At 42.7% G+C, this 72,089-nt stretch overlaps 3 protein-coding genes across 3 annotated transcripts; 2 read left to right on the top strand and 1 right to left on the bottom strand.

Annotated features, from left to right (window-relative positions):
- Positions 1-43,313: 43,313 nt before the first annotated feature.
- On the bottom strand, positions 43,314-43,844 carry LOC133097376 (uncharacterized). Its single transcript, XM_061199233.1, has one exon. It carries the CDS (start codon positions 43,842-43,844, stop codon positions 43,314-43,316), a length of 531 nt encoding a protein of 176 aa, XP_061055216.1.
- LOC133098012 (cyclin-dependent kinase 20-like) lies at positions 43,633-51,340 on the top strand. The gene is given in 9 exon segments (XM_061200633.1): positions 43,633-44,013; positions 44,365-44,403; positions 44,405-44,479; positions 46,593-46,781; positions 47,027-47,148; positions 47,339-47,401; positions 48,137-48,260; positions 48,706-48,861; positions 50,344-51,340. Coding segments are annotated over 9 exon segments (1,041 nt in total). The 5' UTR covers positions 43,633-43,938; the 3' UTR covers positions 50,542-51,340.
- A 2,724-nt stretch (positions 51,341-54,064) lies between these two features.
- Positions 54,065-69,300, top strand: FBXW12 (F-box and WD repeat domain containing 12). The gene is given in 5 exon segments (XM_061199232.1): positions 54,065-54,349; positions 56,885-56,922; positions 64,782-64,945; positions 65,395-65,513; positions 68,373-69,300. Coding segments are annotated over 5 exon segments (651 nt in total). The 3' UTR covers positions 68,418-69,300.
- The last annotated feature ends 2,789 nt before the right edge of the window (positions 69,301-72,089 follow it).

Below are 72,089 nucleotides of genomic sequence, written 5' to 3'. Positions count from 1 at the left end.
TCTTTCTCCTGGTGGGCTCCCCTTCACCCCTCAGCCTGGTCCAGCTCAGCCAGGCCTCCCCTTTGCCCTCGGGAACACAGCAGTGGCCTCTTTACAGGCCCAGCAGGCAAGCCCTGAAGATGGAACAGAGCAATAGGGGAACTACACAAACAACTCCCTCGCATTTTCTTTTCCCTTAGGAAAAACAACTCCTCCATGAAAATTGCAAGACAAAGGCCCAATCCTACAGGGGGGCATTCCCAGGTCTCCAACCTTGCACCCTCCTGTACACACCCAGGCCCCAGGGCAGGCACAGGCTGCAGGCTTGTACCTAAACTAATCCAGCTTTCTTCCTCCAGGGCCTTTTCAAATGCTAATCTGATTTTCAACCAGCAAACTTTGCCAGCCCCTCTGGACCTAACAGGGTGTCTCCCAGGTGCCCTCTGAGGGACACCCTATAGCTGAGCTATTTGAACTTCAGGGTTTCCCATCTGGCTCCAGGAGCTACTTGAACTGTAACCGGAACCCCAGAACCTTTTACTGAGCTACTGAGGCCAGTGCTTTCGCCCCGTTAAGTGGTCGTGAAGTTGCACCTAGCTCACAGGATTGTTTGAGGCTTCAAGGAAATAATGACTGGCAAGCCTTCTGGTTGCGATCAAGTCCTTGTGGGCTGCCTGCCCCTCCCTCTGAGCGAGGTTCCCCAGGCCAGCTGATAAGAGGCCACTGCAAGGCTTTCAATTCTCTCTAAATCAAGTCACTGGCTTAGGGCCATCACAAGCTTTTCTGTACTCCGGTTCACTTTGGAACACCTGGGGTTGAGGGGGCGGAGGTGCTCCATAGGAAAGATATGGAAATTAATTTGGAAAAATTCAGTTCAGGTTACCACTTCTAAAACTAGGAAGCTACATAGCCCTCACCATTCAGGTTTATCTATCTCTTATCCCAGTACTGGGTGTTTTCGGTAACCCTTCTTCCCTCTGGGCTGTGGTTTGTTTATCTCTGGAGTTAACATAGTTTGTTTTTGAAATATAAAACTCTTAAAAGAGCACCTGGCACATAGCAAACCTCAAGGGATGTTCATTCCCACTCCAGCGGCCTCAGACTCCTTCCACCATCATCAAGCACCTCGAAAAGTGCTGGGTAGGAAATGGTGGCATGGGGGACCCCGGGAGCTGAGGCATGCTGTGGAGTGACTCAGACTCTCCAGCACAGGAGAACCACCTGGGGAGATTTCAGAACTCCCTGGGCCCAGGCTGAACCCCAACCATCAGTGTAGGGTGCAGGGCTGGGGGTCATCGGCATGCTGGAATCACTTGACAGTTTAAAAACTTCTGCATGCCGAGGGTCACACCCCCAGAGATTCTGGATCAAACTTTGCGATGGGACCCTGTTAGTCTAGGATTGAAAAGCACTGGTCGAGGACAGAGATTTCAATCCTGGCTACACATCAGAATCACCTGGGAGGCTTTCCAAACAACCTGTATGTATTCCAGCTCCACTCTGAGAGACCTGAATTTCATTTAGGGCAGCAGTTCTCAAACTTGACCTCACACTTCAATCACCTAGGGAGCAGAGGAGGGGGTGTAAGATTCCCAGGCTGCACCCAGACTCATCCCGGCAGACATCCTGGAGGCGGAACCAGGACCCAGTCCGCTCACCCCTTCCAAGAGAGATTACAGCATGCCCCCAAGGCTGAGACCCAGAGGTCCAAATGATCCAAGACCCCTGGGACCTCTGGCCTCCTTTGGGGGATCCCTGTGAGATCAAAACCATTTTCTTTACAACACCCAGATGTGACCTGCCTCTGCCCTGTTGCCTACTTCCTATTCTCTCAGTGATTCCCAGAGGCCAGGAGACCTGCTGCAGCAAAGGGAATGCAAAGCAGAACTGAGAAGCCAACTTCCGGTTCTTGTACTGCCATTCCTCTCACTAAATCAATTTTCTGGCTTTGGGACTATGGTTGCTTTTCTTGAAAAATACTTAAGTTACCATGTAATGGGTTTATTATGGTTATTTTTAATGAATTAACTTTTTGAAATTTCTCAGTTTCAATTTCTAACATGTTAAATATTTGACAGATATAACCCACAGAAGCCAGTTTAGACTCTACCCCTTGCCAGAGTAGTAACATAAATTACTAAACCTCTCTGACCTTTATTTTCCTAATCCAGTAAATGGGGATAATGCCTACCTCACAGGGATATTAAGAGGATTGACTTCAAAGCGGTTTTTTAAGCCAGTGTTAAAAACCGGCTGTTAATACACGTACTGGTTCCTCACCCAGACCCACCCTCCTGTCAAGGAGCACAGATTTATATTTTTACCTGGATTCTCGGCTCAGGAATCTGGGTTCGCTTGGCCAGATCTATTCTGACATTAATATCAGGGTAAGCGTCACTTTCAAAAGCCTCAATAAGAATCTTGTATTGGTTTTTGTCGAACTTGGTTCTCTTGCGCCTGCGGCCATCTTGGGGCCCTGGAACAGATCCAGAATAAGAAAAGAGACTTTAATCTCAGGCCTCACATTCAGGTTCACTCTTGACCCGACTTCCATGTGAGACCTGAGACTTACTCCCTTTGTCCAGGTCAGTGTAGAACCTGCAACCTCCCGATGAGAAGGAATTTATTTCCAGGCATGAAGCTTAGGCTCCCGTTGCAGAGCTCTCTCAGGGCCGCTCCTGGGATTCTGCTCCCGGTGCCGGCACCCTCTGAGGAATCCCGTGAAATACGGACACAGAACCTGCTCCCAACTCTCCCTCAGCTCCCAACTCAGGGGTTCCAGCCACACATCTTACGGATACCGCAAAAGTCAGTGCACCCCAAATAGTTCTGGGGGCATCTGCCATATAAACTATAATGACAACTCAATGCATAGGTCCAGATACTGACCTGGGCATGCCCAGATGTGTCAAGACTCCTACTAACATGTACCTACCATCTATGCGAGGACCCCAAATACACAGATATCAGGAGATGTCAAAAACTAAAACGAGGAAATTTCATCTGAGAAAAAACCTAACATCGGGGAATTTCTATACATTAACATTTGTATTTCCCCTTGTGACCTGGGGAAGCTCCCCAGTCCTTAATTTTAGCTTTGGGCTCCCAAATCCATCAAAGCTGGGCTCACCACTGACTCAGTTCTAAACGGAATTCACTCCATGATGAAAAATGGGCAAAATACCAGGCCCCAGTGAAGCTAGGCTCCCTTCCCCTCCCAGCCCTCCTCAGAGCTATCCAGTGCCGCCCCACCCTGCAGAGGGAACTTCCCACACTTTCGAATTAAGAAAGCACTGTATCGCCATGGATGCCTACTACCATCCTGAGCTCCTTCTCCAAGGCGGCTTTTTCAGGGCCTGGTTTGGTTAGCCTTCCCCCTTTCCAAGTCTCAGCACCAAATGTCACAGTGAGCAGAAGACTTCAAACCACTCCAGGTGAGCCCTGCCGGCATCCCGTTGCCTTTCCTGCCGTTGGCGCAGGCCCTCCTCCCAAGGACTCACCCTTCGAAGACATGACGAGGATGCGCCTGCAGACGAGCAAGGAACTTCAGCGGGAACCGCCTCCCTCTCTCTAGGAGTCCTGTAGATGCACTGGAGGGCCCCACCCAGTTAAGCCCCTTTTTAACACTTTGCAAGGCCCCCTCCCTTAATGCTATCTTCTCTGAAAGGAGTTCAGGGAGTGGTGCCACGGGCTCTTCCTTCCGGCTTCCCTTCAGAGCACAGGTTTTGGGAGCGCAGAGCTCCCGGGCCTTGGGGAGCTACTGAGACGTTGAGCACTGAGTCAGGGCTTAAGAAACAGACTTCAGGGACTTCCCTGGCGGTCCAGTGGTTGGGGCTCCGCGCTCCCACTGCAGAGGGCACGGGTTCTATCCCTGGTCGGGGAACTACAATCCCACATGCCCCGAGGCACGGGCAAAAAAAAAAAAAGAAACATGATTTAAGATTGCCCTGCACAGCCGCAAAATAGCGTAGGCCAGACCACACATGTCATCAAGGAGATTTGATGCCGTTGAGGGATACAACGGCAAATGAATTCGTCACGGAGTGAAAAGACAACAACCCCTTTGCACCCCACATGTGCCCCTCCTGCCCATCTGCAGTGCAGCAAGCATCCCCCAATAGCAAACGTTGGGCTGAGTCACACTTGCCTACTCAGTTACTAAGGAACCTGCCACTGCTGTTTCCTCATCCATACCCTCCGATCGACTTTTTGATCATGAACTGAGCTATTATAAAAGCTGCCGCTATGCCTACCTAGTACATAGAAAGTGATGAGTCAAGATGTAGACTTAGGTTTATGCTGTATATCAGGGCCCCCTTTTCTTGAATCCCAACAATTGAGCAAGTCTCGAGGGGTTTTAGTAGCATGTAAACCCACAGAAGTAGAAAGGAAATAGGTTGAGAAGTGCCCCCAAGCTGCAGGTATCAGGAGAGGAAGGGGCGGAAAGCTGCACGGCAGTTGGCTTATCTCACTTTGGTGATTAGCAGGGTGGGGCTTTCGTTATGATCACATTTTAACCACCATAAACTGTTTCCTTTCAAGCTCTATAGTTTTGTTTTGTTTTATTTCTGGCTGAATTAATTTGCAATTAGTTGGATTCTTTTGGGATTGCCTCAGAAAAAGAAAGAAATTGTTTCCACCAAAGTCTATCCTGAGCTGAAAGATTTAAATAGCAAGAGCAGCCTTGAAAAGATACAGTTGTTGAGAAGTAGAGTGGGAAGGATCCTTGAAAGTTGCCAAAAGGACAGCCTCAAAATGCCATATAAGGCTTTCCTGATGGTCTCTCAGGGAGAATTCCATCTCAGAAACCTGGCTCCTGCTCCGCAGTCCAGGAAGCTCAGAGACACATGGGCATCACCCTCCTGCTCTGCCCTGAGGATGGTTCTGCTGGCCTGTCTCCCTCCTGCAGAAAGGAGAAGCAGACTGAAAACCCAGAATGCTTCCAGTCCTGAAAGGTTCTCCATCTGCACCAGTCTGGTTAAAAATGATGTCCAACGCTGTGTGTCCATGAAGGACGTGCTCTGCTTGAATAGGTTCAGCATCAGAGATGCCTTCTGGGGCAGAAGGAACCACCTTACGGGTATGATCGTCCCCACCCCTTCACCAGGGAACAGCTATGCCAGGTCCAAGCAGTCGTACTGGCCCAACCCACACAGCCCCGTGAGACCCCACAAGACCCCCCTCGGCCCCACAAGATCCCACAACCACCCTGCAAAGACCCCAAACGACCCCACAACAACCCAACATGACTCCACACTACACCACACCATCCCACATGACGCCCAACAACCACCACCACCTCTTTCACCCTTGACACCTCTCACTTTATTTCTTGTTCCTAAGTTTGAGAAGACTACTGCACTTGCAGGGGATGGTGGGAGTGAAGCTTTGTGCAGGGAGGAGAGAGATGAATGGGAGGTGCAGAAGTGAGGAGACCCTGCAGAATTTGCAGGGGAACAGAAGGAGCTGTACATATGGGTGGACACGGGTTTTAGGAGAAACTTGCTTTAGAATGGGAGAAACCCAAGCGTTGTTATAGGAAAGCGTGGATCAAAGCAGAGATGAGATGACCAATGGTGTGATGCCACAAAAGGATGCGTCCAGAGCTGAAGGGACCTGGATCTCTGCTCTGGGCCAAGCCCTGCCCATGTGTTAGTTGGTCCCCAGAACAGCTCTCACCCCCATTTCTTCAAGAGTGGAGGCCAAGCCCAGGCCCCTTGGAAGGTGCAGTCCTGGGATCCAAGCCAGTTTTGGCAGTAAACTGCTGCCCTGTTTCCTCCTCTGAAACAGGCTGTAAGGGTGTTTATGTCCAATACAGTGGCTGTGAGCCACACGTGCTATTGGGCACCTGATTGTGGCAAGTCCAAACTGAGATGTGTTGTGAACGTAAAACACTGCATTTTGGGCACTCAGCACAAAACACAGGATGTGAAATAGCTCTGTCCATGAGAAAAATACTCAATAGCCAATCTAAGAAAGAAATGGAAAATTTTATTCAACCCAACCTGAGGATTATAACCCAGGAGACAGTCTCTCAGAAAGCTCTGAGGACTGTTCCACCCATTAGAGGTAAAAGCAGTTATATAAGTTTTCAAGACCAAGGGTTAGACATCAGAGAAACATATTGACAGTTTACATAATCCAACAAGGCAAGTAGTGAGTCATCGTGACCTCTTAACAGAATTGAAAAGGGAATGTTATTCCCTAAGGAGTTACCCTGCGGGCACTGGGAGAAAATTGGTGGGTGCTTTTTTTAAAAAAAATTTATTTAATTTTGGCTGCATTGGGTCTTTGTTGCTGTGTGCGGGCTTTCTCTAGTTGCAGTGAGTGGGGGCTACTCTTTGTTGTGGTGCGTGGGCTTCTCATTGCAGTGGTTTCTCTCGTTGTGGAGCACGTGCTCTAGGCGTGTGGGCTTCAGTCGTTGTGGCACGTGGGCTCAGTAGTTGTGGCTCATGGGCTCTAGAGTGCAGGCTCAGTAGCTGTGGTGCACGGGCTTAGTTGCTCCGTGACACGTGATATCTTCCCGAGCAGGGCTCGAACACGTGTCCCCTGCATTAGCAGGCAGATGCTTAAACACTGTGCCACCAGGGAAGCCCATTTGATGGGTGTTTTACTTAGTTTGTTTTTTTGTTGGTGAGCAGGCATTCCTATGTCTTCTAAGGGGATCTAGCTTATGTAGAGTTCAGATGCACAATGCATACAAAGGGGATGGAATAGTGGCCCAAACAGCAGAGAAAATTTTATGTTCAATTTTTCTTGCCCTGCCTTAAAATAATTTTGTTTCATCAGCTCAATGATTTTTCTATCCATTACAGAGTTGAAACAACATTTCTGACATATTGGGCAAAATAAAATGTATTATTAAAATCAATGTCACCTGTTTCTTCTTACCTTTTTAAGATGATTACTATAAAATTTAAAAATACATATGTGGGGAGAGACCTTCAAGATGGTGGAAGAGTAAGACGTGGAGATCACCTTCCTCCCCACAAATACATCAGAAATACTTCTACATGTGGAACAACTCCTACAGAACACCTATTGAACGCTGGCAGAAGACCTCAGACTTCCCAAAAGGCAAGAAACTCCCCACGTACCTGGGTAGGGCAAAAGAAAAAAGAAAAAACAGACACAAAAGAATAGGGACTGGACCTGCACCACTGGGAGGGAGCTGTGAAGGAGAAAAAGTTTCCACACACTAAGGAGCCCCTTCACTGGCGGAGACGGGGGAAGGCGGGGGGGGGAAGCTTCAGAGCCACGGAGGAGAGCGCAGCAACAGGGTGCTGAGGGCAAAGTGGAGAGATTCCCACACAGAGGATCGGTGCCGACCAGCACTCACCAGCCTGAGAGGCTTGTCTGCTCACCTGCCAGGGCGGGTGGAGGCTGGGAGCTGAGGCTCGGGCTTCGGAGGTCAGATCCCAGGGAGAGGACTGGGGTTTGTGAGTGAACACAGCCTGAAGGGGGCTAGTGCGCCACAGCTAGCTGGGAGGGAGTCTGGGAAAAGTCTGGACCTGCCCAAGAGGCAAGATACCATTGTTTCGGGGTGCGTGAGGAGAGGGGATTCAGAGCACTGCCTAAACGATCTCCAGAGATGGACACAAGCCACGGCTGTTAGCTCGGACCCCAGAGACCGGCGTGAGACACCAAGGCTGCTGCTGCAGCCACCAAGATGCCTGTGTGCAAGCACAGGTCACTATCCACACCTCCTCTCCCGGGAGCCTGTGTAGCCCGCCATTGCCAGGGTGCCATGATCCAGGGACAACTTCCCTGGGAGAACACAGGGCGCACCTCAGGCTGTCGCAACATCATGCTGGGCTCTGCGGCCGCAGGCTCAGCCCACATTCTGTACCCCTCCCACCCCCAGCCTGAGTGAGCCAGAGCCCCCTAATCAGCTGCTCCTTTAACCCCATCCTGTCTGAACGAAGAACAGATGCCCTCAGGCGACATACATGCAGAGGTGGAGCCAAATCCGAAGCTGAACCCCAGGAGCTGTGTGAACAAAGAAGAGAAAGGGAAACCTCTCCCAGCAGCCTCAGGAGCAGCAGATTAAATATCCACAATCACCTTGATGTACCTGCATCTCTGGAATACCTGAATAGACAACGAATCAACCCAAAATTGAGGCGGTGGACTTTGGGAGCAACGATATATATATATTTTTTCTTTTTCTCTTTTTCTGAGTGTGTATGTGTATGCTTCTTTGTGTGATTTTTCTGTACAGCTTTGCTTTTACCATTTGTCCTAGGGTTCTGTCTATCCGTTTTTGTTTTTGTTTTTTCCTGGTATAGTTTTTAGCGCTTGTTATCATTGGTGGATTTGTTTCTTGCTTTGGTTGCTCTCTTCTTTCTTTCCTTTTTTTCTTTTTTTATACTTTTTAATTTTTTTTATTTTAATATCTTTATTTTATTTTATTTTTCTCTTTCTTCTTTTCTTTCTTTTTTTCTCCCTTTTATTCAGAGCCATGTGGCTGACAGGGTCTTGGTACTCTGGCCGGTGTCAGGCTGGTGCCTCTGAGGTGGGAGAGCCGAGGTCAGGACATTGGTCTATGAGAGACCTCCCGGCCCCACATAATATCAAATGGCGAAAGGTCTCCCAGAGATCTCCATCTCAATGATAAGACCCAGCTCCGCTCAACGACCAGCAAGCTACAGGGCTGGACACCCTATGCCAAACAACTAGCAAGACAGGAACACAACCCCACCCATTAGCAGAGAGGCTGCCTAAAATCATAATAAGGCCACAGACACCCCAAAATACACCACTGGGTGTGGTCCTGTCCACCAGAAAGACAAGATCCAGCCTTATCCACCAGAACACAGGCAGCAGTCCGCTCCACTAGGAAGCCTACACAACCCACTGAACCAACCTTAGCCACTGGGGGCAGACACCAAAAACAACAGGAACTACGAACGTGCAACTTGCAAAAAGGAAGCCCCAAACACAGTAAGTTAAGCAAAATGAGAAGACAGAGAAACACACAGCAGATGAAGGAGCAAGGTAACAACCCACCAGACCAAACAAATGAAGAGGAAATAGGCAGTCTACCTGAAAAAGAATTCAGAATAATGATGGTAAAGATGATCCAAAATCTTGGAAATAGAATGAAGAAAATACAAGAAACATTTAACAAGGACCTAGAAGAAATAAAGAGCAAACAAACAATGATGAACAACACAATAAATGAAATTAAAAATTCTCTAGAAGGAATCAAGAGCAGAATAACTGAGGCAGAAGAAGAGATAAGTGACCTAGAAAATAAAATAGTGGAAATAACTACCACAGGGCAGAATAAACAAAAAAGAATGAAAAGAATTGAGGAGAGTTTCAGAGACCTCTGGGACAAAATTAAACGCAGCAACATTCGAATTGTAGGGGTCCCAGAAGAAGAAGAGAAAAAGAAAGGGACTGAGAAAATATTAGAAGAGATTATAGTTGAAAACTTCCCTTATATGGGAAAGGAAATAGTCAATCAAGTCCAGGAAGTACAGAGAGTCCCATACAGGATAAATCCAAGGATAAACATGCCAAGACACATATTAATCAAACTATCAACAATTAAATACAAAGAAAAAAGATTAAAAGCAGCAAGTGAAAACCAACACATAACATACAAGGGAATCCCCATAAGGTTAACATCTGATCTTTCAGCAGAAACTCTGCAAGCCAGAAAGGAGTGGCAGGACATATTTAAAGTGATGAAAGGGAAAACCTACAACCAACATTACTCTAACCAGCAAAGATCTCATTCAGATTCGATGGAGAAATTAAAACCTTTACAAACAAGCAAAAGCTAAGAGAATTCAGCACCACCAAACTAGCTTTACAACAAATGCTAAAGGAACTTCTCTAGGCAGGAAACACAAGAGAAGGAAAAGACCTATAATAACAAACACAAAACAATTAAGAAAATGGTAATAGGAACATACATATTGATAACTACCTTAAATGTAAATGGATTAAATGCTCCAACCAAAAGACATAGACTGGCTGAATGGATACAAAAACAAGACCCATACATATGCTGTCTACAAGAGACCCACTTCAGACCTAAGGACACATACAGACTGAAAGTGAGGGGATGGAAAAAGGTATTCCATGCAAATAGAAATCAAAAGAAAGCTGGAGTAGCAATTCTCATATGAGAAAAAATAGCTTTAAAATAAAGACTATTACAAGAAACAAAGAAGGACACTACATAAGGATCAGGAAATCAATCCAAGAAGACAATATAACAATTATAAATATTTATGCACCCAACAAAGGAGCACCTCAATACATAAGGCAAATGCTAACAGCCATAAAAGGGGAAATAGACAGTAACACAATCATAGTAGGGGACTTTAACACCCCACTTTCACCAATGGACAGATCATCCAAAATGAAAATAAATAAGGAAACACAAGCTGTAAATGATACATTAAACAACATGGACTTTATTGATATTTATAGGACATTCCATCCAAAAACAACAGAATACACTTTCTTCTCAAGTGTTCATGGAACATTCTCCAGGATAGATTATATCTTGGGTCACAAATCAAGGCTTGGTAAATTTAAGAAAATTGAAATCGTTTCAAGCATCTTTTCTGACCACAACGCTATGAGACTAGATATCAATTACAGGGGAAAATCTGTAAAATATACAGACACATGGAGGCTAACAATACACTATTAAATAACCAGGAGATCACTGAAGAAATCAAAGAGGAAATCAAAAAATACCTAGAAACAAATGACAATGAAAACACGATGATCCAAAACCTATGGGATACAGCAAAAGCAGTTCTAAGAGGGAAATGTATAGCAATAAAATTCTACTTCAAGAAACAAGAAACATCTCAAATAAACAACCTAACCTTACACGTAAATCAAATAGAGAAAGAAGAACAAAAAACCCCCAAAGTTAGCAGAAGGAAAGAAATCATAAAAATCAGGTCAGAAATAAATGAAAAAGAAATGAAGGAAACAATAACAAATATCAATAAAACTAAAATCTGGTTCTTTGAGAAGATACACAAAATTGATAAATCATTAGCCAGACTCATCAAGAAAAAAAGGGAGAAGACTCAAATCATTAGAATTAGAAATGAAAAAAGGAGAAGTAACAACTGACACTGCAGAAATACAAACGATCATGAGAGATTACTACAAGCAACTCTATGCCAATAAAATGCACAACCTGGAAGAAATGGACAGATTCTTAGAAATGCACAACCTGCCGAGACTGAACCAGGAAGAAATAGAAAATATGAACAGACCAATCACAAGCACTGAAATTGAGACTGTGATTAAAAATCTTCCAAGAAACAAAACCCCAGGACCAGATGCATTCACAAGCGAATTCTATCAAAAATTTAGAGAAGAGCTAACACCTATCCTTCTCAAACTCTTCCAAAATATAGCAGAGGTAGGAACACTCCCAAACGCATTCTGTGGGGCCACAATCACCCTGATACCAAAACCAGACAAAGATGTCACAAAGAAAGAAAACTACAGGCCAATATCACTGATGAACATAGATGCAAAAATCCTCAACAAAATACTAGCAAACAGAATCCAACAGCACATTAAAAGGATCGTCCACCATGATCAAGTGGGGTTTATTCCAGGAATGCAAGGATTCTTCAATATATGCAAATCAATCTATGTGATACACCATATTAACAAACTGTAGGAGAAAAACCATATAATCATCTCAGTAGATGCAAAAAAGCTTTTGACAAAATTCAACACCCATTCATGATAAAACACTCCAGAAAGTAGGCATAAGGGAACTTACCTGAATGTAATAAAGGCCATATATGACAGATGCACAGCCAACATCATTCTCAATGGTGAACAACTGAAAGCACTTCAATAAGATCAGAAAAAAGACAAGGTTGCCCACTCTCACCTCTATTTTTCAACATAGTTTTGGAAGTTTTAGCCACAGCAATCAGAGAAGAAAAAGAAATAAAAGGAATCCAAATCAGAAAAGAAGAAATAAATCTGTCACTGTTTGCAGATGACATGTTAATATACATAGAGAATGCTAAAGATGCTACCTGAAAATGACTAGAGCTAATCAATGAATTTGGTAAAGTAGCAGGGTACAAAATTAATGCACAGAAATCTCTTGCATTCCTACACACTAATGATGAAAAATCTGAAAGAGAAATTAGGGAAACACTCCCATTTACCATTACAACAAAAAGAATAAAATACCTAGGAATAAACCTACCTAAAGAGACAAAAGACCTGTATGTAGAAAACTATAAGACACTGATGAAAGAAATTAAAGATGATAGAAATGGATGGAGAGATATACCATGTTCTTGTATTGCAAGAATCAATATTGTGAAAATGACTATACTACCCAAAGCAATCTACAGATTCAATGCAACCCCTGTCAAACTACCAATGGTATTTCTCACAGAACTAGAACAAAAAATTTCACAATTTGTATGGAAACACAAAAAACCCCGAATAGCCAAAGCAATCTTGAGAAAGAAAAATGGAGCTGGAGGAATCAGGCTCCCTGACTTCAGACTATACTACAGAGCTACAATAATCAAGACTGTATGATACTGGCACAAAAACAGAAATATAGGTCAGTGGAACAGGATGGAAAGCCCAGAGATAAATCCACACACATATGGTCACCTTATCTTTGTTAAAGGAGGCAAGAATATACAATGGAGAAAAGACAGCCTCTTCAATAAGTGGTGCTGGGAAAACTGGCCAGCTACATGTAAAAGAATGAAATTGGAACACTTCCTAACACCATACACAAAAATAAACTCAAAATGGATTAAAGACCTAAATGTAAGGCCTGACACTATAAAAGTCTTAGAGGAAAACATAGACAGAACAGTCTACAATGTAAATCACAGCAAGATCCTTTTTGACCCACCTCCTAGAGAAATGGAAATAAAACCAAAAATAAACAAATGGGACCTAATGAAACTTAAAAGCTTTTGCACAGCAAAGGAAACCATAAGCAAGATGAAAAGACAACCCTCAAAATGTGAGAAAATATTTTCAAATGAAACAAGTGACAAAGGATTAATCTCCAAGATTTACAAGCAGCTCATGCAGCTCAATATCAAAAAGCAAACAACACAATCCAAAAATGGACAGAAGACCTAAATAGACATTTCTCCAAAGAAGATATACAGATTGCCAACAAACACATGAAAGGTTGCTCAGCATCACTAATCATTAGAGAAATGCAAATCAAAACTACAATAAGTTTTCACCTCACACCCGTCAGAATGGCCATCATCAAAAAATCTACAAACAACAAATGCTGGAGAGGGTGTGGAGAAAACGGAAGCCTCTTGCGCTGTTGGTGGGAATGTGACTTGATACAGCCACTACGGAGAACAGTATGGAGGTTCCTTAAAAAACTAAAAGTAGAACTACCATGCGACCCAGCAATCCCACTACTGGGCATATACCATGAGGAAACCATAATTAAAACAGAATCATGTACCACAATGTTCATTGCACCTCTATTTACAATAGCCAGGACATGGAAGAAACCTAAGTGTCCATTGACTGATGAATGGATAAAGAAGATGTGGCACAAATATACAATGGAATATTACTGAGCCATAAAAAGAAATGGAATTGAGTTATTTGTAGTGACGTGGATGGACCTACAGTCTGTCATACAGAATGAAGTAAGTCAGAAAGAGAAAAAGAAATACCGTATGCTAACACATATATGTGGTATCTAAAAAAAAAAAAAAAAGGTTATGAAGAACACAGACGTAGAGAACAGACTTGAGGACACGGGGAGGGGGAAGGGTAAGCTGGGATGAAGTGAGAGCGTTGCATGGACTTATATACACTACCAAATGTGAAATAGCTAGTGGGAGGCAGCTGCATAGCACAGGGAGATCAGCTCGGTGATTTGTGACCACCTAGAGGGGTGGGAGGGAGATGCAAGAGGGAGGAGATTTGTTGATATATGTATATGTATAGCTGATTCATTTTTTTATAAAGCAGAAACTAACACACCATTGTAAAGCAATTATACTCCAATAAAGATGTTAAAAAAATAATATTACATATGTGGCTCACATTATATTTCTTAAGAGTCTGTGCCCTTAATTGCTATGCAGTACCTCTGCACCTATGAGGTGCAGATAATGGGCAAGATCCTGAAGATAATTATATGAACAAGACAAATGCTATTCCTTTATGGCTTCAGGAAGAGTCCATAATCCTCATGGGAGAAGGCCAAGGCTCCAGATTCCTTTAGAGAATAATAGGGAAAAAGGCAAAGAAAGTAAGGAAGTTTCATCTTTAGCTCCAAAGATATTTGACAAATTGGTGTATCCCAGATTTTGTTTATTTATTATTCAGTTGAAGTGTATTAGACACTCATAAGTTAATAAGTTTTTCCCACAAGAAATGGCAGTATTTGTAACATAGTTGTGAATATTAGTTGATTGTTTGAAGTTAGTATTTTAAGAATCATGGCAAAATTTTTTAAAAAGCATGACAGAGCAGTAGATGAAGATAGAGGAGAGAGAAGGAAAAAAAAAAGATTGTGTGTGAGAGAGAGATGAAGATTGACTGAGAGGGATTCAAAAAGATTCTTTTCATGCATGTCTTCACCAAGGCCTGTGTACGACCCTCAGGACCATGCTTCCCGCACTTGGTTAAAATGAACTCCATCATTTTTTTCTCTCTCTTCCCTTCTCCCTCTGCCTCATTCTCTCCCATTCCTTCCAGGGGGTGGAGTGTGGCATTAGTATCAGATAGATTTTGTTGTGATTCTGGCTTCTCCCTTCCTAGCTCCCTGAAATTGAAATATTTAGAAAAATTTTCTAAACTTCATTTTTCTTATGTGAACAACAGAAATAACTATACTTGCTGCCTCATAGGGTTATCATGTAAAGTGCCTTCAGTAGGCTCTGGCACGTGTTAAGTACTTATTAAACATTAGCTATTTTATTTTCTTCAAAAGTCTGAGGACCAATGAATTAATGCCCTCACTTTATGCTTGAAACTTCCCTGATCCAGAGACCACAAGGAAGAAAGATCAGCCTGAGCAGACAAGGGATTATGGATGATATCCTGTGGCCCTTCAGGGGGTTCTAGCCGTTTCAATTCTTGACTAAGCAAAGGATTCAGGTCGTCCTCCCTTAACTCATTAAAAATAACTACAGGGCACATAGCTGTGCTAGGGCTGCTTAAGGGAAAAGACAGCACTGGATGGAGCTGTTTTGTAGCACAAAGAACTACAAAGAAATCTGGGATTTAAAGATTTAGAAGACTTGGGAGTACTGGAGCAGCTGCCACCAAGTCCAGATCCGATGCAGCCAGTCACCCGCCTGATGTGCACTCTATTTAATACAAAAGAAGCCAATAATGGAGGAATAGAGAAATAAAAAAGACATGGAAAATAAACAGCAATTGGTAGATGTAAATCCTACTTTATGAATCATTACAACAAATGCAAATGAATTAAACATTCCAATCAAAAGGGAGAGATTGGCAGAATGGATTTTTTTCAAAAACATGATCCAACTATAAGCTGTCTACAAGAGATTCACTTTAGAAAGTTGAAAGATGGGAAAAGATACATCATGCAAATAGTAACCAAAAGAGAGCCAAGTGGGGACTTCCCTGGTTGCACAGTGTTAAGACTCAGTGTTCCCAATGCAGGGGCCCTGGGTTCAATCCTTGGTCAGGGAACTGGATCCCAAATGCATGCTGCAAATAAGGAGCCAGTGAGCCACAACTAAGGAGCCCATCTGCCACAACTAAGACCCTGTGCAACCAAATAAATAAATAAATATTTTTTTAAAAAGAGAGAGAGAGCCAAGTGGTTATACTAGTATGAGTCAAAATAGACTTTAAGACAAAAATTGTTATTGGAGACAAAGGACTTTTTATAGAGGTATTTAAGGAAATAAATGGGTCAATCGAATAAGAAGAATAACAATTATATACACATATCCACCTAATAATAGAGTCCTAAAATACATGAAACAAAACCAGACATAATTGAATGAAGAAATACATATTTCAACAATAAAAGTTAAAGACATCATGCCCCACTTTCAATAACAGATAGAACAACTAGGCAGAAGATAAGCCAGGAAGTAAAAGACTAGAACAACACTAAAACCCAATTCGAACTAACAGACAACTGTAGAAGAGTCCACCAACCAACAGCTGAATGCAACTTTCTTCTCAAGTGCACGTGGAATATTCTCTCTCCAGGATAAACCGTATGCTAGGTTATAAAATAGTCTCAATAAATGTAAAAGAATTGAAATTACACAAAATATGTTCTGAACCCATAATGGAATGAAATTAGAAATCAACAGAATATAATTTTTCAAATTTATAAATATGTGGAAATGAAACACACTCCTAAATAACAAATATTTCAAGAAGAAACACAAGGAAAATGAGAAAATGCTCTGATATTGTTGAAAAAAGATATACAACATACCAAAACTTATGGGATGCAGCAAAAGCAGTACTTAGAATGAAACTTATAATTGTAAATGCCTATATTTTTTATGAAGGAAAGATCTAAAATCAATAACTTATACTTTCATCTTAAAACACTGAAAAAAGAGTAGCAAAATAAACCCAAACCAAGCTGAATAAAGAAAATAATAAGGGTTAGAGAGAAAATAAATACAACAGAGAATAAAAAACCAATAGAGGAAATCAACAAAACCAAAAGTTGGTTATTGAAATAATCAGTAAAACTGACAAACATTTAGTACAGCTAGCCTGACCAGGAAAAAGAGAGAAAATTCAAAATACTCTAATCAAGAATGAATGTGGTGGTAGTTGTTAAAACTCTTAGAACTGTACACCAAAAGGAGTGAATTTACTGTATATAAGTAACAAAAAAAAAAAAGCAGCCTGGACTTTCCTTAAGAAATTGCAAGTACAAATAAGTATAAGTTTCTTTTAATGAGAAGAGTATTATAAATCCACATAAATTAAAACTCCTAAAAAGTGGCCCTTGAACAGCGTGATGGGTCTAGACCCCTCCTGTATACTAAGACACTTCCAATTCTACACTTACTAGGGGTAGAGTTTAAGCAGTACAGAAGCATAAGCTGTGCAGAAGATGGCCCACCTAATGGATAGAAAAGACCCTGTAAGTCAGCACGGACCTAAGGGCTATACTGAATTCCCCATTATGAGCAAGTAAATTATACCAAGAGTTTATAACCTACTCATTGGTTGGAATTAATTAATTATTGACTCATTCCTCCTGAAATTTTTTCTGACACAGCTGATTTATTTACAAACTGTGACTTCAGATGTTACCTTGTGCTTGTTAGGAATTTCCTGTCAGGTTCCAGAGAATTAAAAAAAGGGAGAGGAGGGGACTTTCCTGGTGGTGCAGTGGTTAAGAATCCACCTGCCAGTGCAGGGGACATGGGCTTGAGCCCTGGTCTGGGAAGATTCCCACATGCCACAGAGCAACTAAGCCAGTGCGCCACAACTACTGAGCCTGCACTCTAGAACCCGCAAGCCACAACTACTGAAGCCTGTGCACCTAGAGCCTGTGTTCTGCAACAAGAGAAGCCACCGCAATGAGAAGCCCGCACACCACAAGGAAGAGTAGCCCCTGCTCACCGCAACTAGAGAAAGCCCGCACACTGCAACAAAAATCCAACGCAGGCAAAAAAAAAAAAAAAAAAAAAAAAATCAGTAAAATAAATAAGTAAATAAATTTGAAAAGGGAGAGGAGAGATTTCCATTTCCCCATTTTCTATGACCCTTACTTAGGTTTTCACTAAGTATGGGAATATATCAGTTTGGCACCCAGAAATAAAACCAGATTCATTAAATATTATTCCACAAAGAACAAAATCTATAAACAAATAAAAAATCTTAGCTGTAAAAACAAAAAAATGAATGAAAAACATCACTACTGACCTAACAGATGTAAAAAAAAAGGATTATATTGGAATACTATGAACAATTGCATGGCAAAAGAAGCTAGATAATCCAGATGAAATAGACAAATGTACAGAAAGACATGGACTCCTGAAATTGTTCAAGAAAAGAAATTTTGAATATATACATAGCAAGTAATTAATAATCATAAAACTTCCCACAAAGAAAAGCCCAGGAATAGTTTCACTGGTGCATTCTCTGAAATGTCTAAAGAATTAACACCACTCCTTCACATATTTTGAAACATAGAAGAGAAGGGAACACTTTCCAACATATTTTATGAGTCCAGTATTACCCTGATACCAAAATCAGACAAAGATATCAGAAGAAAACTATAAACTAGTATCCTTTATGGATACAGTGGATATGGATAATGAAAATGGACTTTTAAAATCTTCAACAAAATACTGGCACAGCAAATCAAGAAAGTATAAAAAAGATTATATCAAAATAATGAGAAGACAAACCACAGACTAGAAGAAAATATTTGCAAAAGACAGCTGATAAAGCACTGTTATCCAACCTGATTTTAAAATGGGCAGAAGATCTGAGCAGACAATTCACCAAAGAAGATATACAAATGACATATGAAAAGATGCTCTACATCAAGTGTCATTAGGAACTGCAAATTAAAACAACAATGAGGATACCACTACACACATATTAGAATGGTGAAAATCCAAAACACTGACAACACCAAATTCTTGTGAGGATGGAGAGTAAGAGGAATGTTCATTCATTGTTGGTGATAATGCAAAATGATACTGCCACTTTGGAAGACAATTTGGTAGTTTCTTACAAAACTAAACATACTCTTGCCATTCAGTTCAGCAATTGTGCTCCTTGGTATTTCCCCAAAAAATGTGGAAAACTTAATTCCACAAAAACACCTGCACGTGGATGTTTATAGCAGCTTTGTACCATAATTACCAAACCTTGGAAGCAACCAAGGTGCCCTTAAGTAGGTGATTGGATAAATAAACTGTGGTATATCCAGACAATGGAATATTCTTCAGTGCTAGAAAGAAATGAGCTACCAAGCCACGAAAAGGCATAGAGGAACTTTAATTGCATATTACTAAGTGAAGTAGCCAATTACTGTGTGATTCCAACTACATGATATTCTGGAAAAACCAAGACTATGGAGACAGTAAAAATTTCAGTGGTTGCCAAGGGCTGGGGTGAAGGGAATGAATAGAATGAGCACAGGGGACTTTTAGGCAGTGAAATAATTATATATGATACCATAGTGGTGGGTGCATGCCATTATACATTTGCCAAAATCCGTAAAATATACAACACCAAGAGTGAACCTTAATGTGAACTATACACTTTAAATGATAATGAAGTGTCAATGTCGGTTCATTAATTGTAGTAAATGTACCGCTCTGGTGCAGGATGTTGATGGTGGGGGAAGCTGTGTGTGCAGAGCAACAAGGAGTATAAGGGAACTCTCTGTACTTTCTGCTCAGTTTTGCTGTGAACCTAAATCTTCTCAAAAAATAAAGTATCTATGTGTCTGTGTATGTGTGTGTGTGTTTAAAAGACTATACACAGCAACCAAGTAGGATTTGTCTCAGGAATGCAAAGTGTTCAACATAAGAAAATCAATAAATGTAATATATCATATTGATAAGGGACAAATCTCACATGCTAATTTCAATAGACACAGGAAAAAGCGCTTGACAAATCCAAACCCTTACAGGATAAAAATATTCAACAAAATAAAAATAGGAGGGAACATCCTCAACCTAACAAAGGCGTCTATGGAAACCCCACAATTAACATCATACTTAATGGTGAAAGACTGAAAATTTCCTCCCTAATATCAGGATCAGGACAATAATGTCTGCTCTCTCCACTTACATGCAACATTTTACTGGAGGTTCTAGCCAGGGCAATCAGATAAGAAGAAGAAATAAAAGGTACCCAAATTAGAAAGGAAGAAGTAAAACTATCTCTATTTGTAGATAAAAAATACTAAGGAATCCACAAGAAAACTATTAAGCTAATAAAGTTCAGCAATGTTGTAGGACACAAGATCAATATACAAAAATCAGTTGTATTTCTATAAAGTAGCAATGAACAATCTGAAAATAAAATTAAGAAAACAATTCTATTTACAATAGCATAAATTGAATAAGCTTCTTAGGAATAAATTTAACAAAAGTAGCACAAGGCTTATGCACTGAAAACTACCACAAAAAAAAGAAAGAAATTAAAGAAGATCTAACTAAATAGAATGATATCCTGTCTTCATGGATTAGAAGACTTAATATTCTTAAGATGGCAATACTCCCCAAATTATGTACAGATTCACTACAATCCCTAAAAACATTGAGGTTTTTCCCCACAAATTAGCAAGCGGATCCTAAAATTCAGATGGAAATGCAAGGGACCCAGAATAGCCAAAACAATCTTGAAAAATAGGAATATAGTTTAAGGATTCACATTTCCCAACTTCAAAACTTACTACAAAGCTACTGTAATCCAGACTAGGTGATACTGGCATAAGGACAGACATATAAATCAGCAGAGTAGAATTGAGACTCCAGAAATAAATCCAATCATTATGGGGAGCTGATTTTTGACAAGGGTTCTAAAACAATGCAAAAAGAGAAGAATAGTCTTTTCACAAACACTGATGGGACAACTATATATCCTCACGTGCAAAATAATGAAGTTGGACCTCTACCTCACACTATCTACAAAAGATGGATGAAAGACCTAAGTGTAAGAGCTAAACGTATGGAACTCTTAGAAGAAAATATAAGCATAAATCTTTGTGATCTTGGATTAGTCAATGATTCCTTAGATATGCTACCTAAAGCACAAGCAACCAAAGAAAAAAATAGATAACCTGAACTTAATAAAAAAAAATTGTGCTTCAAAGGACGCTATCAAGAAAGTGAAAAAAAAACCACAAAAAAACAACAACCCCTGAGTGGAAGAAAACATTTGCAAATCATATATTTGATAAGAGTCTAGCATCCAGAATACATAAAATACTCTTACAAGTCTACAATAAAAACACAAATATCCCAAACACAAATTTCTCCAAAACACAAATTTCTCCAGAGAAGATATACAAATGGCCAAAAAGCACGTGAAAAAATGTTCAACATCATTGGTTATTAGGAAAATACAAATAAAAACCAGAGTGAGATACCACTAGGATGGCTGGAATAAAAAAGATGGTCAATAACACATGTTGGTAAGGATGTGGAGAAATTGGAATCTCATACATTTCTGGTGGGAATGTAAGCTGTTGCAGTTGCAGCTACTTTGGACAACAATGTGTCAACTCCTCAAAAAGTTAAACATAGTTGACATATGATCCAGCAATTCCACTCCTACAAATACACCGAAGAAAATTGAAAACATAATTTCACACAAAATCTTGTACATGAGTGTTCATAGCAGCATTCGTCAGAGTCAAAAAGTGGAAACAAATGTCTATCACCTGATGAATGGATAAACAAAATGAGGTATATCCGTATAGCGGAATATTATTCAGCCATAAAGTGGAATGAGTACTGATGCATGCTACAACATGGATGAACCTTGAAAACATTACGCTAAGTGAAAGAAGCCAGACACAAAATGTCACATATGTAGGATTTCATTTATATGAAATGTCCAGACTAGGAAAATTCACAGTAATAGAAAGTATATTAGTGGGTGTCAGGGGCTGGGGCGAGAGGGGAATGGGAAGTGACTGCTAATTGGTATGGGATCGTATGGAGGGTGATGAAAATATTCTGGTTTAGATAGTAGTGATGGTTGCAGTCTTGTGGACATATTAAAACTCTTGTGAATATACGAAAAACGACTTAATGTACACATTAAAAGGGGAAATTTTATGGTATGTGAATTATATCTCAATTTAAAACAAAAACATTTGACCATACTTGTGTTGGTCTATTCTTGGACTCTATTCTAGTCCATTGATTTATGGGTCTATTTGTCTGCCAGTATCACACTGTCTTGATTACTATAGATATACACAACTCCGTAATTTGGGTAGGGTGATTCTTCAAACTTTATTCTTCATTTTCAAAACTTTTAAAAATAACTGTTCCAGTTTCTTTGCCTTCCCACAAAATCTGATAATCAGTCTATCGACATCTACACAAAATACTGTAGGTATTTTGTTGATAGTGTCGTTCTTCCATACCCTTGCTGCTTTTATCTGGTGGTTCTATCGATGACTGTGAGATGCGTGTCAAAATCCCTGCCTGTAATTGACCATGTGTCTGCTTCTCTTTTCAGTCCTATCAGTTCTGTTTTTTGGTGCATACACATTTTGGATTATATTTTCTTAGTGAATCGACCCTTTCATCATTATCATCTCTCTCTTTGACACTGGTAATTTTCTTTGTTCTGAAGTCCATTTTGTCTCACATTAATATAACCACTCTGGCTTTCTGTGATTAATGATATTAATCACAGAAATCACAATAATGATATTACTGTTTTAATGATATATTTTTAGAGGAAACTTTAAAATTTAGAATAGTTTTAGATTTACAGAAAACTTGCAAAGATAATACAGCTTGCATATACCTCACATCTAGTTTCTTCTATTAACATTTTGTATTAGTATGGCACATTTATGACAATTAATAAATGAATATTGATACACTATTATTGACTAAAGTCCACACTTTATTCGGATTTCCTTAGTTTTTTAAAATTAATTAATTTATTTATTTATTATTTTTGACTGCATTGGGTCCCCGTTGCTGTGCGCAGGCTTCCTCTAGTTGCAGCGAGCGGGGGCTACTCTTCATTGCAGTGCGCGGGCTTCTCATTGCGGTGGCTTCTCTTGTTGCGGAGCACAGGCCCCAGGGACACGGGCTTCAGTAGTTGTGGCACACGGACTCAGCAGTTGTGGCTCACGGGCTCTAGAGCACAGGCTCAGTAGCTGTGGCGCACGGGCCCAGCTGCCCCACGGCATGTGGGATCTTCCCGGACCAGGGCTTGAACCCTTATCCCCCGCACTGGCAGGTGGACTCCCAACCACTGCGCCACCAGGGAAGTCCCTAGATTTCCTTAGTTTTCACCTAAAGTGTTTCTTCTGTTTCTAGTATTCCATCTAAGATACCAAGTTACATTTAGTCTCCTTAGGCTCCTCTTGGCTGAACGGTTTCTCAGACTTTCCTTGGTTTTGAAGACCTTGACAGTATTGAGGAGTGTTGGTCACCTATTTTGTAGAATGTCCCCTATTTGGGATTTGCCTGATGTTTCCTCATGATTAGATGGAAGTTATAGGATTTGGGGAGGAAGACCACAGATGTAAAGTGCCATTCTCTTCACATATCAATGGCACATACTATCAACATGACTTATCCCTAGTGATGTTGACCTTAGTCTCCTGGCTGAAGTGGACTCCTGTCAAATTTCTTCACTGTATAGTCTGTTTATTCCCTTTTCAGCTTGTCCTCTTTGACAGTATGACACAATGTACAGCCGACAGTTAAAAAGTGGGGAGTTATACTGCACCTCCTGAGAGCAGAGTATCTATATAAGTTATTTGGAATTCTTCTGTACAGGATGCTTTCTATTATTCTTCCTTCCTTCCTTCCTTCCTTTCTTCCTTCCTTCCTTCCTTCCTTCCTTTCATTCATTCCTTCTTTCTTTCTTTCTTTCTCATTTATTTATTAGTATGGATTCATGGATATTAATTTTATACGTTGGGTTATAACCCAATACTAAATTATATATTTTCTTGGTCAAATTGCTTCAGCTTTAGCCATTGGAAGCTCTTTTAATTGGCTCATGTAGACCTTATTTATTTATTTATTTATTTAGAAGTTTCTTTTTATTTTTTTGAAAGTCTGTCTTTAATATTTATTTATTTTTCTTTTTCTAAAAAAATCTTTATTGGCGTATAGTTGCTTTACTCCAATATGATATGTTAGTTTCTGCTTTATAACAAAGTGAATCAGCTATACATATACATATATCCCCATATATCCTCCCTCTTGCATCTCCCTCCCACCCTCACCATCCAACCCCTCTAGGTGGTCACAAAGCACTGAGCTGATCTCCCTGTGCTATGTGGCTGCTTTCCACTAGCTAACTATTTTACATTTGGTAGTGTATATATGTCCATGCCACTCTCTCACTTCATCCCAGCTTACCCTTCCCCCTCCCCATGTCCTCAAGTCCATCCTATACCTCTGCGTCTTTATTCCTGTCTTGCCCCTAGGTTTTTCAGAAACTTTTTTTTTTTTTAGATTCTATATATATGTGTTAGCATACGGTATTTGTTTTTCTCTTTCTGACTTACTTCACTCTGTATGACAGACTCTAGGTCCATCCACCTCACTACAAATAACTCAATTTTGTTTCTTTTTATGGCTGAGTAATATTCCATCGTATATATGTGCTACATCTTCTTTATCCATTCATCGGTCGATGGACACTTAGGTTGCTTCCATGTCCTGGTTATTGTAAATAGAGCTGCATTGAACGTTGTGGTCCATGACTCTTTTTGAATTATGGTTTTCTCAGGGTATATGCCCAGTAGTGGGATTGCTGGGTCGCATGGTAGTTCTATTTTTAGTTTTTTAAGGAACCTCCATACTGTTCTCCATAGTGGCTGTATCAATTTATATTCCCACCAACAGTGCAAGAGGGTTCCCTTTTCTCTGCACCTTCTCCAGCATTTATGTTTTGTAGATTTTTGATGATGGCCATTCTGACCGGTGTGAGATGATACCTCATTGTAGTTTTGATTTGCATTTCCCTAATGCTTAGTGAAGGTTGAGCATCTTTTCATGTGTTTATTGGCAATCTGTATATCATCCTTGGAGAAACGTCTATTTAGGTCTTCTGTCCATTTTTTGATTGGGTTGTTTGTTTTTTTGGTATTGAGCTGCATGAGCTGCTTGTAAATTTTAGAGATTAATCATTTGTCACTTGCTTCATTTGAAAATATTTTCTCCCATTCTGAGGGTTGTCTTTTCATCTGGTTTATGGTTTCCATTGCTGTGCAAAATCTTTTAAGTTTCACTAGTTCCCATTTGTTTATTTTTGTTTTTATTTCCATTTCTCTAGGAGGTGGGTGAAAAAGGATCTTGCTGTGATTTATGTCGTAGAGTGTTCTACCTGTGTTTTCCTCTAAGACTTTTATAGTGTCTGGCCTTACATTTAGGTCTTTAATTCATTTTGAGTTTATTTTTGTGTATGTTGTTAGGGAGTATTCTAATTTCATTCTTTTACATGTAGCTGTCCAGTTTTCCCAGCACCACTTATTGAAGAGGCTGTCTTTTCTACATTGTATACTCTTGCCTCCTTTATCAAAAATAAGGTGACCATATGCGCTTGGATTTATCTCTGGGCTTTCTATCCTGTTCCTTTGATCTAAATTTCTGTTTTGGTGCCAGTACCATACTGTCTTGATTACTGTAGCTTTGTAGTAAAGTCTGAAGTCCTAGAGCCTGATTCCTCCAGCTCCGATTTTCTTTTCTTTTTTTTGAATTTTTGAATTTTATTTTATTTATATTTTTATACAGCAGGTTCTTATTAGTTATCCATTTTATACATATTAGTATATATATATCAATCCCAATCTCCCAATTCATGACACCACCACCACCACCCCTGCCGCTCTGTCCCTTGGTGTCCATACGTTTTGTACATCTGTGTCTCAATTTCTGCCCTGCAAACTGGTTCATCTGTATCATTTTTCTAGGTTTCACATATATGCGTTTATATACGATATTTGTTTTTCTCTTTCTGACTTACTTCACTCTGTATGACAGTCTCTATATCCATCCACGTCTCTACATATGACCCAATTTCGTTCCTTTTTATGGCAGAGTAATATTCCATTGTATATATGGACCACATCTTCTTTATCCATTTGTCTGTTGATGGCATTTAGGTTGCTTCCATGACCTGGCTATTGTAAATAGTGCTGCAATGAACATTGAGGTGCATGTGTCTTTTTGAATTATGGTTTTCTAAGGATATATGCCCAGTAGTGGGATTGCTGGGTCGCATGGTAGTTCTATTTTTAGTTTTTTAAGGAACCTCCATAATGTTCTCCGTAGTGGCTGTATCAATTTACATTCCCACCAACAGTACAAGTGGGTTCCCTTTTCTCCACACCCTCTCCAGCATTTTTTGTTTGTAGATTTTCTGGTGATGCCCATTCTAACTGGTGTGAGGTGACACCTCATTGTAGTTTTGATTTGCATTTCTATAATAATTTATGATGTTGAGCAGTTTTTCATAGGCTTCTTGGCTATCTGTATGTTTTCTGTGGAGAAATGTCTATTTAGGTCTTCTGCCCATTTTTGGATTGCGTAGTTTGTTTTTTTAATATTGAGCTGCATGAGCTGTTTATATATTTTGGAGATTAATCGTTTGTCAGTTAATTCATTGGCAAATATTTTCTCCCATTCTGAGGGTTGTCTTTTTGTCTTCTTTATGGTTTCCTTTGCTTTGAAAAAGGTTTTAACTTTCATTAGGCCCCATTTTTTTTTTTTTTTTAATTTCATTACACTAGGAGGTGGATCAAAAAAGAGCTTGCTGTGATTTATGTCAAAGAGTGTTCTTCTTATGTTTTCCTCTGAGAGCTTTATAGTGTCCAGTCTTACATTTAGCTCTCTAATCCATGTTTTTAAAAATTTATTTATTTATTTATTTCTGGCTGTGTTGGGTCTTCGTTTCTGTGAGAGGGCTTTCTCCCGTTGCGGCAAGCGGGGCCACTCTTCATCGCGGTGCGCGGGCCTCTCACTATTGTGGCCTCTCTTGTTGCGGAGCACAGGCTCCAGAAGTGCAGGCTCAGTAGTTGTGGCTCACGGGCCTAGTTGCTCCGTGGCATGTGGGATCTTCCCAGACCAGGGCTCGAACCCGTGTCCCCTGCATTGGCAGGCAGATTCTCAACCACTGCGCCACCAGTGAAGCCCTCTAATCCATTTTGAGTTTATTTTTGTGTATGGTGTTAGGAAGTGTTCTAATTTCATTCTTTTTCATGTAGCTGTCCAGTTTTCCCAGCACCACTTATTGAAGAGACTGTCTTTTCTCCATTGTGTATCTTTCCTCCTTTGTCATTGATTAGTTGACCATAGGTGCGTGGGTTTACCTCTGGCCTTTCTATCCTGTTCCATTGATCTATATTTATATTTTTGTGCCAGTACCATATTGTCTTGATTAGTGTAGGTTTGTAGTGTAGTCTGAAGTCAGGGATTCTGATTCCTCCACCTCCGTTTTTTTCCCTCAAGACTGCTTTGGCTATTCAGGGCCTTTTGTGTCTCCATACAAATTTTAAGATTTATAGTTTTAGTTCTGTAAAAAATGCCATTGGTATTTTCATACGGATTGCATTGAATGTGTGGATTGCTTTGTGTAGTATAGTCATTTTCACAATATTGATTCTTCCAATCCAAGAACATGGTATATCTCTCCATCTGTTTGTATCCTCTTTAATTTCTTTCATCAGTGTCTTATAGTTTTCTGCATACAGTTCTTTTGTCTCCCTAGGTAGGTTTATTCCTAGGTATTTTATTCTTTTTGTTGCTGTGGTAAATAGGAGTGTTTCCTTAATTTCTCTTTCAGATTTTTCATCATTAGTGTATAGGAATGCAAGAGAGTTCTGTGCATTAATTTTGTGTCCTGCTACTTTACCAAATTCATTGATTAGCTCTAGTAGTTTTCTGGTGGCATCTTTAGGATTCTCTATGTATAGTATCATGTCATCTTCAAACAGTGACAATTTTATTTCTTCTTTTACAATTTGCATTCTTTTTACTTCTTTTTCTTCTCTGATTGCCGTAGCTAGGACTTCCAAAACTATGTTGAATAAGAGTGGTGATAGTGGACATCCTTGTCTCGTTCCTGATCTTACAGGAAATGGTTTCGGTTTTTCACCATCGAGAATGATGTTTGCTGTGCATTTGTCGCCTTTATTATGTTGAGGTAGGTTCCCTCTATGCCCGCTTTCAGCAGCTTTTTTATCATAAATATGTGTTGAATTTTTTCAAAAGATTTTTCTGCATCTATTGTAATGATCATATGGATTTTATTCTTCAATTTGTTAATATGGTGTATCACATTGATTGCTTTGAGTATATTGAGGAATCCTTGCATCCCTGGGACAAATCCCACTTGATCCATAGTGTATGATTTTTGTTGAGGATTTTTGCATCTATATTCATCAGTGATTTTGGTCTGTAATTTTCTTTTTTTGTAGTATCTTTGTCTGGTTTTGGTATCTGGGTGATGGTGTCCTCATAGAATGAGTTTGGGAGTGTTCCTTCCTCTGCAATTTTTTGGAAGAGTTTGAGAAGGATGGTTGTTAGCTCTTCTCTAAATGTTTTATAGAATTAACCTGTGAAGCCATCTGGTCCTGGACTTTTGTCTCTTGGAAGATTTTTAATCAGAGTTTCAATTTCATTACTTGTGATTGGTCTGTTAATATTCTCTATTTCTTCCTGGTTCAGTATCGGAAGGTTATACCTTTCTGAGAATGTGTCCATTTCTTCCAGGTTGTCTATTTTTTTTGGCATAGGATTTCCTGTAGTAGTCTCTTGGGATGCTTTGTATTTTTGTGGTGTCTGCTGTAACCTCTCCTTTTTCATTTCCAATTTTATTGATTTGAGACCTCTCCCTCTTTTTCTTGATGAGTCTGGCTAATGGCTTATCAATTTTGTTTATCTTCTCAAAGAACCAGCTTTTAGTTTTATTGATCTTTGCTATTGTTTTATTTGTTTCTATTTCATTTATTTCTGCTCTGATCTTTATGATATCTTTCCTTCTGCTAACCTTGGATTTTGTTTGTTCTTCTTTCTATAGTTCTTTTAGGTGTAAGGTTAGATTGTTTATTTGAGATTTTTCTTCTTTCTTGAGGTAGGCTTCTATTGCTATACACTTCCCTCTTAGAACTGCTTTTGCTGCATCCCATAGGTTTTAGATCGTCGTGTTTTCATTGTCATTTGTCTCTAGGTAATTTTTCATTTCCTCCTTGATTTCTTCAGTGATCTCTTGGTTATTTAGTAACGTATTGTTTATCCTCCATGTGTTTGTGTTTTTTACATTTTTTCCCATGTATTTGATTTCCAGTCTTATAGCATTTGGGTCAGAAAAGATGCTTGATATGATTTCAATTTTCTTAAATTTACTGAGGCTTGATTTGTGACCCAAGATGTGATCTATCCTGGAGAATGTTCTGTGCACACTTCAGAAGAAAGTGTTATCTGCTGTTTTTGTATGGAATGTCCTGTAAATATCAATTACACCTATCTGGTCTATTGTGTTTCCTTATTAATTTTCTGTTTGGATGATCTGTCCATTGGTGTAAGTGAGGTGTTAAAGTCCCCCACTATTATTGTGTTACTGTTGATTTCCTCTTTTATAGCTGTTAGCAGTTGCCTTATGTATTGAGATCCTCCTATGTTGGGTGCATATATATTTATAATTGTTATATCTTCTTCTTGGACTGATCCCTTGGTCATTATGTAGTGTCCTTCCTTGTCTCTTGTAACGTTCTTTATTTTAAGGTATATTTTCTCTGATATGAGTATTGCTACTCCAGCTTTCTTTTGATTTCCATTTGCATGGAATATCTTTTTCCATCCCCTCACTTTCAGTCTGTATGCGTCCCTAGGTCTGAAGTGGGTCTCTTGTAGACAGCATATATATGGGTCTTGTTTTTGTATCCATTCAGCAAGCCTGTGTCTTTTGGGTGGAGCATTTAATCCATTCACATTTAAGGTAATTATCAATATGTATGTTCCTATTACCATTTTCTTAGTTGTTTTGGGTTTGTTTTTGCAGGTCCTATAATTCTCTTGTGTTTCCCACTTAGAGAGTTCTTTTAACATTTCTTGTAGAGCTGGTTTGGTGGTGCTGAATTCTCTTAGCTTTTGCTTGTCTGTAAAGCTTTTGATTTCTCCATTGAATCTGAATGAGATCCTTGCTGGGTAGAGTAATCCTGGTTGTAGGTTCTTCCCTTTCATCACTTTAAATATGTCATGCCACTCCCTTCTGACTTGTAGAGTTTCTGCTGAGAAATCAACTGTTAACCTTATGGGAGTACTCTTGTATGTGAATTGTCGTTCTTCCCTTGCTGCTTTCAATAATTTTTCTTTGTCTTTAATTTTTGCCAATTTGATTACTATGTGTCTCGGCATGTTTCTCCTTGGGTTTATCCTGTATGGGACTCTCTGTGCTTCCTGAACTTGGGTGACTATTTCCTTTCCCACGTTAGGGAAGTTTTCAACTATAATCTCTTCAAATATTTTCTCTGGTGCTTTCTCTCTCTCTTCTTTTTCAGGGACCCCTATAATGCGAATGTGGTTGCATTTAATGTTGTCCCAGAGGTCTCTTAGGCTGTCTTCATTTATTTTCATACTTTATTCTTTATTCTGTTCCACAGCAGTGAATTCCACCATTCTGTCTTCCAAGTCACTCACCGTTTTTCTGCCTCAGTTTTTCTGCTATTGATTCCTTCTAGTGTATTTTTCATTTTAGTTATTGCATTGTTCATCTCTGTTTGTTTGTCCTTTAATTCTTCTAGGTCTTTGTTAAACATTTCTTGCATCTTCTCGATCTTTGCCTCCATTCTTTTTCCGAGGTCCTTGATTATCTTCACTGTCATTATTCTGAATTCTTTTTCTGGAAGGTTGCCTATTTCCACTTCATTTAATTGTTTTTCTGGGGTTTTATCTTATTCCTTCATCTGATATAGAGCCCTCTGACTTTTCATGTTGTCTATCTTTCTGTGAATGTGGTTTTTGTTCCACGGGCTGCAGGACTGTAGTTCTTCTTCCTTCTGCTGTCTGCCCTATGGTGGATGAGGTTATCTATGATGTTTTTGCAAGTTTCCTGATGGGAGGGACTGGTACAGCTCCGTTTTTGTGTCTCAAGATTGCTTTGGCTATTCGGGATCTTTTGTGTTTCCATACAAATTATGAATTTTTTTGTTCTAGTTCTGTGAAAAATGCCATTCATAGTTTGATATGGATTGCATTGACTCTGTAGATTGTTTTGGGTAGTATAATCATTTTCACTATGTTAATTCTTCCAATCCAAGGACATGGTATATCTCTCCCTCTTTTTGTATCATCTTTAATTTCTTTCATCAGTGTCTTATAGTTTTCTGCATACAGGTCTTTTGTCTCCTTAGGTAGGTTCATTCCTAGGTATTTTATTCTTTTTGTTGCAGTGGTAAATGGGAGTGTTTCCTTAATTTCACTTTCACAGTTTTCATCACTAGTGTATAGGAATGCAAGAGATTTCTGTGCATTAATTTTGTATCCTGATTTTTTTAGCAGTTTCTTGCTTTCTGTTTTAAATATTGTTTGTTTTAAATGTTATCTGAATACACTGAGAACTACTTCAAACAACACTATATATTTTTTTGTTTTTCAATAGCAAACAATTTTTAAAACCTCAGTGGAGAATAACCTAGTATCCTCACCAATATTAACCCTTTCTATTCTTCTTTTTCACTCTTGACATTCCCTGTTTCCTTCTGTTATCATTCCCCTTCTGTCTCAAGAACTTTCTTTAGCAATTTTCAAATTAAGTCTGCTGGCAACAAATTCAGTCAATTTTCCTTCATCTGAAAGTGTCTTCATTTCACTTTCATTTCTGAAGGATATTCTCACTGGATATAGAATTCTGTTCACAGTTCCTTTCTCTTAGCACGTGAAAAATGTTGTGCTATTTCCTTCTGGCCTCCATGGCTTCTAATGAGAAATCACAGGAATTAGAGACAATCTGCCCCAGGAGGCAATGTGTCATCTCTCTATGGATGCGTTCAGGAAGGTTTTTTTTTGGTTTTTGTTTTTTTGCTTTTTTTTCCTTTAGTTTTCAGTAATTTGATTATGTTGTTTCTGGGCATTATGATGTTTTGGGGCTTATTCTTACTCAGCTTCTTGAATCTGTAGGTTATGCCTTTCCCCAAATTTGTGAAGCTTTCAGTCATTATTTATTCAAATATTATTTTTCAGCCTTGTCCTCTTCCTCCTCTCCTAGATGTTAGGTCTACTGCTATTTTCCTACCAGCCCTTCATATTCTGTTTATTTAAATTTTTTTTTATTTAAATAGTTTTAATTGTGGAAAAGAACACATATAAAATTTACCATTTGAACTATTTCTAAGTGTACACTTCAATAGTGTTAAGTATATTTACAGTATTGTGCAACCAATATCCAGAAGTTCTCTTCTTGTAAAACTGAAACTCTATACTCATTAAAAAACAGCATCTCATTTCGTCCTCCCTCCAGGCCCCAGCAACCATCAATCTAATTTCTGTTGATATGAATTTGACGTCTCTACATATTTCATATAAGTGGAATCATACAGTATTTTTCTTTTTGTGACCTGCTTATTTCACTTAGCATAATGTCCTCAAGATTCATTCACATTGTAGAACGTGTCAGAATTTTCTTCCTTTTTCAGAATGAATAGTATTCCATTGCATGTATATACTGCATTTTGTTTATTCATTTCTCTGTCTATGGACACTTGGGTTGCTTCCTCCTCTTGCCTATTGTGAACAGTGCTACTATAAAAGTGGGTGTGCAAATATCTCTTCAAGATCCTGCTGTTAATTCTTCTGATATATACCCAGAAGTGGAATTACTGGATCACAGAGTAATTCTATTTTTAATTTGTGAGTAACTGCTATATTGTTTTCCATAGCAGATGCACCATTTTACATTATTTTGTGTCACGTTTCTTTGCTGAACATTGTGTTTGGGATTCATCCATGTTGTTGCCAGTAGTTATGCTTTGTTTATTCTCATTGCTGTGTAGCACTCCATTAGGTAAAAATTCCACAATTTATTTATTTATTTTACTATAGACTTTGGGGTTGTTTCCAGGTTTGGGCTATTAAAAAGAGTGTTGCTATGAATATTCTTGTGTGTTTCTGGTGAATATATATGTGTGTGTATATATATGTATATATTTACACATTTCTGCCAAGTTAAATTCCTAGGAGTGGAATGATTCTAGTGATTATAGTAATATTGTATTACAGTTTTGATTTGAAATTTCCTGATGACTAGTGGAGTTAGCACAGACCTTCTCAAATGCTTATGGGCCATTGGGGTATCACCTTTTGTGAAGTGTCTATCACAGGTTTTGCCAATTTTTCTGAAGGTTTGCTTCTTCTTTATGATTTTGTAAGAGTTCTTTATAAGTTCTGGATATGAGTGCTTTGTCAGATGTATGTGTTATGATACCATGTCCCTTTTTGTGGCTTTGCTTTTCACTCTCTAAATGGTTTCTTTTCATGAACAGATGTTCTTACTAATGACGAAGTCTGACTTCTAATTTTTATTTCCCTTTTAGTATTTTCTGTAACCTTATTTAGAAAAGGCTTACCTAACCCAAAGTCATTAAGATATCATGTTTTCTTCTAAGAGCTTCATTGTTTACCTTTTATATTTAGGTATGCAGTCCATCTGGAATCAATTTTCGTTTATGATTTCAGATTTGGGTCAATAGACATTTCTTCCTCATATGACTTTTCAAATGACCCGTACTATTTTTTGAAGACCATCTTTTCCAATTCCTCCACTGTGTCTACCCTCACCATTTATAATAGCTGTAAAGCATGTCATTCTAAGTTATTCTCATAACTTATTCAGCCACTCTTCCATGGGATATTTGGGTTATTGTCTGGTCTCTGCCATCATCAAACAGGGTGAACATCTTTGTATGGACATCAAGGCCTTCTTCTGAAGTTGTTAGAACAGAGTAGAATTTCTGAGCCTGAAAATTCTTACTTTTTTTAAGAATTAATAAATTATACAGTTCACATCTCAAAGAATACGAAGAGCCCCAGTGAAACATCTGCCTCCTACCCTGTCCACAACCCTCCCATTCCCTTCACCAGGTAAGCACAGTCATGAAATCTTGAGTATTTTCCAGATATCCTGTAATGCACAAAAATTCATTCTTTATATTCTTTTCTTTTTACACGGCTAGTGGTACTCTATATGCTCTGTTCTTCATCTTGCCTTTCTAACTTAACAGTACATCTTAGAAATCTTCCTATTATTGTAATAAAAAAGCATCCTTGTTCATTTTTAAGGTAGTTCTTCATCTTGCCTTTCTAACTTAACAGTACATCTTAGAAATCTTCCTATTATTGTAATAAAAAAGCATCCTTGTTCATTTTTAAGGTAGTGAGCATAATTTTTCATTTGATGGGTGTATCAGAATTTAGACAATCTCCTATTGATTGGCATCTATGGTGTTTCTAATCTTTTGCTATTCAAACTATGCTTCAATGAATAACTTTGAACATGTCATTTCGCTGTGTGCAGTATATCTGTTGGAGGTACTTCTAGAAGAGACCTTGCTGGGTCCAAGGGGATATGCAGTTGTAATTTGATTAGCATTGCCAATGCTTCAGCAATATATGAAAGCTCCTGTTTTCCCACAGCATGACCAATGTGAGGCAGGAGATAGATGGGCTCCAGACTAGACATTTACAGCTGGCCTCCTGTTTGCCCTTCCTGGGGTGAGAAGAAGTTGTGCTCCAGGCCGGACATTCATAACCAGCCCCCTGTTTACATTTCCTGTAGCAAGAGATAAATGGGCTCCAGGACTACATATTTATGACTGGACTCCTGTCTATATTTTGAGATCTGAACCTCAGTATAAAAACCAGCAACAGAAATAGGGTAAATAACTGGACACTGGACATTTGTATGGCAGGGACAGAGTGGGACTAAACCCTGTTAAAAGATCAAGGGGGGGGTCTGGGCAAGATAGCGGAAGAGCAGGACGCGGAGATCACCTTCCTTCCCACAGATACATTAGAAATACATCTACACGTGGAACTGCTCCTACAGAACACCCACTGAACGCTGGCAGAAGACCTCAGACCTCCCAAAAGGCAAGAAACTCCCCATGTACTTGGGTAGGGCAAAAGAAAAAAGAAATAACAGAGACAAAAGAATAGGGATGGGACCTGCACCAGTGGGAGGGAGCTGTGAAGGAGGAAAGGTTTCCACACACTAGGAATCCCCTTCACGGGCGAAGACTGCGGGTGGCAGAGGGGGGAAGCCTCGGAGCCACGGAGGAGAGCGCAGCCACAGGGGTGCGGAGGGCAAAGCGCAGAGATTCCCGCATGGAGGATCGGTGCCGAGTAACACTCACCAGTCCGAGAGGCTTGTCTGCTCACCCGCCGGGGTGGGCGGGGGCTGGGAGCTGAGGCTCGGGCTTCGGTCGGATCCCAGGGAGAGGACTGGGATTGGAGGCGTGAACACAGCCTGAAGGGGTTAGCGCACCACAGCTAGCCGGGAGGGAGTCCGGGAAAAAGTCTGGAGCTGCCGAAGGGGCAAGAGACTTTTTCTTGCCCCTTTGTTTTGCGGCGCACAAGGAGAGGGGATTCAGAGCGCCACCTAAATGAACTCCAGAGACGGGCGCGAGCCGCGGCTATCAGCGCGGACCCCAGAAACAGGCATGAGACGCTAAGGCTGCTGCTGCCACCACCAAGAAGCCTGTGTGCAAGAACAGGTCACTATCCCCACCTCCCCTCCCGGGAGCCTGTGCAGCCCGCCACTGCCAGGGTCCTGTGATCCAGGGACAACTTCCCCGGGAGAACGCACAGCACGCCTCAGGCTGCTGCAACTTCCCGCCGGCCTCTGCCTCTGCAGGCTCGCCCCGCATCCGTACCCCTCCCTCCCCCCGGCCTGAGTGAGCCAGAGCCCCCGAAGCAGCTGCTTCTTTAACCCCGTTCTGTCTGGGCGGGGAACAGACGCCCTCAGGCGACCTACACGCAGAGGTGGGTCCAAATCCAAAGCTGAACCCCGGGAGCTGTACGAACAAAGAAGAGAAAGGGAAATCTCTCCCAGCAGCCTCAGAAGCAGCGGATTAAAGCTCCACAAACAACTTGATGTGCCTGCATCTGTTGAATACCTGCATAGAGAACGAATCATCCCAAATTCAGGAGGTGGACTTTGGGAACAGGTTATATTAATTTTTCCCCTTTTCCTTTTTTTGTGACTGCATATGTGTATGCTTCTGGGTGAGATTTTGTCTGTATAGCTTTGCTTCCACCATTAGTCCTACGGATTGGTCTGTCCGTTTTTTTTTTTGTTTTTTGTTTTTACTTAAACAATTTTTTTTCTTAATAATTGTTTCCTTAATAATTTTTTCCTTATTTTCTATTTTGAAAAATTAAAAATTTTTTTTTCTTAATAAGTTTTTTCATATTTTTATTTTAAAAAATTAATAAATCTATTTTAAAAAATTAAAAAAATTTTTTCTTAATAAATTTATTCTTAATAATTTTTTCTTATTTTTTATTATACTAGCTTTATTTTATTTTATTTTATCCTCTTTCTTTCTTTCTTTCTATTTTTTCTCCCTTTTATTCTGAGCCGTGTGGATGAAAGACTCTTGATGCTCCAGCCCGGCATCAGGGCTGTGCCTCTGAGGTGGGAGAGCCAACTTCAGGACACTGGTCCACAAGAGACCTCCCAGCTCCACGTAATACCAAATGGCGAAAATCTCTCAGAGATCTCCATCTCAACATCAAGACCCAGCTTCACTCAACGACCAGCAAGCTACAGTGCTGGACACCCTATGCCAAACAACTAGCAAGACAGGAACACAGCCCCATCCATTAGCAGAGAGGCTGCCTAAAATCATAATAAGGCCACAGACACCCCAAAACACACCATCAGACGTGCACGTGCCCACCAGAAAGACAAGATCCAGCCTCATCCACCAGAACACAGGCACTAGTCCCCTTCACCAGGAAGCCTACACAACCCACTGAACCAACCTTAGCCACTGGGGACAGATACCAAAAACAACAGGAACTACGAACCTGCAGCCTGTGAAAAGGAGACCCCAAACACAGTAAGATAAGCAAAATGAGAAGACAAAAAAACACACAGCAGATGAAGGAGCAGGGTCAAAACACACCAGACCTAACAAATGAAGAGGAAATAGGTAGTCTACCTGAAAAAGAATTCAGAATAATGATAGTAAAGATGATCCAAAATCTTGGAAATAAAATAGACAAAATGCAAGAAACATTTAACAAGGACCTAGAAGAAATAAAGAGGAACCAAGCAACGATGAAAAACACAATAAATGAAATTAAAACTACTCTAGACGGGATCAGTAGCAGAATAACTGAGGCAGAAGAACGGATAAGTGACCTGGAAGATAAAATAGTGGAAATAACTACTGCAGAGCAGAATAAAGAAAAAAGAATGAAAAGAACTGAGGACAGTCTCAGAGACCTCTGGGACAACATTAAACGCACCAACATTCGAAATATAGGGGTCCCAGAAGAAGAAGAGAAAAAGAAAGTGACTGAGAAAATATTTGAAGAGATTATAGTTGAAAACTTCCCTAATATGGGAAAGGAAATAGTTAATCAAGGCCTGCAAGTACAGAGAGTCCCATACAGGATAAATCCAAGGAGAACCACGCCAAGACACATATTAATCAAACTATCAAAAATTAAATATAAAGAAAACATATTAAAAGCAGCAAGGGAAAACAACAAATAACACACAAGGGAATCCCCATAAGGTAAACAGCTGATCTTTCAGCAGAAACTCTGCAAGCCAGAAGGGAGTGGCAGGACATATTTAAAGTGATGAAAGGGAAAACCTACAACCAACATTACTCTAACCAGCAAAGATCTCATTCAGATTCGATGGAGAAATTAAAACCTTTACAAACAAGCAAAAGCTAAGAGAATTCAGCACCACCAAACCAGCTTTACAACAAATGCTAAAGGAACTTCTCTAGGCAAGAAACACAAGAGAAGGAAAACACCTACAATAACAAACCCAAAACATTTAAGAAAATGGGAATAGGAACATACATATCGATAATTACCTTAAATGTAAATGGATTAAATGCTCCCACCAAAAGACACAGACTGGCTGAATGGATACAAAAACAAGACCCATATGTATGCTGTCTACAAGAGACCCACTTCAGACCTAGGGACACATACAGACTGAAAGTGAGGGGATGGAAAAAGATATTCCATGCAAATGGAAATCAAAAGAAAGCTGGAGTAGCAATTCTCATATCAGACAAAATAGACTTTAAAATAAAGACTATTACAAGAGACAAAGAAGGACACTATATAATGATCAAGGGATCGATCCAAGAGGAAGGTATAACAATTGTAAATATTTATGCACCCAACATAGGAGCACCTCAATACATAAGGCAAATACTAACAGCCATAAAAGGGGAAATCGACAGTAACACAATCATAGTAGGGGACTTTAACACCTCGCTTTCACCAATGGACAGATCATCCAAAATGAAAATAAATAAGGAAACACAAGCTTTAAATGATACATTAAACAAGATGGACTTAATTGATATTTATAGGACATTCCACCCCAAAACAACAGAATACACATTTTTCTCAAGTGCTCATGGAACATTCTCCAGGATAGATCATATCTTGGGTCAGAAATGAAGCCTTGGTAAATTTAAGAAAATTGAAGTTGTATCAAGTATCTTTTCTGACCACAATGCTATGAGATTAGAAATGAATTACAGGGAAAAAAACGTAAAAAACACAAACACATGGAGGCTACACAATACGTTACTAAATAGATCACTGAAGAAAGCAAAGAGGAAATCAAAAAATACCTAGAGACAAATGACAATGAAAACACGACGATCCAAAACCTATGCATGCAGCAAAAGCAGTTCTAAGAGGGCAGTTTATAGCTATACAAGCCTACCTCAAGAAACAAGAAAAATCTCAAGTAAACAATCTAACCTTACACCAAAAGGAACTAGAGAAAGAAGAGCAAACAAAACCCAAAGTTAGTAGAAGGAAAGAAATCATGAAGATCAGATCAGAAATAAATGAAATAGAAACAAAGAAAAGAAGAGCAAAGATCAATAAAACTAAAAGCTGGTTCTTGGAGAAGATAAACAAAATTGATAAACCATTAGCCAGACTCATCAAGAAAAAAAGGGAGAAGACTCAAATCAATAGAGTTAGAAATGAAAAATGAGAAGTAACAACTGACACTGCAGAAATATAAAGGATCATGAGAGATTACTGCAAGCAACTTTATGCCAATAAATTGGACAACCTGGAAGAAATGGACAGATTCTTAGAAATGTACAACCTTCTGAGGCTGAACCAGGAAGAAATAGAAAATATGAACAGACCAATCACAAGCACTGAAATTGAAACTGTGATTAAAAATCTTCCAACACACAAAAGCCCAGGACCAGATGGCTTCACAGGCGAATTCTATCAAACATTTACAGAAGAGCTAACACCTATCCTTCTCAAACTCTTCCAAAATATTGCAGAGGGAGGAACACTCCCCAATTCATTCTACGAGGGCACCATCACCCTGATACCAAAACCAGACAAAGATGTCACAAAGAAAGAAAACTACAGGCCAATATCACTGATGAACATAGATGCAAAAATTCTCAACAAAATACTAGCAAACAGAATCCAACAGCACATTAAAAGGATCATACACCATGATCAAGTGAGGTTTATTCCAGGAATGCAAGGATTCTTCAATATACGCAAATCAATCAACGTGATACATCATATTAACAAATTGAAGGAGAAAAACCATATGATCATCTCAATAGATGCAGAGAGAGCTTTCGACAAAATTCAACACCCATTTATGATAAAAGCCCTGCAGAAAGTAGGCATAGAGGGAACTTTCCTCAACATAATAAAGGCCATATATGACAAACCCACAGCCAACATTGTCCTCAGTGGTGAAAAACTGAAACCATTTCCACTAAGATCAGGAACAAGACAAGGTTGCCCACTCTCACCACTATTATTCAACATAGTTTTGGAAGTGTTAGCCACAGCAATCAGAGAAGAAAAAGAAATAAAAGGAATCCAAATCGGAAAAGAAGAAGTAAAGCTGTCACTGTTTGCAGATGACATGATACTATACAGAGAGAATCCTAAAGATGCTACCAGAAAACTACTAGAGCTAATCAATGAATTTGGTAAAGTAGCAGGATACAAAATTAATGCACAGAAATCTCTTGCATTCCTATATACTAATGATGAAAAATCTGAAAGTGAAATTAAGAAAACACTCCCGTTTACCATTGCAACAAAAAGAATAAAATATCTAGGAATAAACCTACCTAAGGAGACAAAAGACCTGTATGCAGAAAATTATAGGACACTGATGAAAGAAACTAAAGATGATACAAATAGATGGAGAGATATACCATGTTCTTGGATTGGAAGAATCAACATTGTGAAAATGACTCTGCTACCCAAAGCAATCTACAGATTCAATGCAATCCCTATCAAACTACCACTGGCATTTTTCACAGAACTAGAACAAAAAATTTCACAATTTGTATGGAAACACAAAAGACCCCGAATAGCCAAAGCAATCTTGAGAACGAAAAATGGAGCTGGAGGAATCAGGCTCCCTGACTTCAGACTATATTACAAAGCTACAGTAATCAAGACAGTTTGGTACTGGCACAAAAACAGAAATATAGATCAATGGAACAGGATAGAAAGCCCAGAGATAAACCCACGCACATATGGTCACCTTATCTTTGATAAAGGAGGCAAGCATATGCAGTGGAGAAAAGACAGCCTCTTCAATAAGTGGTGCTGGGAAAATTGGACAGGTACATGTAAAAGTATGAAATTAGAACACTCCCTGACACCATACACAAAAATAAACTCAAAATGGATTAAAGACCTAAGTGTAAGGCCAGACACTATCAAACTCTTAGAGGAAAACGTAGGCAGAACACTCTATGACATAAATCACAGCAAGATCCTTTTTGACCCACCTCCTAGAGAAATGGAAATAAAAACCAAAATAAACAAATGGGACCTAATGAAACTTAAAAGCTTTTGCACAGCAAAGGAAACCATAAACAAGACCAGAAGGCAACCCTCAGAATGGGAGAAAATATTTGCAAATGAAGCAACTGACAAAGGATTAATCTCCAAGATTTACAAGCAGCTCAATAACAAAAAAACAAACAACCCAATCCAAAAATGGGCAGAAGACCTAAATAGACATTTCTCCAAAGAAGATATACAGATTGCCAACAGACACATGAAAGAATGCTCAACATCATTAATCATTAGAGAAATGCAAGTCAAAACTACAATGAGATATCATCTCACTCCAGTCAGAATGGCCATCATCAAAAAATCTAGAAACAATAAATGCTGGAGAGGGTGTGGAGAAAAGGGAACACTGTTGCAGTGTTGGTGGGAATGTAAATTGATACAGCCACTATGGAGAACAGTATGGAGGTTCCTTAAAAAACTACAAATAGAACTACCATACAACCCAGCAATCCCACTACTGAGCATATACCCTGAGAAAACCATAATTCAAAAAGAGTCATGTACCAAAATGTTCATTGCAGCTCTATTTACAATAGCCAGGACATGGAAGCAACCTAAGTGTCCATCATCGGATGAATGGATAAAGAAGATGTGGCACATATATACAATGGAATATTACTCAGCCATAAAAAAGAAATGAAATAGAGGTATTTGTAGTTGAGGTGGATGGAGTTAGAGTCTGTCATACAGAGTGAAGTAAGTCAGAAAGAGAAAAACAAATACAGTATGCTAACACATATATATGGACTCTAAGGAGGAAAAAAAAAAAGGTCATGAAGAACCTAGTGGCAAGACTGGAATAAAGACACAGACCTACTAGAGAATGGACTTGAGCATATGGGGAGGGGGAGGGGTGAGATGTGACAGGGTGAGAGAGTGGCATGGACATATATACACTACCAAATGTAAAATAGATAGCTAGTGGGAAGCAGCCGCATAGCACAGGGAGATCAGCTCGGTGCTATGTGACCACCTAGAGGGGTGGGATAGGGAGGGTGGGACGGAGGGAGATGCAAGAGGGAAGAGATATGGGAACATATGTATATGTATAACTGATTCACTTTGTTATAAAGCTGAAACTAACAAAAAAAATAACATATGATGACTTTCTAAGAATTCGAAAGCATAGAAACAAATAGGCAGGAACAGAAGTCATTCATAAGTCACTAGCTAGAAGCAATCACTATTAACTCCTTGCCTATTTTCTCACATTATTATTACTGTTATAATTAGTGTTAATTATTATTTTACATGACTGAGACTGTGCTAGACCTGCCAATTCTTTTTTTTTCTTATTTTGCTTAATACCATATCACGAGCATTTCTCCTTGTGATTAAAAGCTTTAAAAAATATTTTAAAAAGCATTAAATATTACAACATAATCTTTTAGTGATGGCACACTACTCTTTCAAATACATGTGTCACAATTAATTCAACATCCCCATCATGGCGGACAACTTTAGCTATCACGTTTTGCTGCAATAAGCATCTTTACATATACATTTTAAAATATATATACATTTTTTTATATTTTTTAAAAAATTAATAAATAAATTAATTTTTGGCTGCAAAAAAAAAAAAAAAAAGATCAAGGGGTCATACATTTCCCACCCTTGGAGCACATGTGCAGAAAGGCTCGTTGGGAGTCTACAGGGAGGGGGCACCACCCCATAATATGTGATGCTAAGGTCATCCCATAGGCCTCTGGGCTGTAATCCATCTTGGAAAAAAGTTGCACATGCACGTTGGGGAGGGTCCTTGGGCAGGTCAGGTGTGGAAAAGGAAACCAGATAATTGGCCAAAGGTACACAAAGACCCAGAAGAACTTCCCTATATAAATGACTTAACCTCTTCTTTACTGTGCTCCTCGTCATTAGGGAGGACACCCACACCCTTTGTCTCCAGGTGTGCACCTCTGCCTTGCTTCTGTCTTAACTAAACAAACTGTTTCTCTGTGTGCTCTCCCACTTGTTGTTGTTGTGCTGTGTCTCTAATAATAAACTTTGTACCTGTTTTTACAGTTTTGCCTCCATGAGAAATGCATTTTTCACAGGGGGCAAGAGCCGAGGGGTGGTGGCTAGGATTCCTGGTTTCATCCAGGCTACCCAGGTTCAATTCCTGGGCACGGAATTAAGATCTTGCTTCACGCCACCACTCACTGCTGCCTCTCCAAGATTAAATGGACTGTTAGATCTGAGATCTTTAGCTATCCCAAAGATGCAAAATTGTAGATTATTTTACATTTATCTCGTGTATGAGATTGAGCACCTTTTCAGAAGTTTAAAAAGCTAATTGTGTTTTTTGTCAACATCCTTTCATGGCATGAACTTCTTAAAAATCACTCAGGCTGCAAATTCCTCCAAATGTTTCCTCATGAGAAGCCCTTAGACATGGACTTTCCGGGTCAGAGTTTTTACTCTTTAAACGTTGTCTTTACATGTTGCCAACTGACGCTCCCTCCACAATGCAGACCCGAACCTGTCTCGCTTCAATCATCATTGGCTTTGGGGCTCATAGGTGGAAATGGCACCTGTAGGTTCTCACAGGTGGAAGCTTGCACCTCTAGGTATGGGGGCGAGGGTACCCTGGCCTGCCGGAGTAGCCGGCCCCGCCCCTTTCGGCCACGCCCTCGGCGCCGCGGTCCCGCCCCCGGCTGTGCGGCCCCGCCCCGTGCCCCCGCTCGCCCCGCTGAGTGCCCCACCCGCCCCGCTGAGTGCCCCGCCCGCCTCGCTGAGTGCCCCGCCTCCACCCCGGAGAGCGGCTCCACCCTCCCGCCTATGTAGCCCGCTCCCAAGGCTGTTCCGCCTTGCTCCCTGGCTACATGCCCCCGCCCCTCTGCGTATCCTGGCGTCACTCGTCACGTGACGCCCGGCAGTGCCGCGAGGGGTCGGCCGTGGCTCTCGCTCCCGCTGGCACGGTCTGCGCACGGGTGTTTTCCGCCGAATGAAGCGCACTGAGGCGTGATGGCGAGGGCCTAGGGGAAGGCGCAGACAGGCCTGGACGCCGCCTGTAGCTGCCTTCGGCCTCCCGGCCTCTGCGCTCTTTCCTGCGCCGTTGCTAGGCAGCCGCATCTGGGCGCGGGAGGCAGGGCGGGCTAATGCGGAAAGCTAGGGGTGCCGGGGAGGGGCTGTGATTGCAGAGGGTCCGGGTGTCTGGCAGAGGGCTATGGAGCAGTACTGCATCCTGGGCCGCATTGGGGAGGGCGCGCACGGCATCGTCTTCAAGGCCAAGCACGTGGAGGTGAGCACCCAGCCCTTCCTCCTTCGGTTCCATTGAGATCTACCCGTTGTCCCGACCCACGCTTGGGCTCCTGCCTCCCCGCAGCTTTTCGTGGCGTGCTCCCGCCTCCTTTGCTCTCTTGAGTGGACGGCGTCCAGCAACCAGCGGTGCTTTCTTCGGGCGAGTGCCCCCTAGGAGCGTGGCGTGGATGTCTCTGAGCTATTTGCTCAGCGCTGCGCCTGCTGGCCCTGATTTCCCTCCAGCACGGGGTGGGGGGCGCGTCCCACCCCCACGAGGGCCTCAGGCCTCGGCGTCGCAACCCCTTTTCCAGCCGGGGATGGGCCTGCAGTGTCTGCGTCCTGTCCCAAACAGACTGGAGAGATCGTTGCCCTCAAGAAGGTGGCCCTGCGGGCGGCTGGAGGATGGCATCCCCAACCAGGCCCTGCGGGAGATCAAGGCCTTGCAGGAGATCGAGGACAGTCAGTATGTGAGTGGGGCTGGTGTTCTGAGGTGCTGGTTCCCGCCCTCCTCCACTCACTCCCACTCTGAGGTCCTGCAGTCACTGTTCACTCATTTGCTTCCTCACCCCTCACTCACTCCCTTTCTTCTCCACTTGTTGTTCACCCTCATTCACCCAATTACTTCACTCATTCATTCCCTCTCGTTCACTCGCTTATTTCTTCGCGTACTCGTTCGCTCATTCACTAACTTATCCCTTTTTTCTCAAAACACTTGGTGATTTCTGATGATAATGATAATTGCCACCTATTGAGCTCCTGTTATGTTCTGCATGCCAGGTTAACTGCTTTATGTATATTGTCCTTCTGAGTTTTGTCCTCTGCTCCGCAAGGCACGTTCAGGCTCTCCCTATCTCAGGCCAGGGGAGGAGGCGCAGCCACCAGCTTATGGGTGCTCAGCTTGTTCCGCTTGTCTGTGGAGGCTTTGGCCCAGGTCTGATCGCAGAATCAGGACGGTTTAACATTGGGGCCTCCCATAGACTCTACCCTCTACTGGCTACTGGCAACACAGAAACCAGCCCCTACCCTGCTCTTGAGAACTGAAGTGTGGTAGGGGAGATGGACAAAGGCTACAGCGCCCATCTGGCGTGGTTTGTGCTGTGACAGGCCTGGGAGGGGCTGTGGGCACACGAGGAGAGACACCTCACACACCCAGTTTCATTCTCTTTGTGGTATTCTCTCTTGTCCATGTCCTGAGTAGAGGATGTGCTTAACTTCCTGGGGAGTGACAAGGGTAGGTCCACCCACCTAAGGGTGGGTGATACTCTGACTTGTTTCTTATTCTCTGGAGATGTCCTTGATATATTGGGTGACACAAGCATGTTATAAAACTGCGTGTGTCATCTTGGTTTTGTATGAAAATATTTTGTATATGTATACGAAGACATGTCTGTGTGTGCCATGTCTCTTGTAAAGTCTGGTGGAATAGACTCCTAAGGTTGACTGTAGGTGATAGGAGTTTTCTTTTGCTGTTTTTTTCATTATAATTTTGGGTATTATCTGAATGTATTTGTTTGTCCCAATCTGTAAAATGAGTGTCTACTACCCTCAACATCACAAAAACAGCAATATGGCCATTCTTGTTTTTTGAGGAAAGTAAAAGGGCTTTGCTGACAGCTTGTGTGTGGGAGAGGTGGAGGGCCCATAGGAAGCTGGTGATACGGTCCCATGTCCTGTGCATCAGCAGTCCTGAAGAGTCTATCTTTAAAACACTCCAGATCTTATCCTGGCCCAGGCCATCCTCACCTCTCATCAGAACAACTACAGCAGGCTCCTCTGCCCCCCCGCCACTGCCTCCACTCCACAGTCAAAAAATGTACATGAAATCATCCACTCCCTGGCTTGAAAAGCTCCAGAGGCTTCTCTTCACTCTGAAAGAACTGTCACCATCTGCTTCCACCCCGCTCCAGCCTCCTTTTTCATTCACAACTTCTTAAGTGTCTCTCCCGTGATAAGCACTGTCTAGGCTCCAGGAGTACAGAACAGAGCAGCCTCCTTCCTGTTCTTGCCTCCGGGCCTTGTGTTTGCTGTCCCCTGGCCCAGAGCTCCTTTCCAGATGCCTTCTCTTCTTTCTTCATCAGAATCTTCATCAAAATACCCTATACGTTTGTTGTTTGGTCATTTGTCAGTCATTTGTCCCCTGAGCTCCTTCAAGTCCTTCAGGACCCACCAGCTCTTGCTCCTGTTCACTACTGTGCAGCCTGCCCTTGTGACCTTGTGGGCCCTCAGGAAGTATATGTGACATGTCTCCTGCTCTCCCAGTGCTGGGAGTTGTGATCACCTGTGTGTGTGTGTGTGTTTCCAGGTGATTTTCCAGTTCGTGGGCTGGGTGGGGGACCAGACACTGCCCTAAGTCGCCTTTCTTAGACCTCCTTTTCCCTGAGTGTTTACTGGAGCATTAGAGTAGGGACTTGCCTTCTCCTGGGAGAGGGAAGCAAGAGATCACCAAGCTCCCTGATTCTGAGCTCAGATCTCATGCCACCATCTCTGCCTGCCTGGTCCTCTGTTGGTGCAAGGGCTGAGGGTCCCAGAGAGAGTCTGAGCCATGTGAGTCTGGAGGCTGACGGGATGCCCCGCTTGCAGGTGGTACAGCTGAAGGCCGTGTTCCCGCATGGCGCAGGCTTCGTGCTGGCCTTCGAGTTCATGCTGTCAGATCTGGCTGAGGTGGTGCGCCACGCCCAGAGGCCGCTGACCCAGGCGCAGGTCAAGAACTACCTGCAGATGCTGCTCAAGGGGGTCGCTTTCTGCCATGCCAACAACATTGTACATCGGGTCAGTTCCAGCATGGGCTGGGGTGGGACCGGGGGGGTGGCTGGGCTGTGGGTAGGCCAGCCCTTGATGAAGGGCATGGTTAGAAAAGGGACAGAGGGGGCAGGGCCTATGGGTAGGAGGCCAGGGCTGGGGCCCTGGAGGAGGTCAGGTCTTGCGCTGACCTGGGTGCCCAGCCTGCCAAGCCCTCCTGTCCCGAGGTCCTGTGGGGGCTCTGGAGGAACTGATGCCTCTTTGGGTGCTCTCAGAACCTGAAACCAGCCAACCTGCTTATCAGTGCCTCGGGCCAGCTCAAGATAGCGGACTTTGGCCTGGCCCGGGTCTTTTCCCCAGATGGCAGCCGTCTCTACACGCACCAGGTGGCCACCAGGTAGGGAGGACCAGTTCCCAAGCAGGACCTGGCAATAGACAGGCCCCAACCCTCCTGCTGGGAAGAGATGCTTCTGGACCTTCTGTCCAAACAGTGCTCTTGGGGCTGGTGTGGGGGCCAGGATGACCTTCCGAGGCAGCTTCCTGACAGACCGGTGACCTGGCTGTGACCACCTGCCCTCCTCTCACAGGTGGTACCGAGCCCCTGAGCTCCTGTATGGTGCCCGCCAGTATGATCAGGGTGTCGACCTGTGGTGAGACTCCTATGGGCTGGGCCAGGGGGAGTGTGGGTCGTTGGGTCACCTTTTCCTCCTGGGCATTGAGGTCTCTAAGCCATTTGGGGGTTTTCCTGCTGTGAGCTCTAGGTTGCCATGGGTGTGTCTCCCCTGGTTAGAGTATCTCTGAGGAGTTTGGGATCAGTGTTCCTCCCCATGACAGTTTTGAGCTGGGAGGGGTCAAGTGGGATCAGAGTGGTTGTCCCAGTAGGAAGCTTCTGGGCTGAGGTCGGGGAGGTGGTCCGAGGCATGGGGCGTCTAAGCTGCTATGCAGGGGGTGATATCCCAGGATGCAATGTTCCTGAGCTATCTAGAGGCCTGGGTCCCTGGATATGAAGGCCCTGAACCTTTATTTGGGGTAGGATGGTTTGTATATGCCTAAGAGTTTGAGATTTGGGGGCCGTTTTGGAGTCTGCCCCAGAATGGGAGGAGGTGGCAGTGTGTCCCAGAATGTGAGGCTCTGAGAAGTCTCAGAACTGTTGAGGGGTTGATGTGTGTTCCAGAGTTGAGGCCTGAGAGCTGTTTAGAGAGGGGGATATGCTCCGTGTTCTAGGCTTGAAGTCTTTGACTGTTTGGGGATCTGTATCCTTAGCTATGAAGGCTGAAGGCTACTTTGTGGGTATCTTGACCACAGTGTGAGGTGTGGGTGCTGGTGTGGGGAGATCTGTTTCCATGGTGTGAGATCTCTGAGTTGTTTGGGTTCTGTATCTGCAGGGCTGTGGGCTGCATCCTGGGGGAGCTGTTGAACGGGTCCCCCCTTTTCCCAGGGGAGAATGACATTGAACAGCTTTGCTGTGTGCTTCGAATCTTGGGCACCCCCAGTCCTCAAGTCTGGCCGGTTTGCAGGGGCCTACAGTGGGGAGGGGTGGGGGCGGGTGGCTTCTATTACCCCAATAGCTAGTGACTCCCCTGCCCCGCACCTTCTCTCTCGTGGCCCCATGCCTCCTTGACTTCCCGGACCTCGGTCCTGGCCCAGCGTGGGGTCTCCTCCACCCCTGCCCTGCTGGAGGTACGAGGGCCAGGGCCCAAGCCCTATCCCTTCCCACCCGTCCCCAGCACACACGCATCCAAACTGAGCTGGGCATGGAGCAGGCGCCTGAGATGTGGAGGAAGGACTGAAGGACTGAGTGAGCACGTGATGTCATGAGTGACGTGTGAGCAGGGGTGCATGGATGGGGGAGTGATGAGTGAATGGGAGCAGGTAGGTGACAGGGAGCGAGAACTGACACCTAACGGGGCTGGCGGGGTGGATGCCGGCCCTGATGGACCCCCTTCTCCTCCAGGAGATCAAGGACCTGCCTGACTACAACAAGATCTCCTTCAAGGAGCAGGCTCCCGTGCCCCTGGAGGAGGTGCTGCCCGATGCCTCTCCCCAGGCCTTGGACCTGCTGGGGCATTTCCTCCTCTACCCTCCACGCCAGCGCATTGCAGCCTCCCAGGTAGGGTGACACCCGTTGCCCTGACCCTCCTTGTCCGTGTCCTTTTGACCAGGCAGGTTGAGATTCTCAGAAGCTGTGATGGGCTGGGACCAGAACCCCTGGAGCCAGGGGTAGGAGGGTGCAGGGCAGGTGTGCCTCTCCTGAGTGGACCCTAGAGCGGACCCTAGAGGGCAGGTGGCCAGGGTGGCCCATTAGAAGGGCATGCACACCTCGCAGAAGAGCGAGTCTTGGGTTATTGGTGACTCGCTTCTTCGTCCCTTCATTCCTTCAACAAGAATTTACTAGCATCTGGCACGTGCTGAGCATTGTCCTGGACCCGGATCCAGAGTGAACAGACGTGGCTTGTGCCTGCGGGGTCTCCACCCTGTGGTGAGGCAGGGCCGTCAGTCTGTGGGAGCTGAGGGGAGGGATGTTGGGACTGACTTTGGGGTCATGCAAGGCTTCCTGGAGAAGGGCAGGTTTAAGCATGGGGAGCTGTTTTCCCAAGAGAAATGATGAGCAGAGGCCTGGAGAGGAGGACCCAGGAGGGGTGGGTCGTGGCTGGAAGGCAGGGGAGGAGGGGAGGACCATGGGCTGATGGCCGATGGTGTGAGGGCCTCTGTCGGGTGTATCTGTCCATCTGGCCTCATGGCAGCCTCCCCTCCCTGCCCTCGGCACTAGCAGTGTGTGTTTACACATGCCCCTGGCGAGCTCCCATGTCAGCAGCGCCTTCAGAGTGTACTGAGGCCAACTGACCACCTCTCAGCCCCCTGCTGCTGCCCCCATTCTAAGCGGCTCCCCCCCATTGCCTCCCAGAATCTGCTTCTCCTGCCCATTTAGTCTTTCCTCCACGTGGCACAGAGAGGGACCTTGTCCAGGTAGGCTGTCGCATCCTCGCCTGCAGGGCCCTCCTGGGGCTCCCTCAGAGGAGAAGCCAGGTCCTAGTGGCCCACAGCCATCACACATTTGGGGCCATCACCTCTGTGACTCTGCCAGCTCCCATTCCCCTTGCTCACTCCCCTCGGGCCCCAGGGCTTCTCCATGTCCTGGGGGTCTGTGCATTTCTGTCCCTAGGCCTCACTCATTCACCTTTCAGGTCTCTGCTTGAGCGCCACCTCCCAGGGGCCTCCCTTCACCATTCTTCAGGCCTGCAGCCCCTCCAGTATTCCTCATCCCCCCCTCATCCTTTCTCTTTCCCACAGCACTAATCATTTGATGCACTGTTTGTCTTACTTCTTTATCGTGTTTATTACCCCCACCCCTCACTATGTGGAAAACTTGAAGGCAGAGCTCCTTGTTCTGTGTACCGCTGCATCTCCTGTCTCTGGAGCAGTGCGCAAACAGGGAGCACTCCGAGGTGTTGGAGTCACCTGAACGATGAGCAGATGAAGGAAACATCCTCTCCAGGGCAATGTTCACGTCTCCTCCTCGGAGGGAAGTGGCTGAAGCTGGGACGGGGAGGTGACCAGTTTCCTTTTGCTGCCCCTCGCTTGCTACCCTCAGGCCCTCCTGCACCAGTACTTCTTCACAGCTCCCCTGCCTGCCCACCCCTCGGAGCTGCCGATTCCTCAGCGCCCAGGGGGACCTGCCCTCAAGGCCCCCCCAGGAGCCCCCCACGTCCATGACCTCCACGTGGACCGGCCTCTCGAGGAGTCGCTGTTGAACCCGGAGCTGATTCGGCCCTTCATCCTGGAGGGCTGAGACGTTAGGCCAGGCCCCACCGGCGTGTCCCCCCCCTTCCGTCCCCAGGACAAGCCAGGCCTCTTGTTCTTCTGCTCCGGCCTGATTCGACCACAGTGGTCCTGCTCCTGGCCAGGCCATCCAGCCTCAGCAGAGGGGACCCTCGGCCTGTGCTGTCGGCCTCCCATCTGTTGCTGGTAACAGATCCATCCGAAGGAGGCAGTGAGTTCCGCTGCCATGCCTGCCATGGGGCTGGTTCTCTAGTTGCTGCCTTCCTGGTCAGGGACAGTCCTGGTAGAGCCATTTGGGGGAGCGCTGAGTGTAGGATGTCCTCATGTCGGAAATCCAAGTGGGAGGGAAAGTTTGGTTTGATTTTGTTCTCAGAGACATTAAACACTAGTTCACTTTTGAGATTTATTATAAAAACCCCCGGTAGTTCTACGTGATGTATGCTCCTCTTCCTTTCCAGTTGAGGGAAGTGGCTGAGGTAGCATCATCCCCTGGCCCTTGCTTCTCTGTGGTCACTGGGAAAGTGGCCCCATTCATGGCTACTTTAGTCTTGAGGGATGGCTAGGTGCTTCATGTGACAGAGCTCCCTTTTGGAGGTGAGTTGGCGGAAATCAGGACCCAGGAATGGCTCAAGTTGGGGACCCAATAAGTGACCCTCCACACCTTAAGCTGGTTTACCAACATCACCCTCAGGATACGGGTGAGCCTGGACCACACGGGCCTCCTCTTTACTCAGAGATACTGGGCAAATAAGAAGGCAGACATTCCTGGAAGTCATTTGTTAATTCAGTAAATCCCAATACAATCTGAACTGGCTCTTGTTTTTCTTATTAAATAATTTGGTAAGCCAATTCTAAAATATATGCGGAAATGAAAGGGTTAAGAGGAGGCAGAAGCAGAAGAAAAGGCAAAAAATGGTGAAAGGACTTACCCTATCAGATACCAAGACTACCATAGGGCTGTAATAAATAAGCAATGTGGTATTGGTTCACAGATGATAGATAAAAACAGATAAATCAGAGAAACTTATTCTTAGCAATCTTGTATTCTTAAAATATTCATTTTGTGCTCATGTGGATAAAATTCTGTAAGCACTGCAGTCACAGAGGTGACTAACAGTGCCACAGTCACTGCCCTCCAAGCTCTTAGAGGGCAAAGCACAGTAAACTCCAGTTGTTGCTTTCAGGGAAGAGTCTGAGTGTCCCATATGTCTTTAAAGATGTTTTAAGGATCTGGCCTCTGCCTGTTTGTCCAGCCACATCTGTAGACTCTAAGCTTCAGTCTAGCTCAGTTTCTGGTGTTTCTCACCTTCGTATGAATGCAAGTCTGTACCCAAACCCTGACCACTGACCCTCAGCCAGTTCCACTCACAAAGACTCTAAAGCTTACTCCACCCTGACATTGACCCTCACCTTTACCTTAAACCTTACACTTAACCTGACCCTATCACCCTGACCCTGACATATACACTGACTCTCACCCTCACTCAATTCTTTGCCAGCCCCTTCCCCACCCATGCCTGGCTTTGATCTTGGCATTGACTCTGACCCTCACCCAAACTCTGACCCCGTTTGACCTAGAACTAAACCTTGTCCATGAACTTGGCTCTCATCTTAACCTTAACCCTGAGTCTCTAATTGACATTCCTCTTACCTTGATGCTCATTATGATCCTGATCCTGACCGTTAACATGTCCCTTACACTTGCCCTGAGCTTGACTTATCTTTGACGATGACAGCTTCTCTCACACTGATTGTGAATACTGTGATAAATGAGATACTCACCACCTTCAATCTGATTCTGACCCTCAACTTCACTCTGCCCCTAGACTGAATCCTCACCTTGACAAGGACCATCATACTGACACACCCTGCCCTTGAACTCGCGCCTTGATGCTGAACTACACTGTACACTCAAGCTGAAACTAGTCTGCACCCCAAGCCTGACCATGATCCTGATCCTGACCCTCATCTTGACCTAGACCTCAATTTCATCCTGACCTGGGTCCTCATCCTAATGCTGAGCCTCACACAGAACATGGACTCACACTTGGCTGTCACCATTGACACCCTAATCCCATAATGACCTTGAACCTGATCTAGACCTTGACCCTGAAATTGAACTTCACACTGACACTGACTTTCATTATTATGATGACTCGTCCTCAGCCTGATCATCACCTTCATCTTGACCCATCCTCACTTTGAAACTTAACCTTGAACTTGATTTTGACTATAAACCAAACTCTGACCCTCTGTGGTAAGCAGAATAATGTCCCCCCCCCCACCAAAGATGCCCATGTCCTAACCTATGAATACATTGCCTTACACACAAAAGGGACTTGGCAAATGTGATTAAAGGGTACGGACTTTGAGATGGAAAGAGTATCCTGGATTATGCAGATTGGGCCAATGTAATGGGGGTTGGGAGGAGGGTGAGTTGGAGGAGGAGGACTTAATTCCTTCCAGCAGCAGTGGAAAAGGGAGCCACCTTGACTTTCAGTTGACCTTGACCTTCACAATGAACATCATGCTCACCCTGACCCTGACATTACCTCACATTGATCTTGACCCTGAACCTGACACTGACTCTAATCCTGAACATCAACCTCACCCTCACCTTGACCCTGAATCCTACACGGAACTGGACATCCACTGTCAACTTGAATCCAACTTTCAATCTTACTTTCACCCTGACAATAACCATCATCCTAATCCTGACATTCATCCTCTCACTGATCCTCTCTAATGGAGCCTCAACCTGATCCTAACCTTGGCTCTCACACTGATCTTGAACTTGATCTTGAACCTAACCCTGGATCTAAAATTCCCCTCATAGTGATCTTGTCCTTGAACCTGATTCTGACACCATGACCCTGACCATTCTCTTATCTTGATCCTTAACCTGACATAGAATTTTACCTTGAACTGGACACTCACCCTCCCTCTGATTCTGATCTTCATCACTCTGTCTCTGATCTTACCCTCATCCTGACTGTGACCCTGGCTGCTCTGACATTGAGCTTGATCATGACCTTCACCCTTACACTAACTCTGATCTGATCTTGGCCAGGGCCACGACCGAAACCAGGGTGAGGTCCAGGGTTGGGGCTAAGGCTAGGTAGGGTGAGAGCCCGGGCAGGGGCCATGATGAGGGAAGTACCAGGTTAGAGCCAGGGCTTGGGCAAGGGCCAGTGCCAGTGTAAGACGGAGGCTGAGGGTCATTCTGAAGGTGATTGTGAAGGCCAGGGTCGGGGCTAGGGCAAAGCTCAGGATGAAGGTGTGTATTAGGGTGAGTCAGGGTCAGGTGAGGGTAGGGACAGGAGTATGGTAGATGTCAGATGCTAATGAAATCAAGGGTGATGATTAGGGCGAGGTTGAGGAAGAGGGTCAAGGTCTGGATAAGGGCCAGCACCAGGGCAAGGGCTCGGGAGGTGCTGGGTTCAGGGGCACCACAAGGTCCCGCGTGAGGGTCAGGGCGAAGGTCAGAACGAGGATGAATGTCAGTATAAGGGGGTGGGCGAGGGTCTCAGCGAATGTCAGGACAAGGGTTAGAAGCCAGTCTAAGGCCAAGTAGAAGCGGGGTTGGTGAGCGGATTAGTAGAAGTGGGTGTTCCGAACGGAAGCAAGGAGGCTGGGCGAGGATTAAGCGAGCGGGCGGGGCTCGGCCTGCGGGGGCGGAAGCGCAGCGAAGGCGTAGCCCGACCCAGGCAACCACGGGGGCTGGCGCCGTGGAGCCGCAGATGGGTTTGCCTGAGCTGCTGCACGTCTTCTCCTTCTTGGAGGCCCGAGACATGCTCTGCGTCGCCCAGGTGGATAAGGTAGCGCGTCCTGTCCCAGGCGGGGACAGGTCGGCCCGTCCCCTCGGAGCCTCCGTTTCCCAAATCTGGGAGGGGGCGTCGGACGGCCCTGAATCCGCGATCTGCAGAGGACGCTCTTGGCCCCCGGGGTGCCGACCTCGGCGACCTATGAAGGGGTTGCTCTGAAAACCTCTTATCCCTCTGTTCCTCCGTCTGTCGGTGTGTCCAGAGCCCCTGCGCGGTTGGCTTGCACTGGGCACCTGTGAACAGGGTTCACCCCTAAGATTGGCCTAGGGATCCCACCTCTTCTGGACTATTCTGGAATTTCCCTTCTGGGGCCTGCCTGGAAAGCCGTGCCCTCCCTGTGAGTGGCACCTCCTCCTGCGGGCTCCGCCTGTCCCTTCCCAGCCAGTCGAACTCCTGTACTGGCTGTGATCCCTAAGTGCCTGTTTAGTGCGTTAGTCTGATCTGCGCTTCTGCCCCTGTTGTGTTCCGAGCTCTTCCTCCTCTGTGCTCTTACTCAGCACAACTGTGACTAAATGATCACATACTGTGCTTGTTAAATGTTTGCTTCCCCCCACGCCCGCTAGACTCATTCTTTTGTCTCTTGCATCACTGTGTGTATAACCACTGTATGATCACTGTGTGTATACACTCAGCGTATGGCTTGATATTTAGTGTACTCTAAGTAAATGTTTGTTGAGTAAATGATTTTCTTTACTTTTAAAATACATTATTATATCATTTTACAAAAAGATTAATAAACAGACCCTTACCTGAATTGTGTAATTATAACTTAAATGTATCAAGTAAAATACTGGGTTGTTATCCCCATTTTTACCAATAGGGAAAGTGAGTATCGTGCCGAGAGTGCATTGGCTGAGGTCACCCAGGTAGTCTCCCAGCAGATTTTGAAAGGGAGGTGCCTTTTACCCTTTGATAGCAGCAACTTCTCCGGGTTCTGGTTTCCCTGTTAGGTAAAATGAGGTCAATAAACCCTGCCTCACAGTGTCATCATGAAGATCAGCATCTAACAGAGGCATTCTCCAAGGTGGGTAACACCCATTTTGCAGGTTATATTACATATTATAATTTTATGTTAGGGAAGTAAGAACATCTCAGTTGGGTTTTGAACTGGGAACTATAGAAAAAAAGAATGCGGAAATCTTCTTACCTGGTTTGATTATTGCAAAATATCAACTTTACATTCCTACTAGCCAAAAAGATTTCTTAAGGACTGAGAAACTTTGATCTCAGGTGAGTGAGGGCTGTGGAAGTAGGAACCTGGGCTCAGACAGGGTGGTTGTTATTTCTGCCCGGGCCTGGAAAGCCACGTATCTGGCTGGGACCCTCAGTAGGTCTGGGCCACAGAAAGCTCCAGAGTGGTTTCTACTGAAGCTGTATAGGCTCCAGAACCCAGGGTGGCCCAGCTGGAGAGGCCAAGAAGTTCCAGGATGCAGGTGTGGGCCTGAGGGAGGGGGAGGCAGGGTACTGTGATCCCTTCCCAGGGCCACCTGAGCCTCTTCCAGATACTTCTGCAGAGAGCAGTTTGTGGGAATACGGCCTGTGTGCCCTCCCCAGGTAGCAGTTCTGTTCCTCCACCTTGGCATCTCTGGGACATCCCTTTAGCCAGAGCCTTAATTTACTCCATTGCAGCAGCCTTCTTATGGGTCCTGCTGCTCTGCCCTCATTTCCAGTCCTTCCTTCTCTCTTTTTTTTTTTTAATTGGCCCTACCACGTGGCTTACAGGCTCTTAGTTCCCCAACCAGGGATCCAACCCGTGCCCCCTACAGTGGAAGCTCAGAGTCTTTTCTTTTTTTTAATATTTATTTATTTATTTTGCTGCATCGGGTCTTAGTTGCGGCACATGGGATCTTTGTTGTGGCACGTGGGATCTTTCGTTGCAGTGCACGGGCTCTCTAGTTGTGGCGCATGGGCTCTAGAGCGTGCATGGGCTTAGTTGCCCCAGCATGTGGGATCTTAGTTCCTCGACCAGGTATCCAACCCATGCCCCCTGCATTGGAAGGTGGATTCTTAACCATTGGACCACCAGGGAAGTCTCCAAGTCCTTCCTTCTCATAGCAGCCTAAAACACAGTTTGACTTGCCACTCTTCCATTCACAGTTCTCAAGTGACTTCTCACTGTTTTTGCCCTTCTGACTTCCAACAGTTGGTCTAAGCCTGTCTCCAGCTCCTTTTTCTATGTTCTGATTAAGGCAACTTACTCATCATCTTTTTCATACTTCTGAATCTTTGCCCAAGCGGATCTTTCTCTCCCTGAAATGCTTCAGCCGTTTTCTTAGAGGATAACTACTCATCCTTCAGGAGTTGATCAGTAGTTACTTCTGAACCCCTTGGCTCCAATTGAGTTGGTCATTCTCTCCTTTGTCATTCATTATTTGGTGTGTTTTATTTGATGGTCTGAATTTGTCTCTAACTCCCCAGGGTGAGTGTTCTTGAGTGCAAGCACTGGGTCTCATTTAGCTCTCTGTCCCCTCCACAGGGCCTGGCAGGCTAGGCACTAATTGCATGTTGACTGACCAGATACTCTTCTAGGTCTGGAATGAGGCTTCAAGGACCAAGGAACTGTGGAGGTGAGTGGAGGAAGAGCCAGGCCTGCTCAGGAGAGTATCCCTCAAAGGAGAGAGGGGTGTACTTTTCAGCACTCACTGCATTTCTGTTAAGTAGACAAGAAGGGACAATCCACAGCCCTTACCAGCAGGAAACTCCTCCCTAGTTGGGGGTGTGAGACTTTTTTTATAGTATATTGAAATATAAGCGATTTTGTTAATCAAGTGGAGGTTGATGTAGGTGGGGGTACCAAACTCAGGGGCAGAAATGTACAGCAAATTGAATGCAGCTGGCTGATAGACAAATCAATAGACAAATAAACCACCTTTATTTGATTTCAACTTTGGTGTAACAACATAGTTATATAAGCATGTTTGATATGAGAACTTAAATAAACTTCAAAAAATTAAAAGTAGAAAATAAAAAATATTTTAATCATTAAATTATTAAATTTTTCTTTTCTGTTCATTCCTCCTTTGGAACCTGACATCTTTTCTTTTGTCCCAATAGGTAAGTGTCAGATCTTCTGCCTCTTGCAGAATATAGGACAGACTATATAGCCTTGACTATCAACTAGGAGCTATATTTAGTTTTAGTCTTTCCTGATGGAAAACAACTGTTCACATGAAGTTTCCTCCAAACATGGAGGGAATCTTTGCTTGATGGTTTTTATTTTTAGAATAACTGTGAATTGATATATTTGAGAATTGTGGAATGCCAATCTTACCATATTTAGTTTTCAGTATCATACAGCACTGTTCTGTTTGTTGCTTTTTATTCATTTTTTTATTGCTAATAATATTAATTAGAAAAATGATGTTAATCTCTAGTCAATTTTGAAGTAAGGGAACTTTTATTGGATTTCAGTCTTTATCTCTACAATTTGGGGAATTGATAGAACATTCAATTCTGGAAATTGATTTCTCTGTAGATAAGTGGACAAGAGAATGTCTTGCCAAATGTGATTCTCAAAGACACTGTGTCACTAGAAATAAATGGGTTGACTCATAGATTGGTGTAACTATTTGTGGAAGCCCTTGGAGGGCAATTCTCACAGTTGAAATGGGTAGGATGCCAACCCTAAACCCTAGTCTTTGTTCTCATCTTTACTGATAAGCTGGGGTAGGAATTTCCCTTTGAGTAACATAAGTAATATATTTCTTTCAGCAGTTCAAAAAATCTCTTGTGCAGCTTATCACCTAACCCCCACATATATGCATGTGTTACCATATTGTGTGTACCTCCAGGTTCCTCAAGCAGATTCTTCAGCTGTCTGCAAGCCAATTCACGAATGGGTTTTCGGTTCATTACTATTTTATAGTTTTTGGTGCTAATCTCTTTTTAGCATACAGTCATTCTTTGGGATGGTATCCTTGACCTATGTTCATATGAAAAACACTGGGTTTATGTTTCTGGAACTGGGACAACTGCAACAGCATTCCAGGAGCATCATCACATGCACGTGTCATTTCTAATGTTGTACCTGTCATGGGTACTAGGCCCCAAAACTCTCCAGGCCCATAGGAACTCTTACGGACACAGTAAATGAACATGGTTAACCGGTCATATGTTTTTAATATGTACTCTATAATTCTAATTTAAAACACTGCAAGTTACTTCTTTAAAATGCTTCATGACCTTTTAAATTCTGCCATCTCTTTAACACACTATGTGTTAGATTTTTGGTTAAAAGGAAAATTGCAACTATTTGCTTTTGTTTAAGGTACAAATACTTTTTTTTGTTTGTGTACAGTAGATTGTTTTGCTGTTAATTGCTATCTGAAAGGTTTTGGTGCCATGGTGTTTTTTCACTTGATACATCCTTGTATTTCAGAGGCTTATCTCATACTTTACTCATGTGCACACTTTAGCCTTGTTGACAGTCTGCCCTTTTTTTGGTCAAATCACTTGGTTTTATTTCTTCTGAATATTGGTCATGGTTCCTACTTATGGTTTGATGTATAATGGCCTTAAATATGTAGAAATAGACTTCACTTCCACAAAGAAATGTTATCCCCCCTTTTTCTTAAACCACATTATCTTCTTAGTCTAGCTTTTATTTTCACACTGTTTAGGTTGAGATATGGGTACAAGAAATTTCCCTTTCCGATTATTTCAACTAAAAGAAAATCAACAACATAAGAATGATGATGTGAGGCAGCTGATACTCAGCCTCTTAGTCCAAGAGATAAAAGGGATGGTGAAGGCCACGGTGGAGCTGAAAGCTCATTCTTTTTTTTTTTTTTTTTTTTGGCTGTGCCATGCGGCTTGCAGGATCCTAGCTCCCCGACCAGGGATAGAACCCAGGCCCTCAGCAGTGAAAGCGCAGAGTCCTAACCACTGGCCCACCAGGGAATTCCCTGAAAGCTCATTCTTGTCTGAAGAGTACCGTTCTGTGTGGCCCCAGATAAATTTTTCCAGGTGAGAATTTGATTTCAGTATAGTTAGATCTTCTTCTTTTACCTAATTAGTATGTGAAATCTCTTGATTTTTAAGTATTGGCAGCTAGTTCACATAGGCCAATCCTATGCAGGCTAGACAAGGTAATCTGGATGCCCATTCTGCCTGCAGGCTGTGAGTATGCTGCTTCTGGTAGAAGGAACAGGGTTTCAGTGAGTACAGGAAAACCCATATCCAACATAAGCACTGGATCCTTCACAGTGTGTTAGAAGGTCACTAGTGCCTAGTACAGAGCCTGACACATAGGTGCTCAGTGAGTGTACAGGCTTTGAATGGAGAGAAACTCTTTGCGTTGTACTTATTGGGACCATGGGCTGTGAGCTACTTATTTCCCACCCAGCCTCATTTTTCTCCTCTGTGAGATATGACTGGAGTCCTCTGATGCTGTATCAACTCTGGTGACTGTAAATTTTGAAAGCCTTTGTCCATGGGGCCTCCCTAATCCTCTCCCAGATGTTCACTCTCCTTGTGTTTTACTCCCATGGCACCATAGGCTGCCCCTTCTGAAACTTAGCATTTCTCTCCAGAATTTTAGTTTTACTTATCCTCCTAACCACCAGCTGAGAGTACTCATAGGGCAAGGACCATGTCTCACTCACTTTGGGGTCCACAGACTCGGTGGGGATTCAGTATTCTCCATAGTGTGGATGAGCTAATGTTTTATCTTCAACAACCTTATAAGCAAGTTGCTATCATAGAATTGACAGTAGTTATTGATACATACAAGTTAAGGATGCAGACTCTTGGAAAATGGTGGATTAATGACTTCTGAAAATTTTCTTCTCCATAAAAGCAATGAGAAAACTGGCATAAATTGTCAAAATCAACTTTTACAGAACTCTGGAAATTAACCAGAGACTTACAGTAGTCTGGGAAATGTTTATTCAAGAAAAAAATGGCTTATTCTCAGTAAGAGCAGCAAGTGTTCACTTGCCCTGTTCCCATAACAACCTTCCAGCTTTGTGTTAGCCTTGAATACCAACAGTTCACAATCACTGTGAAACCAGGAGCCACAGTCACTGGAAGGGTAAGAATGGGATGAGAGATTCTTCAAAGCCTTATTCCCAGAGAATTGTCATTGTTCGACCTGTCTGGTGTTTCCTGGAAGAGCTCACGTGTAAGCTGTCTTTATTTTACCTTGCTTGGAGTTCACCCAATGTGAAAACCCTTTACCTTGGGGCATTTGTCAAAACAACTAAAGAGAATTGATTAACTTTTTAATTAGTCTTTAATCAGAGTTGATGAATGATAGTTAAGGAAACAATGGGCTAACCAAAGAGTTTAAAAGGAAAAGCTGGGAATGTGATGTCCTTAGGGGTTTTGGAAAGCTCCGACACATTCCTAGGAATCTAGAAGGCCAAGTGCTTGTGCAGGGCTGTGTGCTAACTCAGGGAAGATATAAAAGGGCTCTAAACTTTTACCTCTGGTTAACCTTGAGGTTCTGTGGAAGCAGGAAGTGAAGACTAAGGCAGAGAAGTCAACTGCCTGGCTGAGTGTTGAACACATGCCCCAACCTGCACATAGAGCCTTTGGCAATGACTAGGAAACTTAGTGGTTCCAGAAATTTAGGAAATCTCTGTCCTCTCATTACTGCTCATTAATTTAACTGAGCAGAGACATAAGTGGCCCTACATAACAAAGAATACAGACTTTCAGAGTTACTTCAGAAACTTTTCAGAGTTACTTCACTAAACAAACAAAAAATAATAACAGCAATAATAACAAACTGGGGGTGGGGTGGAATCAGATTTCCAGAGTTCTACATTATGGTATTTAAAATGTTCAGTTTTCAACAGAAGTTATAAGTCATGCAAAGAAATAAAGTGTCGCTAATATGCAGGAAACAAAGCAAACAATAAAGACTGTCCCCAAGGAAGCCCAGGCATCAGACCTACTAGACAAAGACTTTAAATCAACTATTTTAGTACGTGCAAAGAACTAGAGGAAACCACGTGAAAAGAACTAAAGGGAAGTATGAGAACAGTGTCTCATTTAATAGAGAATATTAATAAAGAGAAATTATAAAAAAATAACTAAACAGAAATTATGGAGTAGGAAAGTACAATATCAAATTAAAAATTCAAGAGCAGATTTGAGCAGGCGGAAGAAAGAATCAGTAAACTGGAATATAGGTCAGTTGAGATTATCCAGTCTGAGGAACGCAATGAAGCTAAAGATGAAGAAAAATGAATAGTGCCTAAGAGACCTGTGGGACACCATCAAGCATGCAAGCAACACATACTAGGGAGTTCCAGATGAGAGGAGAAAGAAAGTAGAAAGTATTTAAAGATATGGCTGAAAACTTCCCAAATTTGATGAAAAATGTTAATTTACACATCCAGAAGCTCAGTGAGCTGCAAGTAGGATAAAGTCAAAAGAGTTCCATGTCGAGACACATTATAATCCAACTTGAAAGCCAAAGACAGAATCTTGAAAGCATCAAGAGAGAAGCAACTCATCATGTATGGGACAACCCCAATGAGATTAACGGTTGATTTCTCACAAAAAACCATGGAGCCCAAAAAGGAGTGGGCTGATATGTTGAAGGCGTGGGAAGAAAAAGATTGTCATCAAGAATTCTATATCCTTTGCTGTGCAAAAGCTTTGAAGTTTCATTAGGTCCCATTTGTTTATTTTTGTTTTTATTTCCATTACTCTAGGAGGTGGATCAAAAAAGATCTTGCTGTGATTTATGTCAAAGAGTGTTCTTCCTATGTTTTCCTCTAAGAGTTTTATAGTGTCCGGTCTTACATTTAGGTCTCGAATCCATTTTGAGTTTATTTCTGTGTATGGTGTTAGGGAGTATTCTAATTTCCTTCTTTTACATGTAGCTGTCCAGTTTTCCTAGCACCACTTATTGAAGAGACTGTCTTTTCTCCATTGTATATCTTTGCCTCCTTTGTCATAGATTAGTTGTCCATAGGTGCGTGGGTTTATCTCTGGGCTTTCTATCTTGTTCCATTGATCTATGTTTCTGTTTTTGTGCCAGTACCATGTTGTCTTGATTACTGTAGCTTTGTAGTTAAGTCTGAAGTCAGGGAGTCTGATTCCTCCAGCTCCGTTTTTTTTTTTTTTTTTTTTGCACAGCAAAGGAAACCATAAACAAGATGAAAAGGCAAGCCTCAGAATGGGAGAAAATATTTGCAAACGAATCAACGGACAAAGGATTAATCTCCAAAATATATAAACAGCTCATTCAGCTCAATATTAAAGAAACAAACAACCCAATCGAAAAATGGGCAGAAGACCTAAATAGACATTTCTCCAAAGAAGACATACAGATGGCCAAGAAGCACATGAAAAGCTGCTCAACATCACTAATTATTAGAGAAATGCAAATCAAAACTACAATGAGGTATCACCTCACACCAGTTAGAATGGGCATCATCAGAAAATCTACAAACAACAAATGCTGGAGAGGGTGTGGAGAAAAGGGAACCCTCTTGCACTGTTGGTGGGAATGTAAATTGATGCAGGCACTATGGAGAACAATATGGAGGTTCCTTAAAAAACTAAAAGTAGAATTACCATATGATCCAGCAATCCCACTACTGGGCATATACCCAGAGAAAACCGTAATTCAGAAAGACACATGCACCCCAATGTTCATTGCAGCAGTATTTACAATAGCCAGGTCATGGAACCAACCTAAATGCCCATCGACAGGCAAATGGATAAAGAAGTTGTGGTACATATATACAATGGAATATTACTCAGCCATAAAAAGGAACGAAATTGAGTCATTTGTTGAGACGTGGATGGATCTAGAGACTGTCATACAGAGTGAAGTAAGTCAGAAAGAGAAAAACAAATATCGTATATTAACGCATGTATGTGGAACCTTGAAAAATGGTACAGATGAACCGGTTTGCAAGGCAGAAGTTGAGACACAGATGTAGAGAACAAACGTATGGACACCAAGGGGGGAAAACCGCTGTGGGGTGGGGATGGTGGTGTGCTGAATTGGGCGATTGGGATTGACATGTATACACTGATGTGTATAAAATTGATGACTGATTATAAATAAATAAATAAATAAATAAATAAATAAATAAATAAATAAATAAATCTATATCTAGCAAAATGAAGGAGAAAATTAAGACATTCCCAGATTAACAGAAGCTCTGAGAATTTGTTGCTATTAGACTTGCCCTACAAAAAATACTAAAGAGAGTCTTTCAGATTGAAATGAAAGGACATTAGACAGGAACTTGAATCCACATGAAGAAGTAGCATCAGTAAAGTAACCATATGGGTGTATATAAAAGGCAACATAAATGAATTCTTTTGTTTGTAACTCCTTTTTTCCTATGTGATTTAAAGGACAACTGCATAAAACAATAATTGTGACTCTCCATTAGGTACATAATGTATGAAGATGTAACCTGTATGACAATAACAGCATGAGTGAGAGGGGCATAAAATGGAGCTACACAGGAGCTAAGTTTTTTGATACTATTAAGTTGATATTAATCAAAACTAGATTGTCATAAATTAAGATTTTTATCCAGTAATCCCCAAGGCAACCACTAAGAACTAAAAGAATATACAGTTGAAGAAATGACAAAGCAATAGGACACAAGAAAATACTTAATACAAAAGAAGGCAGTAATAGAGGAATAGAAGGAAAAATGCATAGAAATAAGCAAAATGACATATGTAAATCCTATCTTATCAGTAGTTGTATTAAATATATATGGATTAAACACTCCAATGAAAAGGCAGAGATTGGCAGAAGGGATTAAAAATATCCAAGTATATGCTGTCTACAACAGACACACTTTAGATTCAAAGATACAGGTTGAAAATAATAGAATGGAAACATATACCATGCAAACAGCAACCAAGAGAGAGCTAGAATGACTATGCTAATATCAGACAAAACAGACTTTAAGACAAAAAGTGTTACTAGGGACAAAGAAGGGTATTTTATAATAATAAACAGATCAATCCATCAAGAAGATCTAAAAATTATAAATGTATATGGACCTAATAACAAAGCAACAAAATGCATGAAGGGCTGACAAAATTGAAGGGAGAAATAGACAGTTCAACAATAGTTGGTGGCTTCAAAAAAATGCAGACTCTTGAGTTCCAGTTGTGTGACCAAGGCTGCATGACCCTGGGTGAGTTGTTTAACCTCTCTCTCATGTCTAAAATGGAGATGAGGACCGACCTTATGGGGTTGTTATATAGATTGACTGGAAACATGAAAAGCACCTATTCCTGACATGTGGTGAGCACTAGTTCAGTGTCATATCATTATCCGCATTTAACGGTGGAGGAAACTGAGGCCTACATAGGCAAAGTGCGTTGTCCAAGCTAGTAGATGGTGAAGCTGGGAATCAAAGCTAGGCCCATTGATGCCAAAACACCTTCTAATGACTCCTGTTCTGCCTGGGACTGTGGGTCTTTGTTTCAGGCAGCTGTGTCTGAGACGCTGGTCCTCCTGTAAAGCCTCCCAGACGACCCTGGGCACACAGACATGGAAACAGTACTATCTCTGCTGATCCGAGCTGGAGTTCCGAATGGAATCTGGGTGGCCAGAGAAGGACTTTATCTGCAAAGCCATTGCTGGGCACAAAGGTACGGGGTGGGGAAGGTGGTAACTCTGTGCATTCCCACTCTTTCCCTGGTCAGATCTCTAGGGATTTGGTTTTTCAGCCAATTAGTTGGAAAATGCCACATAATGAGGATATACCCTGCTATGTTCTATACCTGTGTTATCATTTGATCCTCACAGAGATCATTACATCTATTTCAGAGTAGAAAGAAACAGAAACTAAGAGATAAGGATGTTGTAACTGTTATTCACAGTAACATGGCTGGTGGGTTGTAGGCAGTCCTGGGCACGATACCCAAATTGTAAGTCTGAAGTCCCAGCTCTTTCTGTCCACCACTGTCCCCAGAATCAGCACCTGTCATGCTCCTGAGAGAGAAGAGGAATGACTTGCCTGCCTCCCCTTCACCAAGTTGAATGTTCACATCCCAGGCATCCATGTGTGTGCTTAAGGCAAGTCTGTGTTCTCTTTCAGGAGAGATAGATGAGCTGGCCTACATCTCAACCAAAGAGTACTGGTTTGATGGGCGGGAGAAGTCCGTGGTGTGCACCGTGTCGTCAGATGGCACCGTGTGTGCCTGGGATCTGCAAGAGGTGAGCTGTCCAGGAGGGGGCCAGGATGAGAAGTGACCAGATGCTGCTATGTCGTCAGTCTTAGCGAGGCCCTTTGCCTTTATTCTCTTTAAGCATCACAGCCAACTTGTGAGGTGAGGAGTGGGAGCCCCATTGTACAGATGAGAAATCTGAGCTGCAGGAAGCTCAGTCGCTGTGCCAGGTCACACTTCAGACTTGAGTCTGATTGATCGCAAATGCCCTTGACTTTCTGCTGTCCTGCCTCAGGGAGATGGGCATTTTTGCAGTGCCTGATGGAGGCTGTTTATGCAAGGGGATGACAGCTGCCATGCCCAGTTCTGTGATGTCCACATTGGAGCCAATGCCAGCCTCTGGGTGGTTTAGCCCAGATAATGCAGCTTTTACTCACCCCACTTGCAAACTTAAGTGTTAAAATCTCGATAACTTGATTAGTATTTTGGACTTGGTTGGTACTAATTGTTAAAAAGCTTTCCTATCCATTTTCATATACTCTGATTGCTCTTTTTTGTTGTTTAAAGGATACAGTTATTTGCATCATATGTCTTTCCTCCATGGTCAGTTTTTCATTTGCTTATCATGTTTTTTTTTCTCTTCCACGTGCTTTATGTTCCTCATATACAGTGATGTTTGACATTATAATTTCGAGTGAAGGTCTCTGGTGACTGATGGGTGCAGGTGGCTGGTTTCTGTTTCATTGCAGTTGTGTTGCCCTGAAAGAGACCCACCTTAGGCTGTGGACATGAGACCACACAGGCTTAGATGAGGGGCTCTTGGGCAGGAAGAAGACCTGAAGGCTGGGAGGTTCCATAGTTGCCAAAACAAAAAGGTCTTGACTTGAACATAAAGAGCTTTGGTGCTGGGGTGGCAGACCTTTTCTGTAAAGGGCCAGAGAGCAAATATTTTAGGCTTTGCAGACCACATGGTCCTGTTGCAACTACTTAACTATGTGGCTGAAATGCAGAAGCAGCTGTAGACAACAAGTAAACAAAAAGGGAGTGGCTGTGTTCCAATAAATCTGTACTTATGGACGCTCACATGTGAGTTTCTTGTTTTTTTCATGTGTCATGAAATATTCTTTGATTTTTTTTTTTTTAACGAAAATACAAAAATGGTTAGTGGGCTGGGTTTGGCTGCAGGCTGTGGTTTGTTGAACTCTAGTGTGGTCCGTTGGTCACAGTGTGGTACTGTTAGATAGGGCTAGACCCCTCTGCACCCATTCTGCCTGGCTTGCCAACCTTAATCCTCTTTGTGAACACATCTCCAATCTTATTTTATTTTATTTTATTTTATTTTATTTTTTAAATTTAATTTATTTATTTATTTATTTATTTATTTATGGCTGTGTTGGGTCTTCATTTCTGTGCGAGGGCTTTCTCCAGTTGCGGCAAGTGGGGGCCACTCTTCATCGCGGTGCGCGGGCCTCTCCCCATCGCGGCCTCTCTCGTTGCGGAGCACAGGCTCCAGACGCGTAGGCTCAGCAAATGTGGCTCACGGGCCTAGTCGCTCCGCGGCACGTGGGATCCTCCCAGACCAGGGCTCGAACCCGTGTCCCCTGCATTGGCAGGCAGATTCTCAACCACTGCGCCACCAGGGAAGCCCTTATTTTATTTTTAAAAAGCTCAATCATTTTGTTGGAGTCATGCAGTATGTAGCCTGTTTCTGCGCTCTGTTCCCCTGGTTGCTACTTTCTATTCTGAAATGGGAAGGGGAGTTTCGCTGCTTCTTTGCTCACTTCCATACTACTAGCCACTGGTGAATAATGTGTATTCTCCGAGACCTAGTTGACATGACCCAGTCACCGGTGCCGAGTTCCTACTAGTAATAGTCTTGTTAGCTGTTTAAGCAACAGAAATCAACTGTTGATTTGTTGATGTGAGGGGGAAGAAAGAAAAGAATGGAAGAATACTGGGATATCATGATTGGAAAAAGATCATGCTAACATGATAACACCTGATAGAAAAAGAACCGTAATAACTCCAAATTGGAAAGAAACCCCATGTGGCAACTCTGAGAAACTCAGAAAGAGCAATTAGAGGATTGGTTCTCTGACGCCCTGTCCTAATGTGCCGTGGGCCTGCTGGACCCGGGCTCTTTACCTCGCTGTTCTAGCTTTCAGAATCCTGGGAGAGACCATGTATCTGGGAATCAGCCCATCTCGGACCAGACATTTTCCTCTGTGCTAATGGCCGTGACAGGCATGGGCCTTCGCCAGGCCTGGCCCGCGGTGGCACTGCTGGGTACACCACTGGGAAGGGCATGTTCTGAGCAGGGCAGTTGCAGATATGCAACAGAAACTGTTTACAACCACAAGGCTGAATTAGCTTACCTGTAAACCTGGGTTCCTTGGGGACCAAGTGAGACATTCCACGTGGCAGTTCACTTTATGCAGCCCTGCAAAGCCCAGGTCCTGAGTACAGCCCAGGTCCCCAGCACAGCCTGGGTCCCAAGCACAGCCCAGATCCCGGGCAGGGTGGGTAGTGTTGGGTCCTGCCTCCCTGCCCAGCCTTCTTCAGTTGAGCCATAGGTAACCACTGGGAGTGCTTCAGACATCCTGTGCCCAGTGCACATGAAGGACCCCACCCTCAATCCCCCTGCAATGGCACCAACCCCAGGCAGTCTCAACACCCACGCTCAGCCACTGCTCTCCTCCAGGACACACCTGTCTCCTTTATGGTGGAACATCGCTTCTGTGTTGTGTTCCCTACCATGCTGTGCAGCCTGTGAGGATGGGGATCATATCCTTTACACCTACATGTCCCCAGTGTGCACTGGGTGATGGTCGAATGAATGAAAATAATAAGTGTTTAGGAAATAAATGGGCCCTATGTGAGTTGTTACATTAATTTTGTTGTTGCCTAGGGCACGGAGATCTGTCGAGCCCTCTACAGCCTGCAGCTCTGGTGAATTTGGTGACTTACCCTCGGCTGCAACTGGTTGTCACCGTGGACGAGCGGGGACTGATCAAAGTATGGGAAGCAGAGAACGGGTGTGAGCAAGCCTCCTGCCTGCCTACATACTCGTCTTCATTGGAGGCCTGTGACTTTCCAGAAGGCCCCCTCCTGCTGATGAGTGACCCAGCTCTCAGGAACCTCTGCTGTTTCCCAGGGTCTGTGGACCTGGCACCAGAGCACTGTGCCAGGTGGCACTTCAAGCCAGGCCCTCCACATGGCAGACCAAGTGACCACATAATTCTGCTCAGTCCCCCAAGCTCCTCCTTGCCTGCCACGTGGAGGGCAGACTCCTCATCCCCCTTCGGCTCTAGTGTGCCACAGCCTGTTCCCTGGCCCCATCTCTGCAGCCTCTCCCCCTTTCAGAGTGAGGTCCAGCCCTGTGGGCTGCCTGTGTTTTCTTGTCCACGGGCCCCTGCTTTCCTGTCTCCTGGTCCTACTCATAGTCTTTCTTCCCCTTGCAGTTCCTTCTCACTACTGCATTCTCACCCTTCTTTCCCCCTTTTCAAGTCTCCATGAGGGCCCAACTCAAAGGAAAACTGAGGCATGTTCGACAGAATGCAAGCATTTGCCTCAGATGATGAAGGCCTTCTGTTGCCAGGACATTTGTTTTAGAGGTGATTCTTGGGCATTGGGAGGGAGCATTTGGCCAGAGAGAAATGGCAAAAGTGGGTGTTAGCTGGCAGATTGAGGAAGTAGCTCTCACCTGGGGGCAGTATCCTCCTCCTGGAGGGAAGGAGGTCTTTGAAAGTGTGGGCAAACTGGCATCCCAAATATCAAGATGAGCAGACATCCAGGAACAGTTTCATATGTAAACAGAACTAACTCTGTAAAAGAACTAAGCTTGTAAACAAAAAGAGTAAAACCTGATGAAACAGATTTCACATAAACAACTCTAGTTGTTTAAAGAAGACTTTGGAATAAGTGTAATTAACATCTCCAGAGCAATTTGAGAATATATTGTATAGATGAAGAGGAAGCCACTAAGTTTCTCTCCTGGGAATGGTAGAGCACATGATTCACACATACTTGTCAGTGAAGAACAATTAGAAAAATTAGAATATATATCAAGTCAGAGAGCTAAAAAGAGCAAACGGTTTCTAGGCCAAGATTCAGAAGATGGCAGAAATCAAAGTGCTGAGCCTAACAATGGGGCTGCTTTTGCCCTGGAGATGTTTACTACAAAGCTAAGGGGCTGAGCAGAGCTTAATAGCCAAGTAGACAAAAGTTGGACTGCAGGGCCACCAAGGAATGGAGCCCTGTGAATCCTCTTACGTTGGGTGGGTTATCAAGTTTCAACCTAAGAGTGAAGGTGGTCTGAAAGTAAACAGTCCCTGAACTGGCTGCAGCTGCCCAGTTACTGGCTGGGAGTAAACGAAAATCCTTTCTGGAGAAGGTTAACAACTCCCAAGGCCTCCCTTTTCAAATACAGTGTTCAGCACTCACTTAGAGATAAGTAGGCACATGAGGTAAGATGATATGAACTACCCAAGGCAATCTACAGATTCAGTGCAATCCCTATCAAACTACCATTGGCATTTTTCACAGAACTAGAGCAAAATTTTTTTTAAATTACATGGAAACACAAAAGACCCCGAATAGCCAAAGCAATCTTGAGAAAGAAAAATGGAGCTGGAGGAATCAGACGCCCTGACTGCAGACTATACTACAAAGCTACAGTAATCAAAACAGTATGGTACTGGCACAAAAACAGAAATATATATCAATGGAATAGGATAGAAAGCCCAGAAATAAACTCACGCTCTTATGGTCAATTAATCTATGGCAAGGGAGGAAAGAATATACAATGGAGAAAAAACAGTCTCTTTGATGAGTGGTGCTGGGAAAACTGGACAGCTACATGTAAAAGAATGAAATTAGAACATTCTCTAACACCATACACAAAAATAAACTGGAAATGGATCAAAGACCTAAATGTAAGGCCAGACACTATAAAACTCTTAGAGAAAAACATAGGCAGAACATTCTTTGACACACATCAAAGCAATATCGTTTTTGATCCACCTCCTAGAGTAATGAAAATAAAAACAAAAATAAACAAATGTGACCTAATTAAACTTAAAAGCTTCTGCACAGCAAAGGAAACCATCAACAAAACAAAAAGATACCCATAGAATGGGAGAAAATATTTGCAAATAATGCAACTGACAAGGGGTTAATCTCCAAAATATACAAACAGCTCATGGAGCTCTATGTCAAAAAAACAAACAACCCAATCAACAAATGGGCAGAAGATCTAAACAGACAGTTCTCCAAAGAAGATATACAGATAGCCAAAAAGCATATGAAAAGATGCTCAGCATCACTAATTATCAGAGAAATGCAAATCAAAACTACAATGAGGTATCACCTTGCACCTGTCAGAATGGCCATCATCAAAAAGTCTACAAACAATAAGTGCTAGAGAGGGTGTGGAGAAAAGGGAACCCTCCTACACTGTTGGTGGGAATGTAAATTGGTACAACCACTATGGAGAACAATATGGAGGTTCCTTAAAAAACTTAAAATAGAGCTACCATATGATCCACCAATCCCACTCCTGGGCATATATCTGGAGAAAACCATAATCCAAAAGGATACATATGCCCCAGTGTTCATTGCAGCGCTATTTACAATGGCCAGGACATGGAAGCAACCTAAATGCCCATCAACAGAGGAATGGATAAAGAAGATGTGGTACATATATACAATGGAATATTACTCAGCCATAAAAAAGAATGAAATAATGCCATTTGCAGCAAAATGGATGGACCTAAAGATTATCATACTAAGTCAAGTAAGTCAGACAAAGACAAATATCATATGATACCACTCATATGTGGAATCTAATTTTTTTTAAAAAAGATACAAATGAACTCATTTACAAACAGAAGCAGACTTAATAGATATCAAAAACAAACTTATGGTTACCTAAGGGGAAACGTGGTGGGGAGGGATAAATCAGGAGCTTGGGACGAATACACACACTACTATATATAAGATAGATAACAAGGACCTACTGTATAGCACAGGGAACTCTACCCAATATTCTGTGATAACCTGTATGAGAAAAGAATGTTAAAAAGAATGAATATATGTATATGTATAACTGAATCACTTTGCTGTACAGCTGAAACTAACACAATGTTGTAAATCAACTATACTCCATAAAAAAGAAAAAAAGATAACATGAACTAGAACCTGCAGGATAGACAGCTGACAATGTCAGTTGAGCCCCAGGGGATTTGGATATTGTAGTTAATAGACACAAACACTAGCACACCTGTGGTTGCCCTGCTCAAGGAGATAAATTTCAACAGAGAACTTAAAGCCGTGAAAAATGACATACAGATTTGGAAAAGAACCAAGTAGAAAGAAATTCTGGAGTAGCAAAACTGAATAACAAATGTTAGGACTCAGTGGATGAATTTAATAGCAGAGTGCACAGTTGAATCACACAAAAGTTTGGGGTGGCTGGGGGGAGCTTGTGGGCCACTGGCAGTGTTCTTAACTTCGGTGGTGACATGAATATTTACTTTGTAAAAATGTACTGAGCTCTTATGTTTATGTCTTGTGCAATTTTCTATGTGTATTATATACATCAGTTAAGAAGTTAAGAGTATGAAAG

This window comes from Eubalaena glacialis, chromosome 9 (genome assembly GCF_028564815.1).
Source record: "Eubalaena glacialis isolate mEubGla1 chromosome 9, mEubGla1.1.hap2.+ XY, whole genome shotgun sequence".
Lineage (NCBI taxonomy): Eukaryota > Metazoa > Chordata > Mammalia > Artiodactyla > Balaenidae > Eubalaena > Eubalaena glacialis.
Note: the sequence above shows the minus strand (reverse complement) of the source record. Positions and strands in the feature narration are given on the sequence as shown.

What these genes read in the sequence shown, in the direction of transcription:
- LOC133097376 (XM_061199233.1), bottom strand. Translation starts at nt 43,844, where the DNA reads ATGCGGCTGCCTAGCAACGGCGCAGGAAAGAGCGCAGAGGCCGGGAGG.